Source organism: Columba livia, chromosome 16 (genome assembly GCF_036013475.1).
Source record: "Columba livia isolate bColLiv1 breed racing homer chromosome 16, bColLiv1.pat.W.v2, whole genome shotgun sequence".
NCBI lineage: Eukaryota > Metazoa > Chordata > Aves > Columbiformes > Columbidae > Columba > Columba livia.
This window is the reverse complement of record NC_088617.1, coordinates 6850551-6919171: the sequence shown is the minus strand read 5'-3', so window position 1 is coordinate 6919171 and position 68621 is coordinate 6850551. Positions and strand designations below refer to the sequence as shown.

The window sequence follows — 68621 nt, the reverse complement described above, 5'->3', positions numbered from 1 at the left end:
GTAAAACGGGTTGTTGTACATTTGCTTCCTTCCATGGTTTTATTACACCTATTCGGCTGACGATGCCCCGCCAAAAGAAATTATAGAAGCTGCGAAATAAAAATTGGAGTGCCTAAAAGTATTTGTCTTCAGAATTATATATATATATATACATAAAACAAGTATATGAAGCAGCGTGCTTCAGTACCTGTTTACTGAGACTTCACCGTATGCCTTAATAAAAGAAAGCACTTAACTAACATTACAAAAAACTTAATTTTTCTGCTAGATAAGCCATCTGCTTCCAACAGGGAAAACCAAGATGGCTGTGAAGTGCCCAAAGAGACACAAAACCTGCTCCACAGCCTCTAAATAACATAATCTCGTGGCTGGGACACGGAACAGGGCATCAGGAATAATAAAGACAGCCCAGGCCTGCAAGCAGCAGCCGCCAGTGGAAACCTCTCTAAAAAACTCCAGTGCGCAGTAAATTAAATCACACCAAGTGGCTCATATCTCTGCTGGCAATGAAGGGCAGCAGAGAGAGTGATAGATGAGGAAAATTCAAATGAGTTTGCCCGTGAAAATAACGATAATCATTAAATATTATTGCTGCAAAACGCTGAGAGGTCTGACGCTGAGGCCTGCACAGCGTGGAGGGGTGGCCTGCGGTGCCCCAGCCCAAAATGTTCGTTATTGTTATTATCAGAAGCACGATAAAGGCTCCAGGGGAGCTCAAGGGACCATCCCAGAGGGCGCAGGCACCACAGAGGATGAGAGCCAGGGCAGGTCTCGCCCCTGCACTGCCGCCATTTTCCCGCCCCGCCAGCAACAGCCCCTAGCAACCGCCCCTTAGCAACGCCGGGGCACGCCCCCTTCCTCGGCCACGCCTCTCCCGAATAACCACGCCCACTCACCACGCCCCTCCAGTCAGCGTCGCGGAGTCCGTGGGGCCGGAGGCTGTCACGTGGCCGCGTTGCGTAGCAGCGCCGTAGCCATGACAACGCCTGTACACAACGACGGGCAGCGGAGGCGTGAAGGGGGGCGGACGGTAAGAGTGGCCGCCGGGGACGGGGGGACGCACATCCTCAACCGGCCTTGGGGGGTCCGGCTGTCGGGAGCGAGGCCACAGGGAGTGGTGGAAAGAGAGGAGGGAAAACTCTGACAGAAAATAACCCCCTGGGGCCAGGGACAGCCCCCACTTTACTCTGCAGAGGGCTGGCCAGGAAGGTGCTAGAGCTGTCACTCTGTCTAGACCTCAAAGGAAACCCCAAATCTGTGTGTGGGGAGCCGCGACGGGCCATGCTGTGCAGGCTGCCATGGAGCTGAGTGAGAGCCGCCACCCTGGGGTGCTGAGGAGGGTGTCACTGTTCTGTGGTCTGGGTACGATGCTAACAGGGTGACAGGTCCCATCCTCACAAACGAGCTCCCTTTTTGTCTCTGTTTACGAAACTGTATTGTCTACATAACAGTGAGCAACAGCCTCTGCAGTTGTGCAGCATTTCAGCCCAATGCTGGCAGCACAGAGAGGTCCCCGGGATGCATTTTCCCAAGACACTGAACTGTGGGATACCAGGCTTTAAAAGGTGTTTCCCCAAAGTTTGAGCCAGGCTGTGTTCCTTCAGCTGTGATTTCTCCCAGGGCCTCCTGGGGAAAAAAATAATTGAAACATATATACATATATATCATGCCTGTTTCTTCAGTGTCCATGTTTTTTGAACGCAAACATCTGCTCTTCGGCTTGTTCTCAGGCAGAATTTGCATTGTCTGAGTCAACAAACAGGCCCATGAGGTTGCCTGCGCTTGACTCCAGCAGTGTGTTAGTTACAGAGGTTTTCTAAAGAGCTTTGATGGGTTGCTTTGGGGTTTTTTTGAGTCTTATGATGTTTTATTTAGGAGATGTACTTACTATAACAGATTCTTGAGATAGAAGGGGCTTTGTGCTGTCAAGAGCAACACCACAAAAACTGGATTTCTGCAGCTCTCTTCTCATACCCTATTCCCTTTGTATTATTGTAATTACATAATGTTTAAAAAGATGCAGGAAGACACAATCTCTGCTCCCAAAACCTACTGTTCCATGTTACAGAAACAACGCAGTGAGTGGCAGGTGGGAAATGACAGGCCAGGGAGAAGGCTAAAAGAGATCTCTAATTCTATCAGTTTAATGAGTTCTTTCCTTATCAGCTTCAGCCCTTGTCCAGATCTCCTAAGTGGCTTTTCTTAGAGATCAAATGACTACAAATTACAAATTAGCGTGAAGGCAGCTCCTTTTGTTACACAGCTGACCAGATTTTTGATGGTTCAATCTCTAAAGCGCTGAGCTGTTTTTAAAGCCTGGCTGCTGAGTTTTTCTGAGCATCAGAGCCAGATTGTGAGGCCTTGGGGCCTCCACCCACCCGGGCAATGCCCAGGGCCTCACAGGGTCCTTCATTTTCATCCTGAGACTTCTCTGGGGTGAGAAACCAGCTGAGAGAGCCGATCCAGCCACGATGCTCTGCCGAGAGATGGTGTTCAGGTCAAACTCTTGTGGTCGCATCCACAGCGAAGTAGCAGCAGCCCAGACTGTCTTGCGAAGTATTTTGCGCTGGCCTAGGAAATGCGATACAGTGTTTTGGGGAAAATCCATCTTTCCCTCATTTGCTAAAGTGTTTTCCACCTGCTCTGAAACAATTTTTCCTCTCCTCTGCCCAGGGAATGGATCTAGCTCAGGAAAGGCGTCTGTCCGGGGAGGTTACCCCAAATCTTCCTGCTCCGGGGCTCTTTGATAACTCAGAACGTGGTATAGAACAAGGTCCTCACCTGTCTCATCTCTACCAGCTTGAAAAACAATGATGTTTTACCTTGGACCACATGAATATCAGGGGCTGACCTCCTCTTGAGAAACTGGATAAGCACTAAACCTCAACGTGCAAACTAAACCCCAACGTGCAAACTAAACCCCAACGTGCAATCTTCTATAGACCTTTAAGCCACATGAAGGCTGCTTCCATCAGCAAAGAGAAACCTCGAAACTAAAAAGCCAAACTGCAGGTGGACCTTGTTTATTAGGCAAGGGTACTTTTTCTTTTTTTTTCAGCAGATTTGAAATTGAGTTGTGTTTTATAAATTGCAAATGAAAATTTTTACTATATTGATTCCTAATTGTCCATAATAATTTCTTAGTTATGCAAAAGCTTTTCCTCTCGAAGTTCTTAAGATGTTTTTTGCTTTGCTATAGAAGACAGACAATGGAGCCACATTTTGCACAGAAGACAAAGGCACATGGCACATTTCCCTTGGTTGTGGTTGGGTCAGGCAGGTGCTGCTGGAGCAAGGGGCCTTTGGAGCCACAGGGCTGAGAGGGGGTTTTACCCTCTGAGACTCATCCTTGTGATGTTTAGGAGACACGCAGCAGGAAAATATATTCTGCTTTTGTAGCGGGAGTTGACAGAATTGATGCATTACTGCATTTGGAGAGTCAAGAGACATGAACAGGCAGCGATATCTGCACTGGCTCTGATTAAATTCAGTGTTGTGGAGTCAGTCTCCTGAATTTCTGCTTGCAAGGCATAAATAGCACGGAGGTGAAAGCCTGTATTTTGTTATAGTCTCATTAATAAAGTGTTTTAATGAACCATTTAAGAGTGAGCCTTATGAATAACTATTTTACTCTGAATTCGAATTTAAGGTCACTGACAAAAATTTAAGATGTTTCAATTTTCTGTATCTACTAACCTGAACTTAACTGCTTAAAACTGAAAATAATCAGAGCTGCATTACCTATACAGTAAAAGAAGCACAGACATGGGCTCCTTGAAGAAACACACAGGCACCTTCACTGAAAGTATGCCCAATGTATATATATATATATGCACACACGAACGTGTACGCAAATTCTGTAGGTGCGTCCCTATGCGTTATTTGTATGCACGGTTATTTTTAAGTGTATTCAAAACTGCAGCAAATGCCTGGCTAGAACTGAAACTCCTTTCGTTTGCAGGTAGAGGAGGCGCACACGCTATCGCAGCGATCACGCCAGGCTGGGCACACACCGCCTTAGAAACCACCTCGTGCAGCTTGTGTTGAGGCAATTATCGTGCTGGAGCCTTTGAACCTGTACACCACATCAAGAGCGAAAGGAAAATAACGCGCCAAGGACCTCAATAAACATGGATTATCTTGTTTACTGTAACTGCTTTAAAACAGCAAAGGCAGCCTTGAGTTCTGCAGAAGTCAAGCGCTTCGCCCTGTTGCTATAATAAGCCCCTCTCATGCGCTGCCGGCTTCCCACATGATAGTCGTGAGTCAAACGGGCCCCAGAGGAGGTGGAACCTTCACCAAACAGCTCCGTAACTCTTCAAAAAGGGTTTCAGTTCCTGAACAGGTTTTGTAACAACGGCCGCCCCGAAGCAAGAGATTACGAGACAGTTTGGCTGCCTTCAGTCACAAGCCGCAGCAGCTTCCAATGGAGCTCCCCAGCTTGCTCAGCAAGGTGCGTGAGGCTCCTCTGGCAGAGAGAGCAGAACCAGCTCATGGTATATTAAACCATATTAAGGAAGACATATGCTAAGACGCGTCTGACATCCCCTCGCAGAGTCCAATGCCGTCCTTCAAACCGCTTCCTCCTCCTCGGCAGCGCCGTCCTGCGTGATTTCCTGTGCCAGTTTGTGAGAGCAGCACAAACAAATGATTCCTCATGTGTAGAAAGACATTTTCTGTCTGTGGCAGCTTTTCTTTTAAATCTACTTACAAAACCCCTCTTTAAAGCAGTTTTCTAACTGGTTTCCCTTTTTTCTTTCCTTTCTTTTTCCCTGGAATTCAAATTCTCTCTACAGTAAAAATCCTTTTCCTGGCTTTTTGTTGTTGGCGTTGTTTGTTGTTTTAATGTAATTGTTAACAAAGAAACCCCAAAATTCACTATTTCTGTTACAAAATATATTTTCTGAGATACAGCATAGCACTGTTTTCACCACATGCACAAGATCAAATTTTTCTCTTAAATCACTTAGCAATCTTAATAACTACAACCATCTTGGGCTTAATTTCCAAAAGAAATTAATTTCCTTTCCATGCTCATCCAAAATCCACTGTGAAGAGCAAATGTATTCAGAGTAATTTGCATTCATCATCCCTGTTATTGTTAGGATACTGCTCCCTCTCACGAGTAAAGCTGCTTACTCAATGCTTAAGGCCAAACTCTAACACTGCTTCGACTGATCCTAAATTGAGATAAGTTGGCAGCTTCTGGCAGCTCCTAAAACTGAGCTTTGGCAGAAATTTAACCTCCTTTACACTCAATTCGATTTTTTTTAGTCTCATTTAATATGCCACCCACCTCCCATTATGTGTTATAAATGCTCCAAACACCCTAAACTTTCTTCTTTTTTATTAATATGTAAATTAAATCAATTTACCTTCCTGCTAGTCATGTTCATCAGGGTACAAATCAGTCTCGGGAGAGCCCAGCTGAGACAAAGGCAGACTGCTCAGGCTCCACCATATCAACATGTTATTCTCTATGTCTTATTGGTTTGTCTGCTTAGAGTCAAACCAATTTACTCAATCTCTTGTGTTATTAAGAACATTGTCAATAAATAAACCCGAGGATCTGTGTGGCATAGACACAGTCGAAGGCTTGTCAGTGCCGTGGGGACCAAAAGCATTTGTTGCTCCTGACCAACAGCATTTCCTGCAATCAGAATAGTTCTGGGTTACCACAGGCTGCCACATATTTATGCACAAATTCCAGCTTCTGAGAACTGAACGGTTCTGCCTGGGGTTGCCCTTCATGTGGAACGGGACAGGATTGGTTCAAACAGCTCGGGAAAAATAATCTCACCTCCTGCAGTTCACCCATGGATTCATATCCATTCTCCTTGGCTCTTTCAGCTCCGACTCTCGCCACACTTCAGCCATAATATCTACGTTTAATCCACCTTTAGTATAATTTTCACCTGCAGCTATCGGCCACCTTGTGTTAATCTGCACGTTTTACACTGAGGGCTGAAAACAGCAACTAGAATTCAGGTTTTATTCTCGAATACTGGTATGACTCTAAGGAACCTGTTTCAGTAGCAACGAGCTAAACTCAACAGTAGTTTCGATTTTACACAGGCTGTTTTCAGAACTTGTTGACCTCACCCTGCCTGTCTGGGCTTCTGTGTCGTGACAGCATCCTGAACGCCAGACCCCGGTTGGTGCGGCTGGCCTTTCTTCGAGAGCTGTGGTTTCTCGCCATCGGGTTCTGGCCGGCGCTCCCCAGCTGCAGGGACACATCAGCGGCAGCAAGGGAGGAGCGCGAGGACTCCCCAAGTCCCCATTTGCAATATTTAGTCAGCTAATTACACTTTGTGGCCTCAGTAAAATGTGGATTGTGCTACTTGGGATCTTCCCAGGCCTCTTATAAGGATCAGTCGGTTAATGTACGTAGAAGGGCTGTTGGGCATTGGAACAGGATGACCAGGACAGTGGTGGAGTCACCATCCCTGGAGGGGTTTAAAAGACATTTAGACAAGGTTCTTAGGGACATGGTTTAGTGCTACAGTTAGGTTAGGTTATTGTTGGACTCGATGATCCCGAGGATCTCTTCCAACAGAAATTATTCTATAAGGTTAGAAACATATACAGTGCTTTCTGAACAACAGATGCATTGGGATTTCTTGATTCGGTGTCCAGTGGCTTGTGCCTTCTCCATCGCTTTTGGCCAGCAGTAACCAGCACGCGCAAGGCAGTATCGAGCATCTTTGCACTTTTTCTACTTGACAAGGTCAGGACAGCCTTTTGTGGCTCTGAGTCACGCTGTCCGCTGCTGCGGCAGCTGGGACACGGCCCCGGTGACCTCAGCGTTTGGACTGGGACTGAACCGCCACTCCAGGAACGCTGCCTGGCCCGGCTTCCCCACCAGTGTCTGACTGCCTGGTTCCTCCCTTACATTTCGGTTTTCACTTTGTAGGAAACAATTACCTTGCCAATATAATAGGCCCAGGCAGGCTTTCCCAGCAAAGCGTATTTTAATAACCATTTTGCAAGATCAGATGTTCTACCTAAAGGCAGGCACAGGGAATAGGGCAAAAAGCCCCCCAAATCCTGGCTGCAGTTCCCCTCCCCAGTTCCCCACTAGTTGGTACTATAGGGTCTGCAGATTACCTGACCCTGCCTCAGTTTACCCGTCTCATTCATCAAATTCTAACAACCCTTTCCTCTCATTGATTTATTTAAAATATGGATTCCTGGCTCTTTGGTTACCCTTCCACCTAGCTTAACTTTTTAAATACAGTAATCAGTTTGCATTTGGGATTAGTTTGAAAACACATTGTTTTACATTAAGGATCCATAGTCTGATGTCTCTCAGTCCTTCCCCCCTGCTGGGGTCAGGTGCCAGATCAGCTGTAAAAACAACGTTCCTTCATTAAATGTTCCTTACCACTTTCCCTGTGATCCCCGAACATCTACAATCTTCCTGTAATTTGTGTTTCTGCTGCAGGTTTCTGCTTCCATCCAGAGATGGCTTTTCTTAGAACTCAAAAACGTCGTTCTTTAATCGACTGAATTGAACTTTGGATCTCACGGAGCAGCAGGGACTGAGTGCACCGTGGCTGTAATGCCCCATCTGTCTCATGAAGCTGCACAGGGCCCGGCCAGGGGACCTTTGGGCTCATCCAAACACGTTACACTCCAGTGAAACCTGAACTAAAAATCGTCCTGCTGGAAAACAAAGGGGACAACCTGACCCCACAGTTGGCAGTCTTAGTACAACAGCAGTGACATGTAATTGTCTGCATATTTCTAAACTACTCTCGAGAGCAGCTTCCAGCAGCTTTCAAGTAGAGATGCACACACGGCTCTTACAGGAGAAAGGGCTCCTTGAGTTGTCCAGGCCCCATCCCAAATACAGACTATGACTGGCACGTTGCAGCTCAACCACCTGCAAAAGCTCGCGACTAGACCAGACCCAACTCTTTTCCCTGACCACAGAGGATTTGAACCAAACAGCAAAGCTCTAAAGAACCCTGATCAAATCCGACTGGGTGATGCCCTGTGCAGTAGTAGAAATCCCAGCGCAGGTCATGGCCCTGCATTATTAGGCAGTGAACAGATGTCCTGCAACCAAGGTGACGAACAGAGAAAGTATGAGAAATGACAAAGATTTGAGTTTGCTAGGGTTAAAAGACATTTCAGCATCAAAGCCACAAGCAAGCTGAGTATCTTCTGAGCCTGAAAGCAATGCTTGTATTCACCAGCCAGGCTAAAGAAACTATTGGTACCATAAATTAGTACTAATGTCAGTGAGATCTCTTCTAACCACTGTAGAGCCAGGAAGAGCAGGAAATAAAAGTACATTTCTTTTTTCTCGGTGTGTTCAAGTTTCTCCACTGTCTTTCATGGGGGCACCCTCTAATCTGTGTAGTCTGTGCTGTGAAATGGCATTAAATTGAGGGAAAACATTTCAACAGTTACCATAAGCATTTGCACGTGGCAAAATTCTCTTGTCTTACATCAGAGAAGGCATTAAATTCACCGTGGAAGTTTTCACCACAATTCCGTGGTCCTTTATACCAGGTTTGAGCAGTACTGGGTCATTTAACAGGATAAATTCAGTCCAGATCATGCCTGGGCACACAATTACGTTTCTGTTGAGTTAGCCAGAGCACATAATACGGCGTTTATGCTGGCTTTATGCCGGCAGCAGGAAGAAAGACAATATCTAATCTGGCACAAAGCCTACCAATACAGACTTAATGTCATAACTTTTTGAGCAATTTTGAATGGGATCCATGCTTTGGGTTGTGTGGTCTAGCACGATGTGTCCAGGAGCGCTAGAGCCAAATTTCCTGTATCATTGACCTATGACCATTTTGCAGCATTTAAAGAGTCTGTTTCTCTATAAAATTTCCTCTTATTATGCTTCCTCACATGAGTCCCTTGTCCCGTTTCAGGTTCTTGTTGCAGTCCATTATAGCGCTGTGCTGTATGTGACTTGCATTCAGGATCTCGCCCACAACAGCCTTTCACTGTTGCTCCCAAGGTCCTGCAGAACTGTATGTGCAGGTAATTGTGTGTAAATTCTGCAATACAAATATCACAGTTATTTGCTCGGGTGCCCGCTCGCTGCCGTTCGCTTGCACGGTTACTATAACGTTGCCAGTGCAGCCATGGGAACTGTCGGCACCCATCTCTCAATCCATCTTTCTAACGCTCATTAGCGACATCTGATTTCCAAAGGGCCCTGTGCCTCTGCGTGTCTCCATAGCACAGAGCTGGGGTTGGAAGAGGCTCTGCTTGCTCTCATTCACGGAAGGGGCTGTTTTCTAAGAAAACCGAGAGTGCCAGGCTGTCATTCACTGAGGAGCTCAGAAGAATCTGTCCTCTGAGCTGTTTTACCTGCTGACACATCTCACCCAGTCCGTTTTACCAAAGTAATCCTTCTCATTTACAGCTCCAGGCTGGAGTTTCTGTGGAGGCTTTGGGAGAAAACCCATTCTGGAAAAGTTGCTTATTTTAGAACCCACAGCTTCAAGGAAGATATTTTTCCCTAATCCTAAACTACATGATATCATACTTGGCTAGCACTGTAACCATGGTACTGAAGTTATTTATGACTCTGAAATTAATGCTATAGTTAGCAACACTGGAACAAGATTTCTTCTATGCTACTGTCCAAGGGCCTCCCTCCCCCAGACCAGGGCTGCACTGGGAAGCAAGACCGAGTGTCTCCAGAGGGTCTTTAATTTGCAATAAACAATGTCAGCCTTTGCTGATCTCCAAAACTTGGCAACACCCAAGTGGAGATGCACAAAGATGCATCTCCTAAGCAAAACAAAGCACTTGGCTATGTTTTTATTGATCTTATTGCTGTCAGGAGATTTGTTTGGGTTTTTTGTTTATTTGAGTTCTTAAAGTACATGTGAATTTCTGTGAAAGGCGGCGGAATTCCAGCCATCAGAGCCAGGACTGGCAGGAGGGAGAGCTCGGTTCTGTGCTACAGCAGCAGCTCCAGCATCAGGCTCGTGCCACTGCCAGGCTTCCATTTGGTATAACAATATGACTTCATATCCATTCTGCTACCTGAATTTTCATTTTTATGCTGCCTTTGAACACCAGTTGACACAGCAGTCTGACTCTGCTCACCCAGGAATACTGAGGAGCCAAATCTTTACCCCTGGTTTAGGGCTTTTCAGATACTCTGGCCCTGAGCCCAGTCGGATTTACTGCTCAAGTTGATGGAAGAAAGTCTCAAGGCCTTCCCTGAGAGGCAGATAAGGCATTCTAGGAAAATTTATTGGGGGAGAATGCAGGATTTATTTGGGGTTTCATTTTTATTTTGCTTTACAGTCTAAACTTCTAATTCCCAGAGCCACAATTCTCCCATTGCCTTCATGGGATTTGTACTGGAGTCACTTGACTGGGTTTTGCTGTGTCTAACATGATTGCCTCCTCTATTTTTTGCCTTTTTAAAATTTTTTTCTGCTTTTGACCACAGGCGAAGGAAATAAATAATCTGATATCCTGCCAGCAAACTGCCATTGGCGCTTTGAGACTGGAGGCGTTTCTCCTGCCCCAAAAGAGCATTTAAAAAAAAAAAGGCTGATAACTTGGCCAGGGTTCAGGTATGTTTGTGCACATACCAGCAGTTAAACTGATTTCTTCTACTATCTTATCTGTCCATTTCTGGATTTAAAGGGGAGGAAGCTTGGCAGGCAAAGTTACTCTTGGAATGCATTCAGTAAACCATGGGCAAGAGAAGCAAAGAGCATAAATAGAAATAACCATAGGTGTAGCAGCTGGCTGCTATTCCTGGCTTTACCCATGGCTTGCTTGGTGACCTCAGAAAACCACTTCACCCCTCAGTGCTCCAGCTTCTCATGGGCAAAAATCACCCATTTCCCAGGTCACCGCAGGCAGAGGGACCCGCTGTGTGCCGGCTGGTGGCTCTGGAGGAGAAGCCTGATCCAGTTCCCCTGCCAGCCACAGGGCCATTCTGCTGTGCAGGATCAGGGCATCACAGCCCTGGCGCCTCCGGCCCCAGGGGGACCTGGCAACTTTAACCCAGTGCATTTTGTGAAGCTTTTCGGGATCTTTCAAGGAAAGGAAAAGCACTACAACAAAATGTTGCTAATTATAGAGTGACAGCACAAAACATATTCCTGCCCTGGACAGAGCTCTGCTATAAGCCAACTTAATTATACTTTACCTTTGGCCAGTTCCCTCCTTAATAATTGTGGCCAAAGCGCTGAGCAAAGCCAATTTGCTGCTTGCTCTCCAGTTCTCCTTATTCAAGACCAATTGCTTGACAGCAACAAGCAGACCGTGAGACTGCTCTGCTGGGCTGTGTCTGCTCCCCCCCAGCAATTACAAACATGTCTCTCCACTTTATTCCTGCCCGCCTGGAGCAGATTCTTGGAATGTTAATGCCAGACACAGCCCTGCCCTTGGCAGTCCCGGTGCTGGAGCAGCATGGAGCTGCACTATGGCACTGGGGACTTGCAAACACCCTGGAACGTGCTACTGGAAAAGCAAATGAAATGTTTTTGCAAGAGAGGCTTTTTTAGAATAACTCAGGACAGCTGATGAATTGGGATGGGGCACCAGGAATAACCAAATGTCTCAGCTTCTGAGTTCAATAAATGGTTTTCCCAACCTGAAAAACAGCTTCACCTGCAGTAGATGGACCGTCAGCGCTTGCAGTGTCGAGGAGAGAGTGGAACAGGCAGGTTGGTTGCTTGAATTTACTGATTTGAGGTGTAAATGTAAATCCTGCTACTTGACTATGTTTGCTTGGGAACTGCACTCATATAAACCAGGCCCTAATCAAAACTGTACCCATTTCAGTACCACCTGATGAGTTAGAAATAGGGATTGTATGGTGTTAGGCCAAAAACCACATACAAAATTGTTGTTCTGCATATAGAAGTTGTTCTCAGGTTGGTATATAAGTGACAAACCTCTAAGTCATGAGCAGTTTTTGCTGACAGTAAGTCCTGCACCTTGCTGCACTGAAAGAGAAATATCAGAATTATGTTTGTTCAGACAGTCATAACCACCATTTTCTTTATCTTCTGTGTTGTAGTCAGCAGGTCATGTACGCTTTTGTTGAGATGTGTCCACAGAGGAATCCAACCTGCAAATAAAGAACTGCAGCAGAAGTTGTGGTTTTGTTATTACTGCTCAAGACCGAGATCGTGTGAGAAAAACACTTTCCAGTTCAGATGGAGGAAATGGAAAGCACAAAGATTCATTACTTCACTATTCAACAGAGCAGATTTCTAATGAACTGTCTACCAAACAATTTAGAGATGAGGAAGTGATGGAGAGATGCTTTCATGCAAGTAGAATAAAAATCAGAGAATATAATTCTCAGGCTAAATTATGCAACTAGAAATATCTTTACCTTCCCCTCTTGTGAGAAGTGTTTTTATTACAGACACTTGATCCTGACTTCTCGAACCTTCCCCTCAAACACACTCTTCTCTAATCATCTCCATCACCTTCACCCTGCAGCCCAAAAGCAGAGACTTTCCACTGATTCTCCACCATAGCAGGAGCTGTTCCACCCGCCTGTGGAGTTTTTTACAGAGACCTGTAAAACTGTGCCTGTGTCTCCAAGGTGGCTTTCAACTCCTTCTGCCTTTTAAAAAGTCAGAGATGCTTTTGAACTATCACAGCAGACATAGGTTGGAACAGACTGGATTTGGTCCAAGTTTTCCACTGTCCATCTTGTGAAGAAGGAAAGGGCACAGCTGTCAGATCTCCTCTGCCTGCCTTGATTTCAGCCAAAAGAGCAAATGGAAGAATCGTACCCTTGGCAGCAGAGTGGATCATTTGCCGTGATTCCTTGAAGAAAAACTTCTCTATGATACTAAAGATGGGGTTTGGGGCTGCGCTGCTCTTGGCCCATCCTCAAATAGCAGCACTAGCCCTTTTGGCTCAGATTTCTGCTGAGCTCCTTCTCCCTGCCCGCACTCCCCAGCTTGGCACTGAAAAGCAAACAAACAGCTCTGGGAGCTGCAGAATTTGCAGAGTCCAGTTTTCAACAGGCCAGAATCTCCTGGGAGAGCGACCTGGGTGCTTGAAGGGGCACAAACTCTGACTGAAGCTTTTCCCACGCTTTCGGCATCCATCAAAAGTCGGATCCATGTGGCTTCTCCAGCGTCTAATAAGGTCCGACAGCATATGTTGGGTTTTCTCACAGCTGCAGCCCTGGCAGGGTCCTTCTTGACACAGCCATTTGTAAATGCAGGGACTGAGCTCTATACCTCTGCCAGTTTGAGATAAAGGGTTGTGTTGTTCCTGGTACTGCAAAATCCCCTTTAAACTTTACTCTACAACCTGTGGAGAGCCGCCCTCCAGAACTTCACACTGTTGTTTTATCTTCACGCTTGAGTAGAGGAGAGACAATCTTTACTGACTCTTGACTGAGCATGTAAGCAGTCACAGGAGCCAGGGAGACACTCAGGCTTGTGCACACCTGATAGCTGAGGCAGAGATCAGTATGGGAAACATGGTTCTCACATTCCCTGGGGAGCTCTGGGTCCTTAGGGAAAAAAAAAAAGCCTATCCAAGTATTTATCAAATGGGAATATATTGGCTGTGCTGGGACTGCACAGCCCAAACCTGGTATTCTGCAAAGACAGCTCTGCGATGGAGGCACATGGGGTGGATTTTGCCCCGGAGCAGCGCTGGTGACCAGGGCAACTCTGTGAGCATTACCTCACCGTGTCACCTCGCTGTGTCCCAGGCAGGCAGGATGTTCACATTGAGGGACAGGACAAGCATGACCTTTACAATCTCAGCTATGACAAGCAACTCCTGCGGGGTGACAGCCAAGTTGCTTCTCCCGTAACTCCCACTTGGGCTGGAGTAGCACAAGTACTGTTTCTTCCTCAGAGCTCCAGGTCCCAGTGCATCTTTTTTGGTCAATCCAGTCCATTGCCACTCTGCTGCTTGGGAAGACTTAAAAGGCCCAGGTGGCTGGTGGGAGAAAAAGGCTTTTTTAACGCAAGACATCTCAACAGCCTCCATACATCCTGTTTCATGACATCCAGGCTCCGCAGGAGCACACAAACTGGGAACACACTGGGAGGGATCGCCCCACTGTGCCACTCCAGTGAGGCTGATGCTGCAGAGCGCTTTGGAGGTTGGTTTGAGCAACTGTTGACAGGATTTCTCCATCAAATGGTGCTTTGCAGACCCAGCAGGAGCCTCACTGTATCTCAGCCCTGGCACAGGCTGACTCCTCTCAGATATGCATCAAAAGAGGCTTCCTACTCCCTGCCATCCTCCCTGGAGTTCTTGGGGAGGAAAACAAGGTTTGCAGGTGCTTTATGCTGTACTCACAGCTCCCCGCTGCCCATGCTCTCCAGGCTAAGGTCACCTCTGCTCACCCAACAATACCATCAGAAAATTAAGAGAAAATGCTCATGGAAGCCTCTGCTTTCAGGGAAGGTGCTCTCCCTTTGGAAATACCTACTGGGTACCGAACGGACACGGTACCAGCACCCAGCAGGATGGTGCCCCAGCTGCCCCAGTGCTCTCTGGCTCAGGCACTCAAACGGGGTTACTTTAACTCTTTAAAAACCTCTTCCTTGTCACTGTCTACAGGAGGAGGAAAAGCAGAGTAAGTCTGCTTTAACACTAATGCCAGAGGTTTTCCGCATTGATTGATCTTTGGGTAGAGCAGGTTCTTTTTTTCCCTGTTGAGGATTTGTGTGTTGGCCCACATAATACTGAACAGCCTCTCTGTCAAAAAGCAGAAAGAGGGCTGGAGATTCTTGCATAACTAAATGTATATCTAGCAATGACTGCATTTTTCTATGGATTTCATAAAAGTGGGCAGAGTTTAGGAGAGCCCCATGCATTGCAGTTTATAACACTTTATAATGCAGTACCTCAGTGGCACTTAGAGCAAGGATGTAAATAGATTGATATATAGATAAAATACTATGCAGGTCTTTCTGCAGCTGGATATGTTCATGACTGATCTGGGCACATCAGCTTGGACCCTTTGCTGCAGGGGGAAACTAAGGCGTGCTCATACATATACCCAAACAAAAATATATTGTAGGCTTAACAGTAAAGCAGTTTGAGCCTTACTGTAGTTATTATCTCATAATCTCGATGCCGGAGCTGCTCAGCTTCGTGCAGTGGGGTTTCTCTGCGCTCCCTGCCCGGCGCAAGGGCCCTTGTCCCCATCGAGCCGCTGCCCGCGGAGTCGGGCGGCACCTGCGGGCGGGTCTCGCTACTGCAGCCCCGGGCGGGGGGGCTGGAAACCCGCGGGGCTTTCCCACAAAAGGCTGGGAAAGGCTTAGGGTGGGAGAGCCTGGGGGTGCGGTGACAGCTGGGGAGGCTGCTGCGGGGGCGGCACGGGGTGGGGTGTCCCCAAGGCGGCGCTTCAGCCACCCACTGTCACCGTTTGGCACAGAAACGGCTCAAGCGAAGCTGCTGCTTCCTCGCTCGGTGCCTCTGAGCGCGGGTGGGATGCTGCCTGTGCTTCCCAGGAGCTTCTGCTTCACAGCCCAGGCTGGCAGTAGGGAACAGCAGCTTCCAAAAGCCGAGCGGGCGCAGCGTCCCTGGCTATTTATCAGAGCGTTTGCAATTGAGAGAAAAGATGCGTTTCCCTCCCCACTGTGTGAGTATTTAAAGAGGAGATGTCAAGGCCAAGCTGTGAGCACCTGCTGTGAGTTTGGCTATTCATTGACAGCGCTAATTTGCAGGTGATTCGGGAGCTCCAAACGTTTTCTCCAAATCCACGCTTTCGTTTTAAAAAAGGTGACTTCTTTTAAACCAAACATTCACAGTCCTTTCATCAGACAGAATGGCTTGCGAATCACAAAGAACCACAAGCAAAAACGTTCACGGGGATTTCTAAAAATCCCAAACACCCACTACAAAGCATTTCCTGGAAGATGTGGGAGCCGTCCTGGGCATCTGTGAGCTTCCAGTGAACCAAAGCACTAAAGCAGACCAGAGGGAGGGCTGGTGGCCCGGTCACACGGCAGGGGGGAGCAGCCTGGCAGCCGCTGGAGCTGCTCCGGAGCTTTGGAAAAGTTGCAATCGGATGAAGGATCCTCCTTCATCCGCAGAGGTCCTGGGGCAGATCCTCCCTGGGCAAACGCTTTGTAGCTCCCACTGGATTAAGCTGGATGTGGGAGGTGGGGTGAAAGAGGAAAATGTGGATAATTGGACAGAGCGGGTTGAAACGGCAGGAGACGCAGCAGGTGCCGTGCGATTGGGGGCTCAGCTAGGGATGATGCTGCTCGCAGGGACGGAGGTCGGGGTTGGTGTTTTCAGCTGAGCAGTCACATATAGGGGCCTATTTTAAACACTTTTCCCCATGTAGCAGCATGCATGTCTCAAGTATTGAAATAGGCGGTGGTTTGATCATTGTCTCTCCCAGGGAAATGGTTTTTAATGAGGTTTTAAATAATAAAGTGGGATAATTTCCCTGGCTGGCAAGATCGTGAAATTTTTATACCTCCTTTCTCTCCCAAAGTTTTATCACCCTTTATTTTTAGCAATGCATAATCCCACCTTTTGGGAAAAAGAAAAAAAAAGGGGCAGAGAAACCACTGATCTAGGGAAAGCCGCTCCTCAGCAGGGGCTCTTGGCTGGGGATTGGTCCCGGGGCAGCCCCACAGCAGCCCCCCATGCTCCAGGGATGGGTGCAGAACTCACAGGGGCAGAGGGGACTCGCAGTACTGGTGCAGGGTGCTGGTGTTGGGTACTGGGTGCTGAGGGAGGGTGCCACTACTGGGTGCAAAGTGCTGGTACTGGGTGCTGGTGCTGGGTGCCAGTACTGGTTGCAAGGTGATAGTACTTGGGTGCATGTTGCTGGTGCTGGTTGCATGTAGTAGAAGCCAGCGCTGGGTGCCCATACTGGGAGCAAGTGCTGGGTGCCCACAATGGGTGCTGGTGCAGGTGCCAGTATTGGGTGCACATTACTGGTGCTGGGTGCATTTAGTAGATGCCGGTGCTGGGTGCCCATACCGGGTACCGGTGCAGGGTGCCGGTGCTGGATGCCCATACCAGGTGCCGGTGCGGGTGCTGGGTGCCCATACCGTGTGCCGGTGCGAGGCGCTGGGTGTGTGTCCCTGTGTGTGTGTTTTGACGTGAGGAAGTGCCAAAGCTGCAATTGCTTTAGGAAGTCAATCGCAGGGGCCGGGGGACGCGTGCGCAGTGCAGCCGCTCCGCTCCCGCTGCCTCTCCCTCTCCCTCCGGTGCCGAGCCCGGAGGCAGCGCAGAGGCGGCGGCCGGGGGCGGCGGGGCCGCGGACGGCGCGGATGCCCGGCCCGTGAGTACCCAGTATCCCGGCCCGGGGATGCCGCAGGGCTGGGGGGTGGCGGGGACACATACACACGGGCCCATATCACCCCCTCCCTCGCCCGGTGCCCTGCCCAGCCTCCCTCCCCGCTTCCCCGGGCGGACTCCGCTTTGCACGGCCCCCCCCCGCCCCCTTGCCGCGCTCCCTCTGCATGCGCCCCCCGCCCCAGGCATCCTCCCTTTTGCACGCTCCCCTCCCGCCACCCCGCTTCCCGGACACGCACCGAGCACGGCGGAGCGCCGGGGTTGATGGAGAGGTCGGGCTGTGTCTGTGTGTCTGTCCGTGTGTGCGTCTGTGTGTCCGGCTGCTGCCTGTCACCGGCCCCATGTGCGAAGGCTGGCGGGGGTTGGGGGCAGCGGGGTGCTCCGTAGGGACTGGCCGGCAGGGCGGGAGGGACCCCGAGCACCGATCGGGGGGGGGCATCCCCGCCGCATCACCCCGGGGAGGGCAGGGCTCCTGCGAGGAGGAGGAGGATGGAGGGGGAAGGAGGGGGGCACCTTCCAGCCGCAGGGCCGGCTGCACCGGGGTTTGCCCAGCCTGGAGGGGGACCTTGCAGGGGGGGTCGCCCCCCACGGAGGCCTCCCCAGTCAAGGGCTGCCCCGGCCCCTCCTGAACCCACAGGTGGGTGCCAGGGTGGTGCTGGAGCATCCTCACACCGACTTTGCTAGGCTGGATCCCTCCCTGTGCGGATCCCCTGATGCAAACGGCTGCGGTGATAGGGAGCCCTGACCTGGCCAGCATGGGGAGCACTGTGGCTCAGGGGTTTGGCTGAGGTGACAGCGGGCTCCGGTCCCCACTGGCTTCTCCAGCAGCAAAGAGGCCAAAGGGTTGGACAGAGGGACCCGGCTCAGTGGTGTCCGGGACACAGCTCTCTCCCACAGGGATGTTACAGCTGAGCATCACCCAACACAAGCCCATCTCGTGGACAGTTTCGTGGGATGTTGTGACTTGGAGCTGTGTCCCCATGAGTGAGGGATGGAGAGGCCCTGGTGCAGCTGCTGAAGCTGCTCCGTGTGTGGATCGCGGTGCATCTCTGGGCACAGAGAGGTTCCCCCGGGAAGCTCCCTCTCCCCGCCGCTTCCATGAGGCTGCTCTGGCGCGGATCCATGGCCTTATTTAAGAAACTAAACAAAAAGTGTTAAGTGAGTGGGAGGGATTTCCCTGCTGCGAGGGGAGTTCATTCCCCTCTGGATGCGTCTCCACCATCCCCGTCAATAGAGACATTCGTCCCGTGTCACACTGGATGAGCGCAGCCCGTGGTGTTTGCTGGCCTGGTGGATATCGTTTTCTTTGGGAAAACGGGTTGCCCCAGTGGGCACATATTTCAGAATATCTCCCAAGGGAGAGCACCACATCAGATTTCCCTACAAGGATTTTAGCTCCTCCGCGTCAGCCCTTCCCCACAAATGACTCAAGCCGCTAATCAAAATACAGTCGTGTTCTTCAGCAATTAAACTAACTCCACCTCATAAGATTATAGTGGAGAAGCATGAATTTAGTGACATGGATATATCTCAATCAGGGCGCGGGTGCCCATTTTGATATTGTTATCAAAAAAAAGAAGAAACCGAAGGCAGATAATCAGATAATGCAACTCAAACCCAGAGAGAGTAAGGGAGAAAAATACCTTGGCAGAGTAACTAATGCTGAGTCTGCCCGAGATACGGGAGCAGCACATCTCTGCCACCTCCCAAAATGCATTCTCTCCTGCCTTTGCTTATCTTTGATTGTAATCTGTTTTAAGCTGGACTTGGGCTACAGCATCTTGAGTTTCAACTGGGCTCCTGCAAAGGGGGCGGGTGACCTGAGTGCTCAGGGCTCTTCCCTCTGAAGAACAGGTCCAGAGTGGTAAAGCAACCGCTGTGTTGCTCCTCAGTGTCTGCAGAGCGTGGGCTCAAGCTGCTGTGGCTTTTCTTCCACATTTTTATCCTCTAGGCAGAATCATTTTGCCAAGTCAGCTCAAGAGTAGGTAAGAGTCACTGCTCCTGACCCATCCCGCGAGATGCTCTGCCTTTCCCTTCCAGCTCCTCCTGCTCCTTGGGCTGGTCTCTTGTACCAGACCCCGGCTGTGCCTGAGCACCCCAAAAGCGGAGCGGGGCTGGCAGCATCCCTGCCTTTGTGCCGCCTGCCATGCGTTCTTGGGGTTCGGTGCCTCGGGCTCTTGCCTGGAATAACAGCAGGTTCTGGGTGAGCCGGTGCCTGCGGCCTCTGCCAAGACTTCCCTCTGCTCAGTTCCTTATTCGCCGCTGCACATCTCTGTCTGCTTTTCCATCACACAAGCTGTTCAGGGAGGTGTGGATCTAAAACCAGTTGTTTATATATGTTATTTCATAGCTATCTCTTAATTTGTGGGAGGAGAAAAGATACCGGACCTTATCACTGGTTATTTTTGTCCCCCAATGTGTTACAACATGTTTTTCACCCATGGGGAGGACAGGATGGGGGAAGAGTGTCCGACATCTTCTGTGGCGTAAGAGGGGAAGAAACTGAACTCACGGGCTCGTGGGGCCTCCAGCAGTCCCACCGCAGACCGGGAAGCTGCTCTGGGTGCCCATCACTGCCCCAGCTCCCGCCGGCTCAGGGAACGGGCATCCAGCCCCACCAGCATTTCCCTTTTATAGCGTCCTGCACCCAGTGCTGCATGAGCCTCCTCCGGCTCGTTTCCACCAGCACTGGGCTCAGGCAGCTTGTTCCTTTCCCCAGCTGCTTCACCATGGGTTGTCCCACACAGCACGGGGACGGTCACCTGCAGAAAGCCCCGAATCCTTATTACCACAGCCGTGTGGTGGTAGCGCTGAGCTGCAGCGTTGTTTGTGGCAAATAACTCCACTGGCTGTGCCTGTGGATTTCAGGACACCCGTAACTTTTCACAGGAGTCAGATGGTTTAAATGGTGCTGTGCTGCAGGAGCTGCCGGCTCCGTGCCGAGCTGGGGACAAGCTGTGGCCATGCCAGTCCCCAGGCCATGAGGGGTGTCCCCTGTGCATCCCCCCAGTCTGCCCAGGTGCTGTGTGGGACCTGGGGACATGGGAACTGGTGGCTTTGGGGTAAAACTCCAGTGAAGGCAAAATCCCGGCTCTTGCTGGATCCTGAGCACGTGTAAAAGAAGGCAGTAGCCCCTGAGTTTTGATCAACCCCTTACCCTTCTGCAAAAGTGCTCTCTGGGAGTGTGGAGAATGATTTTATTTCTATTCTTTTTGGCTTGAAATCCACTGTGTTCCTCTTTTTGGGAGAAACTGGTGACAGAGACCTCCTGCCTGTGACTTGCCCCCTCCCCAGCCACTGGGGTGGGCACAAGGGGCGATGCCCCAGCCCACCCCATCAGCTCCAGCCCACTGTATGTGCTCCAGCCCACCTCCTCGGCTCCTCTGGCCACACAGGAGCTCGGCCATCCCAGCTGAGTTACAGGGACAAGCAGGGAATGTTCTGCCTCTCGCCCATCCTGCAAGCCTCCCGCCTTTGGCCATTTTGTGGGAGCAGAGATTTAAGCGGGGTGGGAGGGTGGAGCAGCAACAGCAGTGAAAACACCAACAAAGTCCTTTGGGGTTCAGGTTTAATATTCAGCTTAGACATGGAAAAAAGGGGTTTTCCTGACAGCAGGAAAATGTGTGGTAGAGGTTTATAACATGCCGCCCTTCCAGTTCTCTAACCACGTGGAAACAGCCTCGGTTGACCTTTTGAGGGCTCTTTGCTCAGACTGCGAAGATCTGCTGGGTTTGAGGGCCCAGCTTTGCCACAAACCTGACTGGCTTGTCCGCACTTGCCCGCTCTGGAGGCAGAAAGGCTGCAGAGGCTCCAGGGTAGCAATGGGATGGGAGCGGAGCCCCCAGTGTCCCTGTGGCTCTGGGTGCAGGGGACAGGCTGTGGGTGCACTGGCAGCCCCTCCCCAGAGCTGGACTTACTGCTGGTTCAGTATAGAGGAGGTCAGCCAGCAAAGGGAGCTGGGGTTAAGGGTTTGGGTTTTCCCATTGCTCCCCTTCCTGCAGGCATGAACCAACCCGGGACTTTAGTTTCAACTGTCAGACAGCAAATGCCCAAGCAGCGTTTCAGTGCAAAGGGCAGGAGAAGAGCAAACAGGTGCATATTGGCATTAGTAGGCAGGAGCCCTGGAAAATGAAAGGAAAGCCTCCAGCTAGCCTTGGAAAATAAGAAAAACCAAGGAAGGATGCTGCCTGTGAGTCTGGCAGGGATTTCACCAGGAGGAGAGAGCCCACAGAAGGGATTTGGGGCTGTGGAAGTGCCTTGGCATGACAGCGGTGGCAGGTGAGCTGCTGTGTCCCCTGACGGCACAGCCACGTCCTGCAGCGTCCAGGGACTCGATGAGGGCATCGCCGTGACCTTCACATCAGGGTTCTCACTGAGATCCCCAGCAAGGGAATCTGCCACAATCTGAGCATGGAATGCCTGCTGTGGGCACCCACCCACAGCGAACAGCATTGAGATGCTGCGGGTGCCGGGCACTGCCCAGGGCTGGCAGCCACCTCAGTGGCACAGGGGCCGTGCAGGGTGACAGCGTTTCCTTCCTGAACCCCGCCGTCTTTCTTCCCCTTTGGTTGGGTTTTAAATAACTGGTGTGACCAGTCTCAGAGGACACGAGTTGCTCCAAAGCTGGCTGTTGTTTGTCACGCCTGGGCCAGGGCAGAGCATTGCTGCTGTCCCAGCACTGGTGAGGCCACGGTCACCGCAGCACAGGGGTCACATACATCCCTTGGGATGCACCACAGACAAGGCATCAGGTCACCAAATCGTCCTTGTCCTGGGTATTTGCCCACATAACAGTCTCCTGGGGGACTCCTGGAGTCCCTCACTGTTGGATCAAAGTCTGACATGGGAGGAGGTTTCTTACTGGTGGAAGCAGAAGCTCAGTCTGGCAAACTGGGGACCTGCAGTGATGTTGGGTCTGGGGGATGTCCCAGTCCTGGGTGCTCACAAACAAGGCACCATGTGAAGCCGGACCCCAAAAGGCGCCTGTCAGGGCTGGCAGTGTGTGGGCAGCAGGGCCCGAATGAACTATGGTGAGCAGATGTCCCTGGGGCAGTGGTGTGTGGGCAGCGGTCCCCTGTCCCCAGCCCTGGCCTGGCCAGTCGCACCGCTGGCTGAGCTGGCTGCTGGGCTCAGCCCTGCCCTGACCACATCAATGTGGAACAGGGCTGGACCTGTCCTCGGTGCAGCCAGACCCACCTCCTGTGACAGCTCCCAAACCTCCCAGACCTCCTCAAAGTGCCCAGCCGGGTCTCCGGATGCAACCAGCAGGGTTTGGTTTTGTGCTGGGGGAGAAAATCGCCCATCAGCTGCGTTTGGGAGCGCTCGGAGCCGCAGTAAGCGACCCCTTTGATGCAGTGTTCCCTTGCAATGCACGGTCCCTCCTTTTCATCCCCGTCCTGGGTTGATTCTCTGGTTCGTCATTTCCTTGGAAGGGGCAATTCGTCATTGTCCTATCCTTGGTCCTCCTAGCATCCTTATACCCCAAATTACCGCTAACACCCCTTCCTCTCCCCCGTGGTCCCCAGGGGACATGGTGCTGCCTGCACTGGTGTGCACTGGGGTGGGGACTAGAGTTGGACCAAGGGTTGGACTCGATGATCTCTGAGGTCTTTTCCAACCCAGTCGATTCTGTGATTCTGATTCTGTGTGAAATGGGTCCTGTGCTGGCAGCTTCCCATGACTGAGGAGCACCCCACCACCCACCCGGCTCAGCTCTTCCCTGGCTACACTGATGCCCAATCTCTCCCTTTCCTTTTCCCTCCTGTCAGCTGCCAGGCTCAGTCTATGTGGTTTAGCCCCTGCTGAGTATTGATTACTGTGACCATTACCAAATGCTTCATAGGAATCTGCCTTAACAATGCTGCAATACCTCTAGTAATAGAAACATAATTGTCAGGGCTTGCCTTAATAAATCCCCCAGCTGATTGTCACGGGTGCTATTTTTATGCTATGAAATAATTAACTCTGTTTCAGTGCAAGAGCTGGGCTGTCTTGGAGAGGTTCACACCATCCTTTCGAGAGGGCTCGCAGTGGGATTTGGCTCAGAGGATGCTCAGTGCAGAAATACACCACGGAGAGGGATAGGGAGCAGAGGAGATGGCCGGTCCGGAGAAGGATGCTGGCATCGTCCCCTTTTCAGCAGGATAGGTGCCCACAGGGCTGTTGGCCCTTGCGGTGTGAAGGACCGGGGAGGTGTTGGGACACGACGCAGCATCTCGTGGTTCCCCTGGCCAGGACCTGCCTTTCTAGTCTCGGGGAATGGCAGAAAAATCACTGCTGGGCAGGGGAGCTCCCCAAAGGCGTCCGCTCGCTGCCGCCACGTGCACGGGCACATCTGCCGGTGTTATCAGTAACACGCACTCGGCGGGGATGCAGCCCAGTGCTGCCACGTGAGTGTCACCACCCCCTCGTCCCAGCGGGGCCAGGGGACACTGGTGCTGCCGGTGCCTGGGACCCCTGACACCTCCGTGCCGGTGGCATCAGGGTCAACCCAGCCCCGTCCCTGCAGAGCGGGGGGCTCCTGCCTCCCCTCTGGAGTCTTTTTCTAATAGATTGCTAAAAGGGGGAGAAAAAAAAAAGAAAAGCAAGTCTAAAAATAGCTCCTAAAACTTCCTGTGGCGCTGGCAGGTGGCTGGGCCAGGCGGCGGGGGCGGGCGGCAGCTGCGGGGCTCGGCACTGCCTGCCCAAGGGGTAACCCCGGCACAGAGGGGTTCGGGGGTGCCAGCCCCCCACCACCCGCTGGGGCTGCTGGCAGGGCCGGCGTGCTTCTGGTCACACTCTGTGGTTGGTTTCAGCCAAATTTGGCAGAGAATGAGGTGCTGGGTCCCTGAAGGCGGGGGGGCTGCGGGCTGGGCTGAGCCCTTACGAGACATTGGAGAATCCCGCAGCAGTGTGGGGGTGGTTGGGGCTGCTGGGCTCGGCTTGCACTTGTCCAGCGAGGCCAGTCGGACCGGTGACGGGTGTTTTGCAGCTTCTCTGAGGCTTGGAGAGGGGCTGATCCCAGTTTGGCTGGGGATGGGGTCTCTGCTGGCACCGGGTGGGGTTTGTGCATCGTCCGCAATCTGTGATGAGCAGCAAAGCTGTTGCCCTCCTGGTTTTGACCCGTAAAATACAAAGGGAAGGTCCCTCCTTGGGCAGAGAACTCGTGCTGTGGCTGGAGAATAGAAATACGCTGGGTGCTGGTGTGTGCACCAAGGCCAGCGAGCTGGGGGTGCTGGGGCTGCCCGTGGAGCGTGGCCACATCCCAGGAGCTCCCGGCTCTCAGAGGCATCCTGGAAAAGCATCTGGAAAATGAAAGAGGTTCAGGTGAGCAGAGGAACAGAGCGGTGCCGCTGCAGCGATGGCGGGGAGGGTGCCGGCAGAAAAAGGGGCTGCTGGAGCAGAGGGTGACTTTTGGGTGATGGGGGGATTTCTGCCTAGCCGGGGTGGCATTTGGGATGGTGGTGCTGCAACCGTGTTGGTTTTTGGGTGCTGGGCTGTGCAGTGTTGGGAAGAGAGGAGATAACGGCTTGGTGGCCCCCGGGAGGATGAGGGAAATGGTGGTGCCGAGGAGGACGCTGTGCCGGGCTGATAATGGGCATGTCCCACTGCTGGGCGTCCAGGGGAGCAATGCAGGGGATGCTGGCATCCCCCCTCCCTCTTTTCCTCCCTTTTTCTCCCTTTCCCACCTGCGTGAGGCCGTACAAACGAGGGGGCAGAGACCACAAATAGGTTTCAGTGGGTGCAGTGCCAAGGCCAGAGCCCTCTGCCTGCCACGGTGCCGAGGGCAAATTTAATCAAGGAAACGCAGGTTGGGCATCTGATTCCTCTCTCTCACTCTTCTTTCTTTTTTTTTTTTCCTGAAGAGGTAAAAAAAACCCAAAACAACTTTGTTTGTGAGTCACTTGTGGCCGAGGAAGCCGGGCTTCATGGTGGGCAGGATGGACATCCCCGCATTGCAGGGACGATGCTGCTGGGTGGCTCTGACTCAGCCCACCCTGGGCACTGACCCCTTCCCTTGCTGCCACATCCTCGCCCCGCTGGCAGCACTGGAGCCTCGGGGACACCCGGGGCACAGCATGGCAGAAGGCACCATTGCTTCGAAGCCACTTCAGATGGGTGCTGGGGACCAGCCTGTGCCCACCCTGGGGACATGTCCTGCATGTCACTCCTCAGGGAAGCCACACTCGCCAATTTCTCGGCTGTGGGGCTGTTCCAGTGCCCCTGTGCCCAGGCAATCTCCAAGATGCCCGGGAGCAGCCGGTGCTGCGGTCGGTGCCCATCGCAGCCAGGGGAACCCAGCTCAGGCGGCTGTGGGACCCGGCTGAGGGGTGGGGAGCGGGGAGACCACCTGGCTCTGCCGTCACCAGGGCTCGCTCTGTCCCGCTCCTGCCCCGCAGGGACAGCCAGCCCCATGGCACAGCAGACGGGCCCTGCGGGGCTTTCCCAAAAAAGGTCTGAACTCTTCGGTTGAGTTTGCCACTTCCCTTACCACTCCCTTTCCTGTGAGAGGATGTGTTCGGCCGCTTTTCTTTTCTCTTTCTCTCTTCTTTTCTCTCCTGTCTCCCCGCCCGCAGACCCGGCGATGCCGCGCACCCCCTGAACTCGCTGGGGTCACCCTGGCAGGCACCCGATGCCACCGCCGTGCGATGGCCAGGCTGCAGGTACGGACGTGCCACCGGGTCCCCCCGGCAGCCACAGCACAGGGTCAGGGGGGCACACGGGGGCACGGCAGCGGCCATGCCGGGGATGCTGTGCACCGCGTTGGTTTGTGCTGGTTTGCACCCACTCTGCAGAGCCGGGGGTGGCCGGAGCGGGATGTCACACTGCTCAGGGCATCGTCCCCAGGCAGGATGCTCAGGGAAAGTGGGGTTCATGGCGGGGTGTCATCCCCATGGCTGGTGTCTGCCATTGCCCCAGCTGTGCCCACGCAGGCACCCCAATGCCACGACCCTGCTGTAGCTGGCACAGGGTGACTTTGGTGACAGGGTGCTTTGTGTGCAGCCACGCAGGACAGAGCTGACCTGGTGTAAGGGGAGGTTTCGCTTCGAAAGTGATTTTGGCGAGCGCTCGTCTTGTCTGGTTGCGTGGGGGGGTCCCCTCTATGTTCGGGGGGAGGACGGGGCGGTGCCACCCTTATTGGGGACATTACGGGCGCATGAGCTGGGGACACCCAGCACATGGGAACTCCCAGGCCGGGTTCTGCAGCCACCAGGCAGTGATGGCAAAGGCTCGTGAGGGGCTTGGGGAGCTCGTGGCGTTTGGGCCAGGGCAGGTTTTGGGGTGTGTCTCCTCTCTGCTGGTGAAACGTCCCCTTTTTGTCAGCCTTCCTCTTTTTGCAGCCTCGCACGCACGCTCGCCTTCCCTCCGGTGCTCGTCAGCTCCGTCACCCGCCGGCACTTCCTTATCCACCAGCACCGGTGCTGGGGCTGCCGGAAACAGCCCTGTGGCACGTGGGCCCCGCCGACACGGCGGGTGGGCACTATGGGATTGTTAGGGGATGCATGGGGCTGGGAAACCGGCCATGCAAACCAAGAGCACACCAGCATTGTCTTTTGGTGCAAACCCAGAGCACACCAGCGTTGCCTTGTGGTGCCATGGACCAGGGGGGCCTTTGCAGCCCTCTTCTCCTTCCCTGTCCCCCTTGGTGCAGCCTACGCAGCCGAGTTGACCCCAGGTGTGTGTCACAGCACCCAGGATGGGCAGTGATCTGGTTCTGCCTCCCGGCCGGGTGCTGAATACAACCGGTGGGTGCAGGAGAGGGATGCTCCATGCTGAGGGATGCTGCTCCATCCTGATGCTTCTCCAGGGCATTTCAACTCAAACCCTTGCAGGTTTGCTTTGGCCAAGGCCAAGCACCAGCTGCAGAAGCTAAGTGCCTGGGAGCCCCCCTGGAGCAATGCCACACGCTGTCCCCACGTCCCTGTCCCTCGGCCACCCCCCATCCGCCTGCTCTGCACCCTGGGGCCGCGGTGGAGCCTTTGCTTCGGGGTGGGCTGCAAAGGAGCAGGGTTTGCCCAGCCATCAGGTTTTCCTGCTGCTCGCCCCGTTCCCACAACCTCATCTGTAATTAGTGCCGCAACCCCGCTGGGAGCCGTGCCCGGAGCCGTGGGGTGAGCGGGGTCGGCAGCGGGACGGTGTGGGGCGGGCAGGGGGAGAGCGGGCACAGGACTGGAACACGGTTGGTCTGGGGGAGGAAAAGGAAAGAGTAAAAACTGGGGGGTTAAAGGGACCTGAGTGCAGCATGGTGGGAGAGGGAGCAGAGCCTGGTGACAAGGTCACAGCCATCCTGCCAGCGCTCGGCGCTATAAATAGGGACAATTGGGAGCGAAACACAGACTCTCTCCTTTTTCGTTCCTGCAGGAGTGATGGGAGCCAGAGAGAGGGTTTGTGAGGGCCCGGGCAAGGAGCTCATGGAGCTCACTGCTGGCGATGGCTGGGCTGGGGACCGGGGGACTGGATTGTAGCCGTGGGCTCACGGGGACATTCTGGGGACAGCTCTGTCCCCAGCTGGGACCTGCACCCCGGCTCCATCCCCTTCACCAAGTCTGCGCAGGACTCGGATCCAATGGCATAGGCAGGGACAGGCAGGAATGGACAGGGACAGGCAGGGACAGTCAGGCCAGTGCAGAGCGCTGGACTCGGACATGGGGCAAGTTTTAGTTTAGCACTGGGAGCTGTGAAAACTCACCCCCCCACATTTCCTTCCACTCACATGATGCTGTGAAGTGGCTCTGACTTCCCCATCCTGGCCCAAACACACCAGGGGGGTCCAGCAATGCTTCCTCATGGCACAGGGCACGGCTGGGGGTGCACAAGTCCGGTGCTGAGCCCCAGCCCTGCCCGGCACCAGCAGCACCACTGGAGCGTGGGAGGGGTCCCGGGCAATGCATGGGGCTGGCAGAGCATCTGCTGCTGTGTCTCACCCCCCTTTCCTTCTCACTTCTTTTTCTTGCACCCTGTTTGCCCCGTGACCAGCCCACTGCCTGTAAAGCGCTTTCCTCAGCATGGAGCATCCCCCCAGAGCCACTCAAAGCCAGGGGGTCCCTCTGCAGAGGTGACACATGCTGCTCCTCTTCCTCTCCACAGGCTCCACCAAGGAGGCGGCAGGGACATTAGCCGGGGGGTGACACGGCTCACCCGGGCGCTCAAAGGAGCGGAGAGCAGTAGAAGAGCCCCCGAAGCACGACCCACCCCCGTGCACCGTGTATGAGGCTGGGACGCAGGTGAGCCGGTGACCATCTCGGTGGCCGGGATGGCAAGCGGGAGCCAGAAAGAAATCACAGCACAGGGTCCCTCGTTTATCTCTGGGTGCTTGCACATAGCGGGGAAAAATCGGCAGCAACAGCTCACCTGCTCCCTGCCCTCCTGCTTTTCAGTACGCAGGACCCGCGTCCGCAGAGACACCCCTTCCGATGTCCCGGCATGAGACTTCTCCAGCAACGGTGCAACCGGCCAGCAACCACCGTCCCAACGCCTGCTGCTTCTGCTGGTGCTGCTGCTGCAGCTGCTCCTGGTATGTCCATCCCCCTGCCCGCCCCGGCCTGAGCATCCCAGAGAGGCCAAGGACCTCATCAGCCACTTGCCCGTGGCTGCATCTCAGGCCAGTCACGAGGAAGGAATTTTTGATGCTGAGGGTGGTGAGAGCCTGGCCCAAGTTGCCCAGAGCGGTGGTGGATGAACCATCCCTGGAGACATCCCAGGCCAGGCTGGATGAGGCTCTGAGCAACCTGAGCTGGTGAAGATGTCCCTGCTCATGGCAGGGGTTGGATGAGATGAGCTCTGAAGGTCCCTTCAACACAAACTCTTCTGTGATTCTATGATCTCCCAGCCTCTCTGTGTATCCCCAGCTCCTCCTTCTCTGGGTAGCCCAGAGTCTGAAGAGCCCATCTGCTCTTCTCCATCCTCAGATATCCCTCCTGTGCCCCAGTTCTGGAGCAGACAGTGACCAGTACTGACCATTTTGGGGCTCAGATGATCCCAGGGTGGTGTGGGCAGGAACGTGCCCGCAGCTTCGCCCACCCACCCGCTGGGGAGAAGTTTGCACGTTTCGTGTTGTGTGGGCGGCTCGGGACGATGTCGCAAGCAGGAAGCGCTGCGGGCGGCACCGGGCGCCGAAATTCAAAGAGCCGAGGGAAGTTGGCTGGAGGCCACTCTCTCCTTGTTCCACCGGCACCCCTGGGGGCAAGGGACAAGGGGACAGGGGACAGTGACACCCCAGATCTGGCACTGCTATCCCATGCCTCACTTCTGGGCTGGACCAATATTGGGGATGCTGGTTCCAATGGAGGCAATTTGGTGGCCACGGCTGGTTGGGGGCGTTGAGGTGGGGGTCTGGGTGCGTCCCCAATGCCCCTGACTACCTTTCCATCTCCCCGTTAGGAACGAGGACCGGGAGCGAGCATGGAGGGCGTCCCGGGAAACCAAACTGGAGACCATCCCAAACTGTGAAGCGTGGTGAGCGCAGGGGCAGCGCTGTGGGGGTGGGCATGGGGGAGAGTGGGGTCGGGGTGCCGGGACTGGGGGGTTCCTGGACAAGAGGAAACAGCCTCAAGTTGCACCAGGGGAGGTTGGGGTTGGATCTTGGGAACAATTTCTTCCTGGAAAGGGCTGTTGGGCATTGGAACAGGCTGCCCAGGGCACTGGTGGAGTCACCATCCCTGGAGGGGTTGAACAGACACAGAGATGAGGTGCTCAGGGACATGGGTAGTGCCAGGGGTGGGTGAGTGGTTGAACTTGATGATCCTGAGGGTCTATTCCAACCAAAATGATTCTTTGATCTATGATGCTTCCAGCAGCATGTCCCTGGTTCCCACTGGGAAATGGGGAGCCCAGAGCCATGGGCTGCAGCCCTGCACAGTTTTGCCCCTTGGACCCCTTGCAAAGGGAAACTGAGACACGTAAGGACCTCAGCAGCTTGCAGGCTGTGTCGCAAGGCAGAGCCTCATCCTGTTGACAGCCAGCTCCAGGAGTGCCCCACACCGAGCACCCATTCCCTGGGGGACAAGTACGAGTCCCCGCATCAGCCTGGCCATGGGTGCTCTCTGCAGTGCCTCCTGCAGCAGGGTCAGGGGTCAGATGTGTTAATTAGCCACTGATAATTACTGATCCTGCACCACCTTAGTAAGTACTGAGTGTTTGCTGGGGAGTAGCCTCCCTCCCTCCCCGGCTGTGAAGGCTGATGGACCCATGTTGGTCTTTCTCTGGCTGGGAGCTCAGCAAGGGAAGAGTTTTTTAGCTTCCTTCCGTGTTTGTGCAAAGCCAGCACTAAAATACATCTCAGCTTGTGAAATTCAGCCGAAATCAAGCCCACGCTCCAGCCTGGCTGAGCGGAACTGGGACAGACCCTGTGAGCGACCTCCAAAAGCCTCTGAAATAAGATGAGCCTAAGCAGGAGCAACCTCAGTGGGAGCACAGGGGATGCATTTGGGCACGGTCCCCCCGGGATGGGACGAGAGATGATGTCCCTGCTCATTGCAGGAGGTTGGATTAGACTGGAAGGTCCATCCAACTCAAACTATTCCATGATTCTATGAGCACGGCTGAGCTGTGCAGGGCGGGATGCAGTGGGGACCCCCAGCTGGCCCTAATGCTGTCCCCTTGCCATCCCATGGGACCTGACAGCACCAAACCCACGCCAGAGGAGGTGCGGGGCTGGGCACAGTCCTTCGACAAGCTGATGAAGAGCCCGGCGGGTCGCAACGTCTTCCGGGAGTTCTTGCGGACTGAGTACAGCGAGGAGAACATGCTCTTCTGGCTGGCGTGTGAGGAGCTCAAAACCGAGTGCAACAAGCACACTATCGATGAGAAGGCGAGGATGATCTACGAGGACTATATCTCCATCCTCTCGCCCAAGGAGGTGCGGGGCTGAGCCCCTCTTGGGGCTGTTGGTGGGGGTGGCTTGGATTAAAATGGGGCTGGGGGGTGTTTTTGCCGCTGCAGCCCTGCAGCAATATGGGGATGGGGCATGTTGGGGATGAGTTTGGCAGGGTGGGCAGCAGTGGAGGGAGCAACCCTGCCCCGCAAAACAGCCGGGACACAGGTGGCAGTGGGATCACGGGCTGTGCTGCGGGGCTGAAACCTCCGGAGGGCACCAGCGGGCTGAGGAGATGCTCCTGCATCCCAGCAAAGAGCATCCCCAGCGTGGGGACACCCCAACCCACCTCGCTGTGCCCAGCAAGGGGACACGGGGAGCACCTGGAGACCCCCTTGCCTCTCGCTGGAACTCTCTCCATAACACTGATGTGATACTGGAGTGAGTTCAGAGGAGGGAATGGAGCTGGGGAAGGGGCTGGAGCACAAGTGTGATGGGAGCGGCTGAGGGACCTGGGGGGTTCAGCTGGAGAACAGGAGCTGAGGGGACACAGAGGCACAAAGAATTGGCCTAAAGTTGCACCAGGGAAGGTTGAGGTTGGATCTTGGGAACAATTTCTTCCTGGAAAGGGCTGTTGGGCATTGGAACAGGCTGCCCAGGGCAGTGGTGGAGTCACCATCCCTGGAGGGGTTGAACAGACATGGAGATGAGGTTCTCAGGGACATGGGGTAGTGCCTGGGGTGGGGGAATGGTTGGACTTGAGAGCTTGACCCAGGGGTACAAGAGTGGGTACCAGGGCTTGTCACTGCGGATCCCTCACCCCGTTTCTGTCCCTGCCACCTAGGTGAGCCTGGACTCGCGGGTGCGGGAGGTCATCAACCGCAAGATGCAGGAGCCGTCCTCGCACACCTTTGACGACGCGCAGCTCCAGATCTACACGCTCATGCACAGAGACTCCTACCCTCGCTTCCTGAACTCTGCCATCTACAAATCGCTGCTCCAGAGCGTCTCTCGCTCGTCCTCGGAGTCCTGAGGGTGCCCGTCGGCTGTGGGGACACCGGTGGGGGTCACAGTGGCCGGGGGGACCCGGTGCCTCCTCCCTGCCAGCTCCCGCCGAGGTTTTTAGCTTTTTACCTATGAACCGTCACCCTGGTGTCTGGGCCACCCTTCAGGACTGTCCCCAGGGCTGGTGCCACCGCGGCGGCGCAGCCCAGGCTGGCTCGTACTACTGAACCCATCCCCGTCCCCGCCGCTGGCCGGAGCGAGCTGGGGGTGCTGGTGGGAGCGTGCGGGGTCCCGGCTCCCCCTGCACCCCCTTTTGAAGAGGTCACTTTATCCCCCCTCCGCCACACCTGGGGACATGGCACATCCCCGTTTCCCACCTGAGGCCCAGTTGGGGCCCAGTCGAGGGTTTTTTTGGGGAGGTGGGAGGGAGGTTGATTGTTGTTGTTTTCCTTTTTTTTTTTAACTTTTTATTTTAAATGCTTTTTTTGTTGGCTTTTACTGGGGGACTCGAGGGGTGGGAGGGGAGGTTTGAGAAGTGTCTCTGTACATATAAAAACTTGCCAGATTTACATCGCTCCATCTGTTTGAAGCGGCTCAAGGAGTGGGGGGGGTCACCCTGGAGCCCCGTTTGTGTTCCCAGACGGGGACAAATGGGGTCGGATGGAGCACAGGGCACACAGCACCCCCAGGGCCTTGGTCCCCCATCTCCAAAGTTGCCTAAGGGGCTCTGGAGGGGACAGAAGGGAATGTGGGACCATGAGGACGTGCGAGGGGGGCGGGGGGGGTACCCTGCAGCTGCCACCCCACCAGGCCCCATCACAGCCATCACCATCGGTCCAGCCCTGGGACACGACACATCACCCCAAACCCGGAGCATCCTGCATCCTCGGTTTCTGGACCTGAGCGAAGGGGAAAACACGCAGCAGCAGGAGAACCCTGGGCTGGTCCCCAGCTGGGCATCCACACGGGATGGGAAACGTCACAGGGAAGATATATAATATCTGTGTATTTTTGTACAGCACGAGGAACAGTCACTGGAGCCTGGGCACCCAGAATTATAACATTTCTGCCGGCAGCCTCTGCCCTCAGCGCTGAAACGAAGCCAAGGCCAGGTCCTGCTGCAAACCAACACTGGCCTTTGCTTTTCCTGCCCCAGAACAGCCTGTGGTTTCCTATTTATCTGCCCCTTTCCCTCCTTCTCTCTCCATCCCTTTCCAAGAAAATAGAAGGGACTCTAGTTCTTTTTATTGAAGATATTATTTAAACAAACAAAAAAAATTCTCTCAGCTTTTTTTGTTTGTTTGTCTCCTTCCTAGTGGCACGACTGCGTGGAAATTCATGTCAGGAAATTTAGTTTTGTTTGCCAAGCTGGAGATACAGTTCAAGAAAATGTATTTTTGAAAGAGCCCAAAGATAGCTCCTTTGTTCAGGAATGTCAGTATTGTTATGATTTGGTTATTATTGGCAGGTTATCCCCTGCCCCACCACAGCCCCCCCAGCTTCTCCCCTGTGCACTCGAGAGGTTTGAGTTCTTGGTTTGCTTTGTGAGTGAATATCTCAGGTGGCTTTAGCTGGAGGGTTGGAGGTTGAGCATCCCTGGAGGCAGGTCAGAGCTTCTGCACACCACAAAGCACCCAGCACAGGGCAGACCCCACTGCCACCAGTTAATCCAGTCTCTTGTTCCCCATCACAGCACTTCTGAACACCTTAGAAGTGACTCTTGGTTAGAAGTGACACATGGTTATCCAGCAGCGTTTCCCTCACTGGCAGTTCTTGGTGTTATCCCAGAAAATGGCCCAGAAAAATGCCAAGATGTGGTGTTTACCCCTAGGATGGAGAGGCCCTGCTCAGGACTCCCTAATTCAGCATTAGCAGCAAACCCAGCCCAAGCCCAACTCCCCTCTTTCCAGTACCACAAGAAGAAAAACAGCAAGTGGTAATTCACTGGCTCCTGGTCACAGAAGCACCGTGGCCAGCCCAGGGTTCAGATCCTGAAGCTCTTTTTAAGCACTGCTGTGAGGACACAGCGTAATCCCATTTGCCACGAGATTCATGAGGCTTAAAGGAGTTGTCAGCATCTTTGAATCTGTTCCTTCTCAGGAGTGTTGGCTTCGCCCCACCAAGTGAAAGCCCCGAGTGAAGGATGGTGCCTGCAGCGAGCGCAGCCCACCCGGGGCTGCCAGCACGTTCTCCGCGGCTTTCATGTGGCTGCTCGCTCCTCAAAACATCTCCAAGGGCTCTGGTGAATGTTTGCTGTCTGGCATGCTGAAAAAACACTGGAAATACTTGGGTTTTTTTTGCTCTGGAATAGGAGAGCAATGCTGGAAGAGATGTGACTGCAAATGTTGCTGCGCTGCTTGTCAGAGGACTTCAAAGTCAGGGCTCCCCTGCATTGCTGCATCACCCCAGTTAAAGGCTAGGAAGAAAAGAGGGATTTTAAGCCTCAGACTTAAAGCTGTTGTGAAGACAGACAGAATTTCTCCACCAGGTTCTAGTTACCTCCCAGAAAGCCTGATCCTGCAGGTCCCCCTCACAGGGCCCTGTTTGCAGCCCAGGGTCGCTTTGCTGCCGGGTCCTCTCTTCATCTCTCCCCTTCCAAGCACTAACTGAGCTCACTTCAAACCTCATCCATTTAGAGCTAAGCACTAACAGTTCCCTCTGCTATCTGTAATCCTTACCTCCAAGTCCAAATGTCTGGAAGATTTCCTGGATTTGCAGCATTTCCCATCATCTTTTTTTGTGGCTGATGTCACGCTGTGTTCACGCTGTTGCAACCTGAGCAGCACGTTGATCTTTGCAGCAGCCTGTGCTGTTGGCATTTGAAGGCCTGAGATCACAAGGTATAGATCACCACACAAAATCAAATGAATGCTGCTCTGTGCCTCAAAAAGCTGTGTTTCATCAACAGCGCTCCTCAGCCAGGCAAGGAATCCCAGTTCTGCCCAACCAGCCAGCCCAAGACTTGGCTCAGTGGTTTATTTTTCACGAGCTGACCAGGAACAAGGTTGCCCAGAGAGGTGGTGGATGCCCCATCCCTGGAGACATCCCAGGCCAGGCTGGACGGGGCTCTGAGCAACCTGAGCTGGTAAAGATGTCCCTGCTCATGGCAGGGGTGGCACTGGGGGAGCTGGGAAGGGCCCTTTCAACCCAAAGTGTTCTGTGACTCTATGATTCACAGTCTGAGGGTGCCCTAGAAGCAGGTCCTCGCTCTCTGGTGTTCCCGGCTGTGTTCAGCCCTCACCCAGCTGGACACTCACCGTCTGCTGAGCTCCCACACCACAAAAGCAAAACTCTGCACACACACAGTTCAAATAAAAGTCAGAAACTGACAAAAATGTTTAATATTAGTTTTGAAGAAAAAGTGACCATATTTGCTTAGATGAGAGAAAATAACGGTTAAGAGTGTTGAGTGAGTTCTTGTGCCGACCCCTCAGCCCACAGCTGCTCTCCCCATGCGTTTCAGAGCAAACTCACGTGGGACAGGAGGAACATGACAGTGGCGGGAGCTGGAGTGGGGGGTCAGGCTCTGACTGGCCTTTGGCCATGGCACATCTCAGCAGAACTGCAAGAGAAGGGAGTGGAAACCCCGATTAGAAAACCTCGCTGCCAAAGGGAGCTGCAGGTCATGCGTGGGTTGCCTAGAAATGGAGATCAAGGTGAGGGGCTTGTTTCTGAAGCTGGTGAGGGCTGGGGGATTCAGCAGGGGCCAAACTAACAAAGCTCCTGTTTAAATCTCTCAGCTGTGGCTCTTTGGCACTTGGTAGTGGCAATGTTTCTGCTCACCATTGACCAGGAGATTTCTGCTCTCCCCGAGCTCCCTGCACAGTATAAAAGAGCAGTTTTAAAATCCCCAAACGGCATCACCACTATCCCTCAGGGGGCAGAGGGAGCAAGGAAAGCACCATCAAGTTGGTCACGGCAGAAAATGGGATGTGAGGAAGGAGGCAGGGAATGAGCAAGTGAGACCCAGCTGGTCTGCAGAGGTGGGATGAACCCAGAAGCTCTTGCCTCTGTGCTGGGAGGAAAAATAAAAATAACAGAAAAAAAAAAAAAAGAAAAATCACTTGCTAGAGCCAGTCAGCATTTGTGCTGCACCTCTGAGGGCAGCAGCTGCCCCTAATGCCCCCCCCAGCCCCAGCAATACCCTTGGTGCATTACCTTCCAGCGGTTCCCACACTCGTTGCACACGACAAAGGTGGTCATGGGCTCGTCGGAGCTGCGGGTCTGCACCTGGGGGGACAGAAGGGCAATGAGAGCCCAGTGTCACACATGGCCCTGCGGGGAGGTCACAGGGATTGCCTAGAAATGCCTAGAAATTGCCTCCTTGTCCCGCTGGCCACCAGGGATTCAGGCTGCGGTACTATGTCAGAAATTAACGAGAGACTGAGGCCTGGGAGGGCAAAAGGAGCTTCCCTGTAAAATGAGCCTGGTTATTGTTTTACACACAGAAATAAACCTCTACACACATTTCATGACATGTTTTGGGGCAGCAGGTTTCCTTCCTCACTGTTTTCTTCTGCCCATTCCTTGCAGTTGGTTGGCTCTGGAGATGGACAATATCTCAGGCTGGACACGAGGAAGATGTTTTTTCCTCTGAGGGTGGTGAGAGCCTGGCCCAGGTTGCCCAGAGCAGTGGTGGATGAACCATCCCTGGAGACATCCCAGGCCAGGCTGGACGGGGCTCTGAGCAACCTGAGCTGGTGAAGATGTCCCTGCTCATGGCAGGGGTGGCACTGGGGAAGCTGGGAAGATCCCTTCAACCCAAACTGTTCCATAATTCTATACACAGCAAGTCCCTCTCCGTACTGTCCCCGGGGAAGGGATGCAGGTGGCAGTGAGATGACAACACTCTCACCCCCACCAAGCACGTGTTGCAGTCACACATAAAAAAACACTCAAGCCATTTACAGACCAGTCCTGGCCTCACAAGAACATGCTCTGGGTTACCAGGTTCTGCACATTTCCAGCCTGTTTTGTATTTGAGCCATTGAGGAAATTCTGAATATTTAACCCAGATGCGACTGCTGCCTCTGACTGGCTCTTGCCAGAAACACATACTTTGCTAATAGTCATATTTTCATGGCATTTGAATGCAAGGCAGATCTACGCTGAAAATACTGGCACTCCCCGCACAAGTCAGACAGTAGAACTATGTCGAGAGCTAATTATGGTGATCTACATGTGTAATTACCCAATATGCAAGAGTCACAGTATTTGCATGATGTAAAATAAGCACATTTTGCAAGTATGCTGGATAGTTGAATTCTGCAATTCTCATTTGACATTACTGCCTGGCTTCCAACTCTTTCAAAAATGGCAGTTCATCTACCTGGAACTTACAACATCTCAGTCACCAAAAAGTGATTTCACTGAAAAAAACTAACTAAAACTACAGAAAATCTTCTGATATTTCTATTCACAAGCCACTGTCATCACCTGCCGCAGTTCCAGGCAGTCGGACTCCAATCTGACAGGTGCAGACAGAGTCCCCCGTGCTGCCGGGGCGAGCGAGACGGCCCAGTCGGTGCTTCCAGCTGCCTTACTGGGATGGGGGCTCTGGGCCGAGCCAGCCGGCGGGATGCAGGATGCTGCCGAGCCGCAGGAAAATCCCCGGCCGGGCTCTCAGCTGTGTCTGCACGTCACGGCCGAGCGCTCCGAGGAGTCTCGTTCACTCGCAAACGCAGTCTGTACGCACCCACTCGGTAGCAATCATGTGGTTGCTGGTGCATTTTTGGGTATCTGCACATTCTAAACCACTGACTCACAGCAAAGGCACATTTATCTCCAGACGCCTGGCACAAACATGGGAACTAAAAAGCGCTGGTAATGCAGAAGGCTTCCAGCAGCTGCCCATCGAGGAGAAAAATCCCCTCTGCCTGCTCACATCACTGCTTTGTTATTCCTTGTTTCACCTGTTTCATGTTGTTTGATTTGAAATAAGTTGGGATTTTTCCAGCTGCAGCTTATCTACGTTCTTAATTTGCATTTTTAATACCATCAACGTGACTGCCTCAGTTTCTGCTGTCTCTCTCCTCTACACTACTCGCTCCTTTCTTGTCTGAATCTCCACATTCCCAGCACCTGCTTTCAATGTGCAGCTCTCCCGAGCTGGGCAGCGAGCAGCACTGCTCTGCTTTGAAAGCTTCCTCGGTGCTGCACAGCCCCTGCTCTGGTGCAAATGAGCCAAAAAAAGTCACAAAAGCTCCAAGGAAACGTGTGCAAAAGCAGCATATTTCAGAGGGCCCTGAATATAGGTAAAGGTTCTCTCCACCAGTGGCAAAATTTGTGCTGTGCTGCAGGATGTGTCACCAAGCAAGAAGAGTTTGTGATCCTGACAGATCGTGTCCTGTTAGAGATGAAGCGTGTGGAGGCCGCAGGAGTAGCAAGACTGACCTGGGTGTAGGTGCAGTTCTTCTTCTTGCACTTTCCACAGGTGAAGAGGTCAGTCTGCGTCCCTCCAGTCTTGGCCATCTGATGCTCCCGGATTGCTTCTTTCGTCATGGCTTTCCTGATCTCCTTCAGCTCATTACTGGCCATTTCCTTTCAAAAAACAAGAGCAATAAAATCACATTTATCCAGTTTTACTACCACACTCACTACTGTAGAGTCAACAGACAGGGTGGTCGAACAGATGGGTGTCAAGACAGAAAACCTTTCATTCCACGTTGCTGGCTGATAACTAGGTCCCCGTGATGATCTGAAGTCCCAGACTACTCTCCACATTGCAGACCCTATTGCTAACTCGCTCCCTGTGCACTCTGGCAGCGGCTGCTGAGACATCTGCAACCCTGGCAGCAATCAGCCTCTTGCTTCAAGCCAAACCACAGGACACGTCTCCTGTAAGAAGCAAACCCTGCTCCTCAGGCTTCCTCACCTCCGAGGTCATCACTGCGATCTGCTCAGGGGTGATCGCCCCACACAGCACATTCTTTTTCAGCTCGGGATTTTTGGAGTCCTTCAGGTTCGAGATGCGGCTCCTCACCCGGTTTTTGTACTTCATGTCGGTGTTCTTGACATCTTGGTATATGCGTACATGGCAGTCAAGGACTCTGCGCTCAACCCAGAGCCCTCCAAGCACTTTTCTACACCACTCATGCTCTCTCTCGAATTAACCACAAAACCCTCCACTGAGAGAGCCCAGCTGCATCTCCTACCCCACAGGCCCCAAAGCAAGCAAACTCCTCTCGAGTCCACAGGCTCCATCCTCCCCATCGCTTCTGTGTCAATCAGCACACTCTCCCCAGTAGGGAGGCACAGGGAAGCTGCATGTATTTGGAAGCAGAGCTGAGAGCAGGAAACAGTATTTTGATAGGAAGTATAAGCTGGGGATTACAGGTGTGACCAGGAGGACATAACCGTGTCCATCACACCAGCACACGTCTGCCCTGAGCTCCCAGCACCGCACTGGGGGTTTGCTAGTAACCCAGAACTTAGCCAGAGCTGGAACTGGAGCCCTGACAAGCAGAGATGCTGCAGAACATTTATGCAAAGAAAGACTGTCCCATTTTTCCTCCGAGCACATGAATTTCGTGGCCTGGAGGCACACAGGCTCTTGAGGAAGCCCCGTTGGTAAGGATATATTCTTCAATCTGGGCTGCTATGTGCTCACAGTCAGCGCCAATGGCAACGTAGTCATCTGTAAGACAAAAGAAACACAAGATCAACGACTTCCAATGAGGGGTGCGGTCCCTAGGCTCAGTATTTCTGAGATACAAATCTAGATAGTTTGCTATTTTGATTTACATGCTCTTCCCACCAAATGGCATCTTGGCCTTTGCTCTAGCCACCCTTTGGAAAAGGATAGTGATGCAAATAGACTGAACAGCCAGCCTGTGCCCTCTTCCTCTCCAGATGGACTGCACTAGACAAAGTTAACAAGAACCCAGTCCCCAAAACATAGTTTTCCCATATATTCTTGGTATAGTTGAAATCAAACGTATACAGGCAGGAAACAAGTCTCATCAGATGCTGGTGTCAATGAGAAGTAGTTCAACTCAGGGACAAAAGCAGCAGCATCGGGATCAAGCTTTCACTTCTCCTCTCAGCTCAGGACTCTGCTCCTTCCCTCTTCTTTCACATACTTCTTCTTTCCAATTAAACAGCATCGCATAGAGTGCAATAATTGCTATGAGTTTGGACAAGGGGCATGGCAACCAATGCCATAAAGTATGGAACATGGGGCAGAGCAGGGCTGAGCTTAGCGAAGGACTCAAGGGGACTATTGCCCAGACTTCAAATGGAAAGGGTTTTTTTAAGAGTTAGACAAAGTATTTAATGCAGCATATATATATATATAAACACATGCACACACACAGGAAGGCTAGAAATAAAGACTTTGTGAACTTCTCCATCTGCTGTCTACATTCCTTGGCTCCAAATTAATAAAACTCTGCAGTGCTTAGACCCCTGTTTTCCAAAGGGATCTGCAATTTGGACACAAGCATGTGTTCAGCTTGAGGTATTTAAAAATCTGATTTTCAGAGATGCTGAGCACCTGCAGTTGCCTCTCATTTCAGATGGCACAGCCTGAGTGTAGGAGAGACTCATTCCACCCCAAATCCTCAGGGAATCACAGTATTCCTGGGGCTCCCGTCTGCACAGGAGTCTAAGAGCAGATGGTGACCGCACAAGCGCCATTACCAACAAATTCCACGGACTGTTACAGATTCATTTTGTGCCCCAGGAGTAAGCAGAGATGACGGCTGGTGTCTCCCCCAGCACTCACCATCAGCCTGGAGAGCTGCTGTCAGCATTTCTCTGCATTTGTTGCGGACAGCATCGCAGGTGACGGGTGCTGGGGGGAAGGTGGTGATTTTGGGGGTGGTCGGGGTCTTCGGAGGCTCCTGCCTTTTGTTGGAGCTGAAAGAGAAACTTCACCTGTCAGAATGTCTCGGTTTGGGTCACTGAGAGAAGAGGAGGGATCAGGAGGTGTGTGGCAAAGCATCCTGTTAATCATAATACAAAACCAGTCAGAGGAAACCAGCACAAAGACACATGCCCTGAACTAAAATATAGGACAATACAGCAACCAGCACCGTCAACCCAGACTCAAGCTCTCCTGTGAGCTCTACTGGCTGTAAATGGAGGGTTTAACCCATGAAGCTATTGGGCTATTATGACTCCTAGATGATTTTATAGAGCTTTTCCCCCTCCCCTTAAAGATAGGCAGCAGAAGAGCAACTTCTTCAGCAGAGATCGCTCTGACTTCGGTGTCTGGGCTATAAAATGCTCTGTATTTACACCCAATGCCTGGTAACATTAATATAGTAAGAAAGAAAGAAACCCTGATATTTCACCCATGCCGTACGGGCAACATCTCCTTGAAGATCCAAGTGGTTTAACTTCTCAGCCATTCCAAAGACTGCACAAAAAGTTATTTTATTAAGCTTTAGAAGTTAGTTTATAATTAGAATAGTTGAGAAATAGACCTCAAACACACCTAGCAGACTTATTTCAGGAAATCCTTGTGGTTCACACTGTTCCTGTTAAACAGGAGAAAGAACTTGTAAATCTATCCAGGCAGCAAAAGTTTATACATAAAAAAAAGTCTATACTGGAACAAAATGGTGGCAAAGCAACAGGCAGGGACTGCAAGCAGAACTTGGGGCTGCACTGGAAGAAAATCCCATGGAAAAGCTGAATTCGGGCTACGGATCCAAATCCTCCTAATAAAGACAGTTTAGAGAATCCTGGAAAATAAAAAGCTCGTGCTGCCAGAGCCAGAGAAACATTAGACACAGCCCATTAAAATGTACTACACTAATGGTCAAAAATACTCCAGCACTGCAGAATATGCTTTGGATCACAGTAATGCAGCGGGTGAGCTCCCAGGTGCCAGCTCCAGGCTGGCTGGCTCGGAGCCTTCAGGTCTCAGCGCAAACTCTCCAGTCGCTAGAGGGATTTCTACATCTGCGTTCCAGAAAGCAAGACAAGTTCCACGCCAAGAGCTATTGAAGTGTTTCTCCCTGACAGGAGAGGAAGGCCCAGCCAAAATCCAGCAGACTAAGTGGCTGAAATATCGGAATACAAGCTGATCTCTTTGGTGTCTCGCTAGCAGCCTCATCTGAACCAGCTATCACACACTGAGTAACGAGCTTGACTCCCTTCATCACAGCCTGTGCTCTAAAGAACAAATAATCTTCACTGCTAATAAATTCTATTTTTTTTTTGTCGAGGCAGATTAGCAGTTAATTTTGCAGCACTGAAGAATAAGCATTCCCATCTCTGCAAAGAGCTCGGCTCACAGACTGAGACCAGGAGCTAACCTCAGTCTGTGCTACGCTAATCCATTCGCTTCTGTTTATCCTGCACCACCAAGGGGATGCTCTGCCGTTCAGAAGATGGAGACTGAGCACACGTAGAAAGCATCACGGGAAAAAAAACCTGCAGTAGCTGCAGCAGATCCTCAAGGCACAGAGGAGGGTTTGCAGCACAAGCTCCACTCCACACACCCCGTGATAACTGTCTGCAAAGCAAGGAGACAGCGGGGTTTGGCCTCTCTACCTACAGCCAGGATCATATTCTGAGTGAAATCACCACAAGCCTCAGCCTTCTAACCAGATCCCCCAGCATGCCCAGCTCGATTTGCTCATGAAACGTCTACTGCCACTGTGCCGAGGGAACATCTCACACTTCCTTCCCTCCAAGCTCTGCGTTCCCCAGGGTCAATTTTCCAAAGGTCAAATCAGAAGTTTCCCTTTCTCTTTGAACTGCAACACCACTTCTGGCTTGAGCCAAGCTGGTAATACCTGTCTTCTCCTCTCCCTATCAGGAACAGCCACCAAGTATTTCTACAAAGGCTTCTGTCCTCACCCTGGATGGAAATCCGCCTCCCCTCACCAGCAATGGCATGCACAGAGGCTCTTCACACCTTCGGGAGCCCGACAATGGATCCTCCCCATGTCCTCCCCTTGGGGCAGGCAGCACCAATCTGCACTTCAAGGTTTCTGACCAGGAATTTGACTACACAAAATTCCCAATTCATACACTTTAAACAAATTAAGGTAGGGTATCAGAAGTACATTCAAACTCTGTAACAGTATCACCTGTGGTTCAAGGGAAACATTACCTTTGGTCTCGCGAGTTACCAGTCTCCTTCGAGGAAGATGTTGGCAAGGACATGCTCTTCTTTTTCTCCTCACTTTTTTCCTCAGAAGCATCTATATTCAAAAGAAGAGAAACAGGATGCTAAAGGATTCAGGACTGGTCTTTATGCTACAACCCTGCATACACTAATCAACGTCTTAATACTACACAGTGTTGGCCTAAGGTAACTTATTATCCTCCAAATAGAAGCAAGAGAAAAAAAACAACACACCTTTATGGCCCTCCAGCTTTCTAACAGACCTTTTCATTGACTCTAAGTACAAACTAATTCAAACAAAAGCTTTCCTCACCAAACTCAAGAGCAACCACCTTCCCTGCCCAGGAGATAAGCTTCCTCACAAGACATGCCTCATCACAAAAGTTTCTTTCAGAGACACCCTGGCTGCTGAGCACAGATTGGATCAAGTTCTCTAAAGCAGCATTTCCAGCCAAGGGCCAGCACTGACTAGTCCTTCTGGGAATCCAACTTCTCGTGTTGCCCAAGTGCTGCTGAAAGCCAAGAGCACAACCCTGGCGAGGACTGTCATTGCACTAGAGAAGAAGTTTGACCCGAACTGCCCCAGCCCAGCCAATACACATCAGCACTAAGCTGGAGGTAACGTCCCAGCCGGGAGAGGAAAACAGCATTTCTATCACCCATTTAGCCTGTCAAGAAACAGCAGCCCTGGGGCGCAGACTAGAGCCAGCTCCACATCTCTCTTTGCCTCACACACCACATCACTCTGGTTCTTTGCTACACACAGCTGCCCAAAAGATCTGTTTGAAAAATAAGGAGTGTTTGAATTTCATACTGTACCACTAGCAGAGAGTGGGAGACACGTGGCCTTTCCAACCTCAGCACTGCCTCATTCTTTTATCAAAGGCAACCACTAAGACCATGTTTGTATTCTCTCCATCTGCAATTTTGTGCAATCTCAGCATTAAGGTTTCTCAGACAGAATTACAAGCTTCTGCTAATGACCATGAAAGCCTCCGCAGCAGGAAACAGTCCATGTGAATTCATCTACAAGGTGTTAAACTAAGGTCTTCCTACAACTCATCACCCAAAACGCATTCCCGCATTTCTCTTTCCAAGCCGCTGCACGAGGTTGACAGCACACGCTGTATTAATGCCACACAGCACACAGGCGGGGACAGAGGGTTCAGAGTGCAGATATCGTTTCTACAAATAATGTTGCTAATTATTATAAGGACAGGTATGTGGTAAGAATAGTCCTGAAGCTTTCAATGCTCTTTCAAGGATGAGCTGGCTAAACAGGAGATAAGTTTAGAAGAATACATGGTATCAGAAAAACACTTGAAAGACAGAAGGTGCAATTGTAAAGGCTGATTTTCTGGAATATTCTATTTCTCTCCTGAGAAACCCAGCCTCCTGTTGAAGGCAGCTTCTTCATAAATTGAATCTGACAGGAACATGCTGATTTTCTTACCTAGAAGTTTTTTCCAGGATTTGATGAGGGATTTGGCAAGTGATATCACTTCTTCATCTGTGCTCTGCTTTCTCAGTGCATTCACTGACATCCCAATGCGGGTGGACTGTGAGTGAACATTCAAATGAATCATTCCAGAACAGATTTGTTACTTGTTACTAACCAAAATCAGAAATAAGCATGATGAAGTCAAAGCAATGACCAAGATATGAAGTGTCCAAGGACTTGCAGAATTATTTTCTCTTTGAAAAAGTGATTTGACACTCTCCAGTTTACTCAAGCCCATCAGGAGCTGGACATCTCATCACCCACAAACACCTCCTCCACACACCTGTACCTGACACTCAAGCTTAGAGTGAAAAAATCCAAGATGCATACCTTAATCACCGAATTGTAATTTTGTTCACACCTCCCCAGCGTCTGGAATATCACCATTACAAGGACTTAAAGTTTTCCCACACTGCCCTTTGTGTTTGCTATTTTCTGGCCTTTCCTCTTTTTGAAGCCCAAGAAAGGATTTGAGCAGTTACCCACATTTGCCTCCTCAGCTCTGCACAGGTTTCAGGCAGCACATGGTGTCCCAGAGCTATTTAATTGCCAGTCCAAAACCCAGGTTCAGTACTGTTTTCTGAATTGGATGTTTATTTTGATGCTTTGAGTGAGGCAAGAAGCAAGAGGAAACAATTAAGTCCATTTAAACAACATTTTGAGCTCATCCAGATGCAGACTTCAGCTTTTTACCCTAACTGTGCAACTCACCTGCAGTAAGTCCAAAGTCATAGGCATACTTTTCAGTTCTTTCAGTAAATCCATTGCACCATCCTAGAAAGGAAAAGAGAAACAGAATAATAAATGTGTAAATAAATGCAACAGCTTGGCAATAAATTCAGAAAGTTAAATTCAAAGGGAAAAGCACCAACAAGCCTTCCCTAAAACATCAGCTGGGGTTGCTGCTACAGACAGCAGATCCTACAGTCTGGAGGCACCTGGGATATTGGAATGGGCAAAACAGAAGAGCACTGGAGTGCTACAGATCTTTGCTGGTGCGTGGTACAAGTGCAGCATTCGCTTATTATCCTTACCTGGCAAGCTCAACATTTTTGACGCCTGAAAAATACTCTGTGAATCACTACTGTCCCCTCAGCACACCACTTGGCTTGCAGGAGTGATCCTACTATCAAACTCACAATTTTGGGGGCCCTGATTAGTGACATTAGCTCACAAGAACAATTTAGCACAGTTGCAAGAACTTTAGTCACCCACCTAAAGCTCAGGATCACTGCACAGAGCCAGAGCTGGAAATATCCTCTTTCTATATGAAACTTAATGTAGCTCTTTCATAGAATTCTATTAATACCCTACTCTGCTCAGGACAAGACTTAATACCAGGAGTAAAACCATCAAGCAGTGATGCTGAAGAGCTGGGCGCTTGAAACCCGTTATATGAAGTTTCCTTGCATCGGCTCTAAATGCCAGAAGCCAAATCCAGATAAAACTCTGACTAGATAGTCTGTGGGTACTTCAAACTGGTAGTCACCCAGCGCAACGGTGGGGACAGAAGCACTGGCCAAGTCTCCCTCCAGCAGCACTCAGCAGATCCAGCCTGTGGGGAGGCTGTCTGCACTCAGCCAACTCTCTCCTCTCATCCCCCTTATCCAACAAGGCCTTCTAGTGTTCACATTGAACAGCTCATTTTAAACACCAGCCACTCCAAACTCATTTGCAGCATAAGATCAACAGAGCCTGCGATTGTCGAGCAGCGAAGCAGCCAGACCCTGTCCTCAGATCCTATCCTCCCTAGGCAGAAGGGCCGTTTCCAACAGAACAGATGCTGCAAAAGCTAAATCAAAGCAGAGTCAAAGCTTCCAGTGCGCACACAAGCAACTCACACCACTGTAAATCACAGGTTACCGTACCCAGAATGAGTGGCTTCCCACTCAGGCAGTTTCACACCTTTCTGTTCCTCCAACAGCCAAATGGACTCCATTAAATCCAGCCCTTAACATACAAAATGACCGGGTGATTCCTGTCTCCATTATCAGAAATGGAGCCACTTGGCACAGTGGCAGCAAATAGGGATCCACGCAAAAACTAGAGCAACAAACAGGTGTTCCGAGCAACCATCCTGCGGGAAGAGTTCTCAAGTTAGCCGATATACAATAAACATGCCACCGTTCAGTACCATATAAAACACCATCCAAGAGGAAACATTGCATACCACTCATTTAAGTAGCTGTCTCTTTCTCAGTGAAGCTTGGAAGCAAATTCTGCAAAGTTGGTCCTTCCCTATTTCAACAATGGTGTTGAAAACCTGCCATCAACAGGAACAGACATCACAGGCTGCAGTTTAGCCCAAACACACTTTCCTGGGCTGTTAAAACAGCAACACAAGTGCCAGTGCTCACCTCCATCCACAGCTGGTAGAGCCAGTCCAGCACCCAAAAATTCATGTGACAACCGCACCCAGCATCCCATCACCTAAATACCACGTTCCCAAAACCTTCCCAGCCCCAAAATCCCTCTCCCCCACCCCAAACACAGATGTACAGCCTTCCTCTGTCACAAACCTGTGTCACCAAGCTTGCTGCCTTGGCACTTATACAATCACAGAACAGTCTGGGTTGAAGGGATCTTCAAAACTCATCCAGTGCCACCCCTGCCATGAGCAGGGACATCTTCACCAGCTCAGGTTGCTCAGAGCCCCGTCCAGCCTGGCCTGGGATGTCTCCAGGGATGGGGCATCCACCACCTCTCTGGGCAACCTGGGCCAGGCTCTCACCACCCTCATTATAAAAACACTGTTTGTACTTGTGCATCACCAACTGATGTAACCAACCAGGCAGGGAAATACTTGCTGCTGTCCCCCTGGACAGTCCCACCGGTGACAACACCCAGAGAGCAGCAAGGCCAGGGCTCCACAGCCCATAAGGGTGAGCACAAGTGTCTGCATGGGGTGGGGATGCAGGAGGCAAATCCAGGAGCACTTGGGGTTCTCCCTGAGGGTCCGGCAGAGCCCCAGGTTGGTGCTGGGGGGATGCACAAGGATCCCCCTTCCCAAGGCTCCCAGCGGGGCAGGGGGAGGCCGAGGATGCTTCCCAAGAGGGGACAACCCCGACACAGGGAGAGCCCCGGGGTGCTGGGCTGTGGGGGGCACAGTGTGGGGAGGAGGGGTCCCCATCCCACCATAGAGACACAGAGCCCCTGCCCAGTAACGGGCAGTGGGATGGAATGGAGTGGATCCTAAACCACTGCAAGGGTTGGGAAATGGAGAGGGAACCCCCTGCAGCCGGGTCTGGGGACGGAACACCCCTCCATGGGGGCTGTCTGCTCCACCATAGCGGCCGCATAGAGGGGGCCCCCAAAATGGGGGCTGGGGAAGGGGCGGCCCCCTCACAACGGGCACCGAGGGACAAGCCGGGGGTCCCACAGCCCGGCAGCGAGGAAGGGGTCCCGGCGGGGAGGGAGGCCCCGGCTGACAGACCAGGAACCGGGGCCGGGGGCGGCCCCCGCACCCCAACCACCGCCACTCACCGCGCTCTTCTTGGCCACCATCTTGTCCAGCCGCCTGGCGATGCGCACGATCTCTTCCTCCCCGCCCATCGCGGCTGCCGGTCCCGGGGGCAGGACGGGGGGGCTGGCGGCGGTTGCCCGGTACCCACCACAGCCCCCGGTACCGCAGTCCGGCGGGCGGCGCGCGGGGCACGATGGGACTCGTAGTCCTCCGGGCGCCCGCCCGCCTCTTCTCGGCGCTCAGCCGAGCGGCGGGACTACAACTCCCAGCGTGCCCCGCGCCCGCCCTGCCCCGCCGCGGGGCACGCTGGGGGCTGTAGTCCAGAGCCGGGAGCCGCGGCCATGACGGCCCCGCACCGGGGCAGCGCCGTGACCGCTCGTTCTCGCTGAAACGGAGAAATAAACTTAACAGCAGAGTCAGTTATACTGTTAAGCGGTATTCTTTATTTCATCAGCGCTGTGGAACACTGGGGACCATCCTCCATAAGTGCTCCGAAGACTGGATGCTCTTGCATTGCTCATATTCACATAATTATTACATATGCATCACAATTTATGAAAATTCTGACGTACATCTATACTAAGAAATAACTGATGATGTTAGTTATAATTGTTTAGTTTCTTACTTACACTACATCTATTAATTATTAGTTAAATATAAACTAAGCACTCTGCTTCTAAACAATGTATCACTTAATCTTCTGTCTCCCTCTTGTCATGCAGAAGGATCTAAAACTTGAAAAATATCCCCTCGTTTTTCAGGTGGTCAGAAGCCATTGATCACGTCAATTGGTTAATGATGGGTACGTGTTTTTTGAACTTAATCACAATATACATTAATTTAGCAGCTTCTCTTCAGGGGGCCCAGCGGTTTTTGGGGTGCCCCGGAGCGGAGCCCCCCTGTAGATGGCACTCGTACGCTGTGCGCGGCCGGCACGTCCCCGGGGAGCTGCAATGGGACTCGCCGCTGAATATTGTCGCTCTCTGCAGCTGGTCCCTGGCAGGGAAAGAACTCCGATGCCTCCTCCTGCGCAGCCGGTTTCGCAGCCCTTGCCAAGAGCGGATGTTTCGGAGAGGGCCGTGGCTGTGCTGGTAGAGAGCGGCCGTGTCCTGCCCCGGCAGGGCCACAGATGGAGCCACGTGTGGCCTCAGGCTGCAGGATTAGGTGTTGGGAACCAGGGCTCAGCTCTAACCCTGCTCCGACTGAGTCACTGAGGGCAGAGTTTAGCTCTACCAGCGTACAAAGGTGGAGAGTATTGAACTAAATCTCCCCTGGGTGACTGTCCCCCAAAACTGCCCGTTAGGTACCTCAAGCTGCCAGCTTGCTGTTCTTAATAGCAGCTTGCACAGAGTTGGACAGACCTCTGGGATTCCCTTGAGCAAGAGCTGCTCCCCAGGTGTGTGAGACACATCTCGATTCATTCCCAAACCAGCAGAGGTGGCCCCAGACCAAACCTGAGCTCCAGACCCTTTCCCTGGCATCGCACTTGGAGCTACCTTGAAACTTCTTGGCTTGACCCCATGTTCGTGAAGGCGAGTTCCCCCCAGCCCGCCGTTTGGAGCCTCTTCAGCATCTGGAAACCCTCCAGCCCTTGGCAGCGTCTGGCTGCGGAGCAAGGGGGTGCCATTTTGGGGAGGCCCACCTCTGTGAGGGAGGAGGAGACAAGTCCCAACAAGGGCACCTTCTGGAGGTCCCTGGACCAGGGCAGCTGCCTGTCCCGTGTGTGGGGTCGGGTCACTCCAGTCCTTGGCGTCAGAGACGCGCTCGAGCGGCACTGCTGCCACTGTGAATGTGGTTTGTGTCGCTGCAACGCGAAGATGGTTCCTGACCACAAGTATGGCTGGGGACATGTCTCAGATTCCAGAGCGCACAGTCACTAATGTTGAGCGCCGTCACCCCGTCGCTTTCTGCCTCCGAGCGAGAAACCCGTCACCCCACCAACACCGACCTCCCGCCGCGGCGGAACGTCCTCGCCCAGGCCCCATGACTGCATGGTCGGCAGCGGGTCCCCGAGGATCGTAACGGCATGAAATCCTCACACCATTAAACCCTCACGCTTGCAGCCCCATCCCATCTGCTGGGTCAGAGAAGAAAATCCTCATAGCCCCTGCAACATCCACGGGCACAAGCTCTGCAGCCTCACACTGCCAGCCCGCAGCTCCACTCGACCCAAGGGTTAACAGGACAGGACAGGCGTTTGCCGGGCAGCGGGGAGGGCTCCTGCCTGACCTTGGCTGGGAAACAGCGCTGGCGTCGCTCAGCCCGGCCCCCCGAGCGCGGAGCCGGTGGCCCGAGTGCTGCCCAAGCCTGGGTGGAGGTAGATCCAGAGGAAACTCCACCTCCACGGGAGCCAACCTGCTATTGCAGGAATTCCCAGAGAAATTCCCGCTTGGGCTGATCTGTCAACGGATCTGTGAACTTTCTTTTACCTCTTGTGAAAGCAGCTACTTGAATGTGCTAAAAACAGAGCGAGGGCGAGTCTGTTGCTGGCGCTGGGCTCAGGGGAGAGGTTGGGAGTGGGCTTAGCTGACCCCCGTGGACTGAGAGGCACCGTGAAAGTCTCTGTACATGGTGCCTTGCTGGCAGATCCCTGGTGGCGCCAGAAGAGTTTGCTGCAAAATAAAAACCCGCAAAATCTCACCTGGTTTTCCCACTGGGCTACAGTGTTTCCCAAGTGACTCTCAGCTTGTTTGAACCTTGTGGATGGCTGGATCAAGGTGGATGAGCTTTCCTTGCTTCCAGCATCCCCAGCAGATTCAAGTCACCATAATTCGTTTGGAGATTAGCCACCAAATCTCACCCTTTCTCTTCTTCCCAATGACCAAAGGCTCAGCCTGGTTCACTTTTGGAGAAGGCAGAGAGAAGGAACCCTCCTGGGCCCAGCCTTGCCCACTGGGAAACCCTCGCGGAAGCTCTGTCCTGAGACACCACCAAACTTCAGGGTCTCAGCCTTGGGGTCACAGCTTGTAAGTACAGGAAGGGCAGCTCAAATTTGGGAGAGGAGGAAGAGAGAGACAGGAGGAACTGATCTCCCAGACATGAGCTCAAGCCAGCCCCAGAACAGAGGCAGAGTTCGGCCTTTTGTCCCCCTTCTTGCTGCAGTTGCCTGATGTCTGTGGGCCCCTAGCCCTGGCACTAGGGACATTTGACCCCAGAAGCCAAATGCTCTATCAAGCCCTTAAGAAACCTGGAAAAATTAGCCCAAATGGTGGCTTGCATTTCTGTCTTGCAGACCATCCTGTTTTCTCCTCTGAGGAACCCAGTCTGGCTCCGGGAGATATCACAGGTTCCATCCCTGCCACTCCGGCAGATCAACCCACCAAGATTCCGTGTCCCCTGCTCCCCACAACCTCCCACCACGTCTGTCCCAGAGCTGCTGGTGTGCAGCTCATGTCTGGGGACATTGTCATCAGGAGCTCCTGGGACAAGTCCTACACCAGGAATGGACCTCCAGCTTTGCCGATGCTTTTCCGTTTCCGAGACACTTTAGATGTTCCCTAAACCTCCTCCTTCTAACGATTTTAATTATACTGGCTGCTGTTCAACATAATGACAGGGGGAGAAAACCATGCTAAGCGGCTGCCTGTCACGCTCGGCGAGGTGTTCTCGGGGGACGTCCCAGCGCCGTGCCAGCCGAGGGGGTGCAGGCTGCCATGCCTCCCTGGCCACCATGGGGCTCTGGGCTGGCCCGTGTGTGCGTGAGAGTGTGTGTGTGAGCGCTTGGGTCTCCTTTCTCTCCCCCTCTCTGTCTCCTTTTATTCGCCTTCATAAAACATAGGAAGTTCAAGCCATTCTTTTTGCTATTTGTGTCTCCCTCCCCACGCCCCGGTCCCCTCCCTTGCCCCCTGCAGCCTCTCGGCTCGCTGCTTGCCCAGCATCCTTGACCCCGAGCAGTCTGGTGTGTCTGCATTTCCCTTTTGGCCCATGGAAAGCACCTTTCTGAACTGGTGCCTTGATAAGTCTGCTGTGGGAAGGCAGGGGCTCCTGGGCTCTCACACCGGGCTTTCCCATGGAGCATTTCCTACACTGTCCCTGCCCACCAGTGCGATCTCCAGCCCAAGGCGCTGGGGAAGCTCTCCGGATGGCGATGCCCCTCTGTGCCAGCAGGTCTGTCCTCCTTAGGCTCTTGTGACTTGCCAAAAAGTCACTTGTCAAAAGCCATGGTGCATAGAGGGAGAGATCCTTCCAAGGAGCAGGAGGAGGATGACTACCTTCTCATGGGCTAACGTGGCAACTCTTAGTTCACCCACAGCAAAGGATGGAGCCCCCAGCCCCTTCCTCACACTGGTTTTGCCAACAGAGCTCTGATATTGTCTCCCTCAGAGTTTGGGATCAACAGGTTGTTATTAAGGTCTTTGTCCCAAAGTAAATAGGTGAGACTTCCAGCGTCCCAGGTATTGCAAAGCACACCTTGAGAACCCTTGAGTGTAGTGCAGAATTCTTTAGAAAAATATCCAGCATACTATAGGCAAATTCTAGAGTATTTTTTAGAATAGGTCTGACTAGTCCTATATATGATCTAAGGAACAGCTTGCCTTCGTTTGCTGATGCATATAGAAATGAGGATTAAGGACATGTGAAGAACACCAGACTGGTGTTAATTATTATACTATTACACTTACAAGCTACCGGAGTTCCTGGGGCAATCCTGTACCTGAGAGGGCTGCTGGGTGAACTGGGAGGACTGGAAGGAAGAGTCTGCATGTCTGGAGTCAGCACCAGCGTGCTCCCTGCCTCCAACACCACCTTCACAACCCCCTGGACATCCCTTTGCCTTGTGCTAACTGCATGGTGAGGCCAAGCAGAGCCAGGTCACCGGGGTTTGCTGTGCCCTCTGCTCTCCAGCCCTCCCCGCAGCGATGGGACTGCAGATAAGAACCTTCTCCCCTTATCACCCCATCAGCAGCACCAGCGACGGCTCTGCTGCCCCACCACCAAGCACCAAGCCCTGATCTCATCAGCGCACCGCACACTCGCACACTCGCAGCTCGAACAATAAACCTCCTTCCCTGCCCGACACAATTCCCAGAAATGCACGGCCTCCTGCTAAAGCCTCCCTGGGGGAAAACATGCCAGCCGGGCTGTCAGCACCATTGCAGACATCACTGCCAGCCGCTGGCAAAGGCAGCGTCCACGTCCCCGGCACAGAGGCACCTCTGCAAAAACAAGGGTGTGCTGGGTAGGGTGGAGGGAGAGGCAGAGCGGAGTCCTTGGGGCCATGCTCAGGAAATGGCTCTCCCTCCGGGTGTTCGCGACTAGGCGCCTTGTCCTGGCCCAGACACCCCATTTGCAGCCCCTCGCTTGGCTGCTGTCACCCTACTCTGGCACCCGCTGCCTTCACAGCAGGGACCAGAGGCAAAACCATCCCCGGCTGCTTGAGCTGGGAGCCTAGAAATGGGGCTCCTGGCCCCCTCATCTCAGGGGAGCCCCAGCACAGAGAGACTCTTCTGCATCTCATGGCATCACTGAGCGCCTCAGTCTGCCGGAGTTTTTCTTTGGCACGTTTGAGTAATCGCTGTTGCCACTTTCATATGGAATATTTGGGCACTCGGGCAGGCAGGGCTGGATGCTGAAGGCAGGTATTTAATGAGGTGGGAGAGGGCCAGGCCAGCAGCTGGCACAGCTGTCCTTTCTCCATGGGCTTGCTCTGGGGCTCACCACCCTGTGTGCCCTGCACATCTGTCTTTCTGGGGCCAGATGTGCCATCTAGGGAGGTGCCACAGCAGCAGGGGCATGGCAGGACAGTGGTGCCAGAGCAGTGCAGCCTGCAGCCAATGCGCCCCAGGGTTTTCCCCTCTTCAGACCTCACAGTGATGCACCAGACACCCCAAATCCCCGTGCAAAAGGTGGAAAACCTGCACCATCCCTCAGCCCATGCAGATGGGGAGCAGCACCCAGCATGGTGCAGTGGCCAGGATGCCAGCGTGGGTGCCAGGTGGCCATGAGGGGCTGCAGATGATGTGGGAGGACCACCTTTGTGGTGTCCCCAACACAGGGGGACCAGTCTCATGGCGTCCCTGCAGCGGGGTGCATTGTTCCCGAGAACACCCGGAGAAGGCTGAGGAGGACAGACTTGCTGGCTGCGTCGGGTTTCCTGCTTCCCGGCCGCTGCCTGCCATCCCTGAGCCGGTGGGAACAGCCGCCCTGGCCCTGCTCAGGGCCTGGCAGCAGCCAATAAGCTCCTGACCTGCCTGGCTTTCCAGCTCCTCACAGCACCCCATGGTGTGGAGGCTTTTGTGCTCACTGTCCCCCTGCTCCATGGAATGACAACTGCATCCTCTTCCTCACCACCATGGGCACGGACAAGGCAATGCTGCCCGTCATCTTACCATCCACCACCGAGGATGCGGGATGGCACCGTGCCTTCATCCCAGTGCCCCATCTGCTGACCCCACTTCACTGCAGCCTGCAAATTGGGTGGTTGGAGACCCTCTGTCTTGTGCTTTGGGTCCTGAAACCCTTCATCACCCTCTCTGTGCCCTCCCTGGTGTGTGGCACCAGGCATCAGGACCTTGCCTGGGTCCCAAGGGCATGGAACAGCACTGGGGCTGGGGCAGGCAGAGCCATGGGGGCTGCTCTGGGGGGGTGCTGTGCTGGGCAGGATGATGCCCCCATCCTGCTCATCCTCCCATCCCACTTATCCACCCACACACCCAAGCCAGCCCAGGAGTGCGTCCATGCCCCATTTGGATTGACAGGAGCCCAGGAAGGCAGAGGAGGAAGAGTGTGGGGCATGCAACATGGGTGTTACAGAATCACAGAATTGTTTTGGTTGAAAAAGACGCTCAAGATCAAGCCCAACTGTTACCCCACCCCTGGCACTACCCCATGTCCCTGAGAACCTCATCTCCACATCTGTTCAACCCCTCCACCACTGCCCTGGGCAGCCTGTTCCAATGCCCGACAGCCCTTTCCGGGAAGAAATTGTTCCCAAGATCCAACCTCAACCTCCCCTGGCACAACTTGAGGCCATTTCCTCTCATCCTATTGCTTTGTTCCTTGGGAGAAGAGATCGAACCCCTTTGCTCCAACCCCCTTTGGAAGGATGCTTCACCCTGCGATACCCAGAGGTACCCCATGCCCCTTGCAGAGACACCAACCTTCTCCCCATCATCCTCATCTCTGCCCAAATGACAGTGGGGACAGGGTGCATCATTGGCTGAATCACCCACCCACCCTGCACACACCACCGTGGGTGTTTTCAAATACATGAGCTTTGTAACGAGGGGATGCGGAGGGACCCTGCAAGCCGCTGGCTGTTACTGCAGCCTCTGCTCCATCCATTACAGAGTTTATTTCCCTGGGTGACATCTCAGGAGCTGGCAGAGTGCAACCTCAGGCTGACACCCTGCAAACCTGCCTCCTGCCCTCACCCAAACCCGCTGCCATCAGCACTTTGCTGCAGCTGCTCCAAGAGTTTTTTCTTGCAGCCTGAACCCCCCCGCACCCAGCTCCGTCCTTCTGGCTCCAGCCCACTGGGGATGGAAGGTTTCTCCTTCCCGAATACAAATAGAACTGTAATCTGCTGAATCCTGCTGTCGATCCCGACTGCATCCTCCTGTCCTGAGCTTTCCTACAGCGTGCCTTTTATACCGGTAATAGCACCAGGCTCCTTCTCCCATCATTGTTGACTCGACAATGAAAACTGTTTGTATTATTGTGTCCCCGAAGCTTTGCCAATAGCACATGTGTCCTGAGCTGATAGCAACAGGCTTTGGCAAGGCTGCAGCTCCATCAGATAAGAGCCTTTAACCTTATTTCTGCAGCTCCAGCACGCCACGAAGGGCTGTTCTGTTCTGAGCCTTTGCTTATCCTTCCCAAGCATTTTCAGATCTGAGTAAGGTTGGTTGGAGGGCAGAGCTGGAGGTGTTTGGTGCAAACAGCCTGGGAAACAGCCTCAGCTTGGGTGAGAGAAGATCCCCGGAGAGAGATGGAAAGATGGAGCTGCTTTCCCAGGCAATTTAAGGGCTAAACACGCGGCCAGCCAGCCCCTGCCGTCCTCGGGGACCCGCTCCACCCCGCCGTGCTCCACCTTGGCCCGGCTCCCGCACACAGCGGGAGCGACGTGGAGGAGAAACGCTGGAATCCGGCGGCCCTTGCACACTCCTGGCTGGCCTGCGAACAAAGCCTTTGCCTTGGAGCCCTTCCCCACCATCCCCCTGCACCCCACCAGCCGCTGGGATCCCCGGGATCAGCACAGCCTTCATCCCTGGGGGGTCCACACCATCCTCCTCCTCCTCCCACCCTGCACCCATGCACCAGAACCCCCTGCAGCTGCTCAGAGCATCCCCCAGCTCCAGCTCTACTGCTGAGGAGTTTCGCTGCTGTTTTTCCTTGAGCTTCAGCTCAAAGGATGCTCTGAAATCAGAAAGCAAAGAGAAAGATGCTGCCTGTGCAAGCTTTTAAATTTCACTTTTAGGCTAATTTATGGGGGTGGAATGTCACAGTTCCTGAGGCTTTGAGCTGCAAATGCAGCACATTTGTACTCCTTTCCTTCCCTTAATGTCCCCAGTACAGCACTGAAAAAGAAAAGTTGCTCCTCTGCTTGCAGGGAAGGAAAGCTCTCAGGCCTTTTTCTTCATTTTTAGTAGTATTATTGTAATTATTATTATTATTATTACTGTTCTTTCTCAAAAAAGAAACACCCAGTCCAAATTACCCTAATACATCCTGCCCTTTGCTGGGGAGATTGTTGCCTCTAAAAGGCCCAAGGAGAGGCTGGGTTGCCCCATGACCTGCACAGCATGTGGGGAAACTGAGGCACAGAGCCATGGCAGCATCTCCCCACTTCTGAGCCAAAACTCTTCCACTTAGGTTTAGCACTCAGGGTTTCCCTGCCTATATGAAGGTACGGTTGCACTCAGCAACATCCTTACCCTTGCTTACGGGTGCCGAAAGTCTTGGCAAAGCAAAGAGGTGGCCACGAGCACCTGTGTGCAAGGAGATGGGCTGTGAGTTTTGGCAAAGGTTGTCAGTGCCTGGGGTGTTGCAAAGGGCTCCTCTTCCTCCAGAGATGCAACAAAGGGTTCCCGTTTCTCCAGGGATGCTGCAAAGGGCTCCCCTTCCTGCAGGCCTGACGGGAGTGATGCTCCAAAACTGGGTGACTGCCTTCCAGAGGTCCTGTGAGCAAACTGGCCAGCACATGGCAAACCCAAGCAGAAAGCACTGGGTTCAGGGGCTGCAGATGAAGCAGGGAGAGGGGAGTGCGGCACAGCCCCCAGCCATCTGCCATCTGCGGCGGGCCGGTGAGGTAATGCCTCTCGCTAAGTTAAACCATGTCGGGAGCCACAGCAGCTCTTGAGAACAGCAAACCTTTCCCAGATGGAGACGTCCTGCGCTGCTGCATGAGCCCTCCCAGCGAGGGAGACGACGGGCGCAGGGGGCAGCCAGACACCCCCTCTCCCCTGCTCGCCTGCTGCAGAGCTTCATTTTAGGGAGCAGGGAGGTAACAACCAACTCAGCCCTTGCTGACAAGCTCCTGGGGTGCAAAGCAGTGGAGGTGTCGTGGCTGTGTGTCCTTCCTTAATTCCCCTCCTTGAAATTCTCATCCACAATGTAATGCAAGCCTGTTTATCCATGATGCTTTCAGCTGCATGATGCTGGAAGAGCGAGGGATGAGCAAACACCCAGTGGGGTGCAGAGGTTTGGAACACAAGAGCAGAACCCCAGTGAAAAAGGCTTCTGCACAAGGTGGGGGTTCTGTGCTTTTCCTGGGGGGCACATTATCCTCCGGCAGTCCCCAGCATGGCAGAGCCATTGCTGTTGGAGGAAAGGGGGGGACACACTCACCAAGGATGCAGGTGAGGATTCTCTGTTCCATGGAGAGGAGCCACGGAGGATCCTCACCCAGTCGTGCTGCTCGTGGGCACACGTGGCTGCACGGCCACAGATGGGCAGCCCCGACCCACCTCCCCCTGAAAAAAATCAGGCTCAGAAATCCTCCCAATTGCAGTTTTCTAGTAGCCAGGAGGAGGCTGGGCAGCTCGGAGCAGCCAGCCTGGGCACGCAGAGAGAGCAGGATCCCAGTTCTTGGCCACGTCTCCTGCGCAGACACCAGCGAGCAGCGTTTGCTGCCAACTGGAGTGATGGAAGCAGCAAATAACCCCGGCATGCCCAGGCTCTGTGCAGCCCAACTGTCGGCCAGCTGCCCGTTCCTGGGAGGATGCAGTGCCACGGGCAGAGTGCATTTGCTTGCTATAATCCAGAAAAGAAATTGTGCCGATCGGAGCAGCTGAACGGCAGCCAAATCTGCTTCTCGGCGGCTTTTCTACACTCTGTATTCATGTATTTGGCATGAGCGGCTCTGCATTGAGGTAATTCATTAATGCTGAACCAAAAAATGTGTTTATGGGAGTCTTGAAATAGTTGGTAGAACTGTAAGACTTTCCTTCCTAAAAGCCTGGGCTCTCTCCGTGATGTGAACCGAGTATTAACGCAACCACCACTGCCGCAAGCAGCTACCGGCTGCAGCGCCTGCAGCCCCGCACGCCCCAGCACGCTCAGCCCTCCCCGTGCTCCGTGCCGAAGCCTTTCCTGGTGCTTGCGAGCACTGTGGGTGGGATTGCCAGCAGCTTTGCTCACATAGAATCACGGAATCATTTTGCTTGGAAGACACCCTCAACATCATGGAGTCCAACCATTCACCCGCCCCTGTCACTAATCCATGTCCCTGAGAACCTCATCTCCATGTCTGTTCAACCCCTCCAGGGATGGTGACTCCACCACTGCTCTGGGCAGCCTGTTCCAATGCCCAAAAGCCCTTTCCGGGAAGAAATTATCCCCAAATTTCTGACCTCAGTCTCCTCTGGCACAACTTGAGGCTGTTTCCTCTGGTCCTGGCGTTTGTTCCTTGGGAGCAGAGCCCAATCTCCCTGGGCTCCAACCTCCTTTCAGGCAGTTCAGAGATAAGAAGGTCTCCCCTCAGCTCCTGTTCTCCAGGCTGAACCCCCCAGGTCCCTCAGCTGCTCCCCATCAGACTCATAAGATGCTCGAGGTGTGGGGGCTGCACCCTGGGTTTCAGAGGGAGCAAACACAGAGTGATGCAGCTGGAATTGCAGCACCCTGAGCTGATGGGACCATCACCAGGGAGTCAGGGCCATGGCAGGGCAATGGCAGGGGAAGGGGAGGCAGGTTGGCCCCTGTGCGGACCAAGGGCTCCAGCCACCACCTGGGATGCTGCAACAGCCACATCTGTGCAGACCAACAGCTTTTTCGGGTTAGCTTTAGGTTTCACTGCTCTCACAATGGGTAATACTGTTGTCGTTCCAGTTATAATCCTGTATAAACAAGGTTGACCTCCGCTTATTGGAAAGAGCTGGAAAAGAAAGTCAGCTTTCTCCGCTTCCTCGGATGTGGTGGCTGATCGCCGGGCTCAGCCAGCCCAGTCCCACAGTCATCAGGGAGCTACCAGTGTGGGTGACAGTGGGGCCAGGTGACAGTGAGTCCAGGACACCTTCACGCCGTCCACAGTGCCCTTCGCTTGTCAGAAGCTGGAAGCCAATAAAAAGAGCAAATGAGCAGAAAACAGCTGAGCTGGTCATTCCCTGGGCTGGGGCCATCTGCGGCCACTCATTCTCCACCCAGCTCAGATCAGAAAGAGGCTGGTCCCCAGCTGGGGACACAGGGGACATGTCACCTTTGCAGCCCATGGCTGCTGTTGGAATGCTCCTAACACAGATGCCATCCAGCATTGCCCGGCAGCCCCCGGCCGGCTTGCTCGGAGCTTGCCAGCTCTGCCTGACCCACTGAACCATTTGTCCCCGAGGAAACCGGGCGGTCAGTTGCACCCTGGACAAAGGGAGGCTCCGGTGAAACGCAGCATTTCCCAGCAGATGACTTCAGCCTTCCAGCTAGCATCCCACACAGCCCGGGTCCCGAGTCCTTTGCTCGCCAGGAAGCGCCTTTCTTCGGGAAGCCTTTGTTCCAGCAAACCTGCAATGGCCCCGGGCGAGCCCATGGGACCCACTGGCGTGGGGGCACCTTTTGGGGTGCCAGGGAAGCTGCCAGCCCAGGCGTCCCGCAGTGGCACCAAGCAGCCCGGCACAGGTGCCCCCGCTCCCCTCGACCGCCCGGTAAAGGTCATCTCCTTTGGGATGAAGGAGTTGGGGTAGGTCACCTCCATCCACCCTGGGTACCTGTGCGGTGTGGCCTTGAGATAATTATCAGCTGTAATTAATAAGAAATCTCTTCCTGTGAAATATTCATCCAACTGGAGACAAGGGGGCAACAGCCCCACACCGGTAATTGCCTGGTGATTAACACATCTAGAAGTGAGGCTGTGAAGAAGGTGTGAGCTGCAGAGGGTGCAGAACCCGCACCCAGGCCTGGGGACAGCTCATTCTCCTGCCCCATTCACTGCTCCCCTGGTTCCTTGCACCCTCTACAAAATGAGAATTAAAAGCAATTTTCCCATCAGGGTTCAGGGTTTTCCTGCTGCTGTGCTGCAGGGACTCTGCCAGCATCCACCTGCTGCCTCTGTAGCCTGGGTGCAAATTTTGAGGGTAAATCCCTTGGATTTGGTTGCACAGCCCCTAGCCCAGCCTGGGGATGCTGTACCCACCTGCAGCCATCAGCAGTAGAAATATCCACCAGGCTCAGCTAGCAGCGCTCACTCTTACATTCTTGCCATCCCCACCACCTTCCCTCAAGCCCCCAAATCCCTGAGGCCCCTTGGGATGGTCCAGGTGGTGCCAAGTCTATTTTTAGGCAGGTGGAAGCTCAGCATCAGACCTGGCTCAATGGAATAAGCAGCAGCAAGAGGCAGGGGCTGGGGGCAGGGAGGGAAAATGCCTTTGTGCCTGGAGTGGAGGCTGCCGTCCCTACCATGCTTCCTCTGCTAGGTGTGGTGCTGGGCTGTGCGGGATGCTAGGAAAGGAAACCAGGGGCCGGGGTTGGGACAGCAAGCAGCCAGCCCAATAAAGCTGGGGGGAGGGAAATAAAAAAATAAAACCTACAGCTCCTGAGGCTGTGTGCTGGGCCGCCGTCCAGCTCGCCCGACGCCAGACCCGGCGAGGAGGGTGCAGGGGGAGGTCACCCATCTGGCACAGACCGATGTTATCTCTGCCCAGGGATGTCCAGCGCTTCCTCCCCACACGCCGTTGCAGATGCGGCCGCTCAGAAGCTGGGGTCGGGGGGTCACCAGCACCCCCTGCCACCTCCCTGTGTCGCTGGGGCAGCGGGGTGACAGGAGGGGCTGTGCTGCTGGGGTTTTGTGTGTCCCACCTCTGGGAAAGCTGAGCCGGGCATAGACCCCATGTGCTTCTCTTAGCATCATTTCCAGGGCTGCGAAAATCTGAGCTGTCCCCACTCCCACCCCTCTGCAGCTCATCCCCATGTCCCAAATGTCAACTGGTGGCACCAGGTCCAGCCAGGGCAGCTCTGAGCCCACTCAGAGGCCATGGGTGCTGCTGAGGCCACAGGGGAGGCCACAGGGTGGATGTGACCAGGGAAAGCGCCATGTGCTCAGCCAAAGCCTGGGAGAAGGACCAGGATCAGTGCGGGGGGATGTGTCTGGATTGTCTCCAGCAGCTGCCCAGACCAGCTGCCCCAAAGGCTGCTCACTTTACCCCACAAGCAGCTGCAGGTCCTGGGCTGGAGGTCCCAAGCTACCCCAGCACCCACCTTGCTGCTCCCAGGGCAGGGGCAAAGAGCCAAAGCCACTGGTAGCTTGGGGACTCTACTCCAGGCAGTGACATGTGGCTGTCCCTCCTGCATCGCAGTGCTCCAGCTCCATCCTTGGCTGTACGGCCAGGGCAGGATGAGGGAGAGGAGAGAACAGGCTCCTTGCAGCCGTACGGGCTCTCCCATGGACTGGTACTGATTTGCTCTTGCAAAATTTTAATAAGAGTCTCCAGAAACGTGAAGGAAATCTAGCCTGGAACCTCTATCTCTCCTGGCTAGCAACTGAATAAATGAGACAACTTATTTTTTAAGGCCTTTGTTTTCTTTAGGGTTAACAGCAGATCGACTTTTTCAAATCACTTCCAGACACACAGAAACCATGGCATGCAATACCCCACCACTGCGAGCAGGCTGGGAGCCGGGCTCTTGCGCAACCCGGCGCCCCAAGTCTTCCCAAGGCTGACGTTCACATTTCAGGTTGGGGTCTCAGGCACGTCTGCAGCCAGAGGGGCCTTGGAGGCAGATACTGACACTGGGGCACCTTTCACACATCACCCCATAGCCGGAGGGATTCTGGGCAGCAGGGACAGCATTCAGGCAGGTCTCGCAGCTTGTGAACAGGTCCTGCAGAGTTCATAACTCTGCCATGCCAAGGGCAGGAAGGACCTTCAGACCACCTACCCTGGCTTTTGGCACAGCAAATCTCTGCTGGACGGCAGCCGAGCAAGTGGAGCCGTGACCCTGTGGCGGGGGACACGTTGCTTCTCGGATGGCAGCGTGTTGTGGGCGTGCTGCTGTGCCCGCGGTGCCTGCGGTGACAGCACGGCCGTGCCAGCGCCAGCAGCACAGCTCGGCAGGTTTTAGCCACAATCCCCCAGCTACCAGTGAACACACCATTCCTCAACAGCCCCTAGGACACCAGGCTGAAAACGTGTTTCTTTTAATGTGAATGCTGCTTAAAAGCAAGGAGATGTTTCTTCCCCCCAGCAATGAAATTCCCATAGGAAAATTGTATGGGGAAGAGGGCTCGCCCCTGCTTTCACCCCAGGGCTGCTCCCGACCCCGGGCGGGGAATGCTGACAAAAATACACACGCGAAATAAGTCGTAAGAAGAACAAATGCAAAGCCCCGAGCATCCTTGTCTGCCTGCAAAGCAGCGCCCGGGCAGGCAAATCTCAACACTTCCCTGGCTGGGCTCGGCGCTGCTGCGGGAGAAGCGGGCACATCGAAAGTAGTCAGAAAAGAGGATTGCAAAGGAAAAAAAAAAAAAAAAAAAAAAAAGAAAGAAAGGAAAGGAAAGGAAAGGAAGAGAGAGAAAAAATTAACAACCCTCCTCCTTGGAAGGAAGGGAACTGGGCAGCAGCGTCCACACTGGTCCCAGACCGGCCCTCTCCGGGTGGCTCTTCCTGCTGGTGCCTGGGGACGCCCCCCTTCCTCCTCATCCTCCCCCTCATCTCCACCTCCTCCTCCTTCTTCTCCTCCCCCTCATCTCCTCCTCCTCCTCTCCCTCTCCTCCTCCTCCTCCCCTCCGCCCCGCTGATTGGTCCAGCCCGGCTATATTTTGCCCCTTCCAGCCCAGCATCATCCCAAAAGTTTTTTTTTGGGGGGGAAAAGGGGGAAAAAAAAAATAAAAGAGGAAAAAAAAAGAAAGAAAGAAAAGAAACCAAAACAAACCGAGCCGACCCCAAATCCCCCCGAAGCGCAGGCGAGCGAGGCGAGCGGCGGGGCTGCTGCTCGGCGGCTGCTGGACCCGGTGGAACGCGGCGGGACCCGTTTTTTCTCTCTCCGGCACCCGGTCGGGTCGGACACAAAGTGCTGTCCAGCTGGAATGAATATATCTGAGTCTAACTACTGCCGAGAGGAGATATCGCAACCCCGGGGCGACTGTTCATGGGTCACCGCCGCCGTGCCGGCCGCTGAGCCCGGGCTCGCCTTCCCGCGCCCCCCGGGAGCCGCCTCCCCCGCCAGCCGCACGCCCAGCCCCGAGCCCGGCTTCGCCTTCGGCCCCGGCCCCGGCGGAGCGGCCCCCGGCACGGGCCCCGGCGCGGCCCCCAGCCGCACGCCCAGCCCCGAGCCGGGCTATGGATACAGCCCCCCGGCGGGCCGGGCCGAGGGCAAGGCCGGCGAGGATTCCCGCATCCGCCGGCCCATGAACGCCTTCATGGTCTGGGCGAAGGATGAGCGCAAGCGGCTGGCGCAGCAGAACCCCGACCTGCACAACGCCGTGCTCAGCAAGATGCTGGGTGAGCGGGACGGGCTGCGGGAGGAGGGGTGCGGGGCTGGGGGGGTGAGGATGCGGGGTTATGGGGCTGGGGGTGCAGTGATGTGGGGATATGGAGCTGAGGATGCAGGGATACGGGGGTATGGGGCTGGGGATGTGGGGTTATGGGGCTGGGGGTGCGGGAATGTGGGGGTGTGGGACTGAGGATGGAGGCTGCAAGAGTGTAGGACTGTGGAATGTGGGGATACTGGGCTGGGGATGAGGCTCAGGATGTTGGGATGCAGAAATGCGGGGTTCTGGAGATGCAGGGATATGGGGTTCTGGATGCAGGAATGTGGGTGTATGGGACTAGGGATGCAGGGATGGAGCTGGGGATGAGAGCTGCAAGAGTGTAGGGCTGTGAGATGTGAGGGTGTGGGGCTGAGGATGCAGGGATGCGGGGATGCAGAGCTAGGCACGTAGGGGTAGACAGTTAAGGGTCAGAGATGTGGGCTGCAAGGGTACAAGGTAGTGTTACAGGGCTGGGGATATACACTGCAGGGGTATGGGGCGTTGGAGTGCAGGGCTATAGGACTGAGGATGTGAGTTGCAGGGGTACAGGGGAGCAGAACGCAGAGATAAGGGGCTGGGGATGTGGGTTGCAGGGGTACGGGGTATCGGCATGTGCACTGCAAGGGTACAGGACAGGGAGGGGCATGCTGTGAGTATATGGGAGTGCAGGAACTGAGTTAGAAGGGTGGGGTGCTGGGGGCTGCAAGGTTAAAGGGCTGCGGGATGCGAGCTGTAGGGAGATGGGATGAAGGGATGTTGGCTGTGGGCTGCAAGGATGTGGGAGTGTGAGGACACGGGCTGTAAGGATGCAGGGCTGCAGGATCGAGGGCTGTGGGGTGCAGCACTACAGGGCTGTGGGATGTGGGATTAGGATGTGGGAATATGGGGCTGTGGGTTGTCGGATGTGAGGATACAGAGCTACACACGCATGAGATACAGGGAAACAGCTGTGGGATGCAAAGATGCAGGGCTGTGGGGTATGCAGCTGCAGGGATGCAGGATATGGGAATACAGGGCTGCAGGATGCGGGATGCACGACCGTAGGATGCGGGATGTGGGAACACGGGAAGCAGGATATGGGTAGACAGAGTTGCAGGATGCGGGACTACGGGAAGCAGGATATGGCCAGACAAGGCAGCAGGATGCGGAGACACGGGGCTACAGGGTGCGGGGACATGGGATTCAGAATACAGAGCTGTGGGGTTTAGGGATGAGCAATTTGGGCTGTGGAGGAGTGGGGCTGTGGATGCAGGATGCAGGGAAGCAGCCACCCCAGAGGACCAGGATGTACTGAGGGGCAGCGGGAGGCAAAATCCCCTGCCCTGGTAGGGGGATTGCTGCGCTCCCCCCCGGCTTTGCACCCCCATTCTCCCGCTGTGCTGAAGTGCTGGGCACAGCCTGAACCTGTTGCTGGGATGGAGGGACAGCCCTGCTTGGGCTCCCAGTTCCCAGCCCCTCCTTGTGCCAGCACCAGGACCACGGTCAGGCACCAAAGTGGCTGAGGGAGCCCTTCCCACCCCAAAGGCTCCCTCTCCCCGGGTGTCCCCATGCCCCAGCCAGGGCCAGGTGGCCGAGGCAGTGTCACAGAGCTTTGCTTTCCCCTTCCAGGCCAATCATGGAAAGCACTGAGCGCCAGTGACAAGCGTCCCTTCGTGGAAGAGGCAGAGCGGCTGCGAATCCAGCATCTCCAGGATCACCCCAACTACAAGTACCGCCCAAGGAGAAAGAAGCAAGCCAAGAAAATCAAGAGGATGGAACCCAATATCCTCCTGCATAACCTTTCCCAGCCTTGCAGTGACAACTTCAGCATGAGTCACCATGGCGGCAGCCAGCCGGGCCACCCCCAGCCTCCCCCACTTAACCACTTCAGAGAACTCCACTCCATGGGGTCGGATATTGAAAACTATGGCTTGCCAACTCCTGAGATGTCTCCCTTGGATGTCTTGGAACAGACCGAGCCGGCGTTTTTCCCTCCGCACATGCAGGATGACTGCAACATGATGCCCTTTCGCGGCTACCACCACCATCACCAGATGGAGTTTCCCCAGGAGAAGTGCATGGGGCGGGACGTGGCTGTGCCCTACGCGCAGACCCCATCGCACTTGGCGGACGCCATGAGGACTCCCCATCCTTCCAGCATATACTACAACCAGATGTGCTCGGGAACTCAGAACGGGCTTTCCGCCCACCTGGGCCAGCTCTCGCCCCCACCCGAAGCCCATCACATGGAGAGCGTGGATCACTTGAACCAAACCGAGCTCTGGACAGACGTTGATCGCAACGAGTTTGATCAATATTTGAACATGAGCAGGACTCGTCCCGAAGCCTCGGGACTCCCTTACCATGTCTCCCTGTCCAAAGTGACTCCTAGGAGCATCTCCTGCGAGGAGAGCAGCTTGATATCCGCGCTGTCCGACGCCAGCAGTGCAGTTTACTATAGCCCCTGCATCACCGGTTAGGTTGGCCCCGCCGCCCGATGCTCTCACCGTGAGAGCCCCGGCTCTCCGTTAAAAACAAAAAGCCATCCTCCTTTAACCACGAGCTCCATAATATTTAGAGTATCTCATTAAATGCATCGCTTTCTTTCGTTCATTTTTTTTTGTTTTAAATTTTTTTTTTAGAGAAAAACCATGCTGAACTCACTGATATACCATATAACTATATAACACAATAGACGCCTTTCCCAAGCACTAGCCGTCCCACCGCGCTCCCAGTCCAGCCCTCGGCAGGGTGTAGCTGTAGCTCCCACCAGCTCCAAGGGGCATTTTTTAAGCCAATTCCAGTAAATCCTGCCTGAAACAACCACCACCAGGACGAGCCGAAGCAACTTGCCCCCCAGTATTTGACCCAAGGGCAGGCGAACTTGGAGGGGGGGGGAAACTTTTAGGAAGACTTTGCTGGGGCCGTAAAAAGTGTCGGCGCCTGTTAGGGGTGGGCTTTAGGACAGTTTTTACTGTATTCTCAGCAATATATTTTAATTGGGCAACAAAACTATATTTTTACTAAGCATTTTTATATATAAAATGGTATTTAATGTCTTTGGGGTTTTTTTTTATTAGACTTTTTAAAAATAAATCAAGGGATATCCATGAGATCTAAAGCATTTATGTAGCAAAGCTGGATTTGAAAAAAAAATGGGGGGAAAAAGGAGATATTTTGTGAAAAGCGAATGACAATGTAAATGTTGTGGAACAATTGACTGGAATTTTGTATAGAAGAAAAATATGACTGCAAACACTTTTATTGTCTAGAACTGTATGGAGAGCAAACTGTTTTATACTGGTTAATTATTAAAACATCTTCATATAATTGTTCCCATCTTGTGTGCTTGTTGTGTGAACACATATTTTCCGCAAATACATGTTGTCCCAACCATTTCCAGATTTTTGTATCCGTTGATTAATGTTTTGACAACCTGGCAAATGTATTAATTTCCAGGCTGCCGCCCCATCAGCCGCCCGGGGCTCGGTGAGCACGGCTGAGCCGGCGGCACCGGCACCGGGACAGGACGGGACGCCCAGAGGCGCGTTCTGCAGGAAAAGCAGCTGTTCTCAGATTAAAACGTAATAAAAACATGTGATATCCTCCTCCAAAACGAGCCTCGGTGTGGTTATTGCCAGCGCATCGGTGCGTGGTCCTCATGGCTAACCCCCATTTTCCTGCGAAATTCCCCCAAAAGAGAGCCTGTTGCTCTGATGCTTTCACTCTGTTTCTTGGAGCTGGAAGAAAGTACCACATGTAGGAGCCCGCCCGCTTCTCGGTCATCACGCCGTGCAGAGCCGCCGGTGCTTTGCCGGAGCTTCATCCCCTTCCCGTGAACCACTCTTATGATTTACAGTAATGTTTTTTGTCCAATTTGAAAAGGAGAAATGACAATCTGTTGCATAAAACCCCAGTGGCATCCGTTCCTTGAACGCCAAGTGATTTAAACCAGGCTGATATCGCCAAAAACGGCTATTAAAAAAAAAAAATTGAATAGAAGAGTTTTTTTGTTGTTGTTGGCAAAGAATTGCCTTTTAGGGGAAATGGATATTTAACAAATGACATTAATTTTCAAGCTTCTCCTAAATTAAATTCACATTAGTGTTAACAGGACTAAATCCTGACTCACTTTTTTTTTGGTGTGTGTTGTTGTTTAATGCGGAGCGCTAATAAACGGGACCACTCCGGGGGCTGGCGACGTGTTCCCACTAAACGCCAGAAAGGCGCTTCATTGTCTTTCCATATACAGTATGTAAAAAAGGGGAATACATGGAAAAATGACCTCACTACCTACACGGGAGGGCTGGCGGGCGCCCGGCGGGTGCCAGAACCCCGCGCCGCACCAAACAAACACAACACCAAATGAGAAGCATCCTGTGCTGCCGCCGATGACTATGAAAGGAAGCGGCTCCGCTCCCCGAAGCGGCCGGGAGGAAGGAGATGAGGAGGGGGGGTTGTGGAGGGGAAAAAAAAGAAAACCCTGACTTATTTTCCATCCCCCCGAACTTCCAGGTACCGTCCGGGCTGGGATGCGGTCACTTCCCACGGTTCGGAGGCGCGATGGACGCGCCGGCCCTCGCGCAGCTGCCCCGCGGTGCCGGGGGAAGCCGGCAGCGCGTCGCATGGCGGAGGAAACATTAA

General features: G+C 53.4%; 3 protein-coding genes and 2 long non-coding RNA genes across 10 annotated transcripts; 3 read left to right on the top strand and 2 right to left on the bottom strand.

The window, feature by feature from the left end:
• Nucleotides 1-866: 866 nt before the first annotated feature.
• Nucleotides 867-4815, top strand: LOC110356130 (uncharacterized). The gene is made up of 2 exons (XR_002409206.2): nucleotides 867-1030; nucleotides 3962-4815. It is a non-coding gene; the product is annotated as an uncharacterized LOC110356130 (long non-coding RNA).
• Nucleotides 2165-17724, bottom strand: LOC135575578 (uncharacterized). 2 transcript variants are annotated; one of them, XR_010466577.1, is made up of 3 exons: nucleotides 17502-17724; nucleotides 7385-13929; nucleotides 2165-2571 (listed from the first exon to the last, which is right to left on the bottom strand). It is a non-coding gene; the product is annotated as an uncharacterized LOC135575578 (long non-coding RNA). The 2 variants fall into 2 exon arrangements; XR_010466576.1 differs by lacking the exon at nucleotides 2165-2571 and having other exon boundaries at nucleotides 5984-13929.
• RGS19 (regulator of G protein signaling 19) lies at nucleotides 17094-32628 on the top strand. Of its 4 annotated transcripts, XM_065032291.1 has the most exons (7): nucleotides 17232-17248; nucleotides 25818-25904; nucleotides 28330-28466; nucleotides 28620-28756; nucleotides 29623-29697; nucleotides 30865-31099; nucleotides 31899-32628. In XM_065032291.1, the coding sequence occupies exons 4-7, from the start codon at nucleotides 28656-28658 to the stop codon at nucleotides 32085-32087; spliced, it is 600 nt and encodes a 199-aa protein (XP_064888363.1). In that variant the 5' UTR covers nucleotides 17232-17248; nucleotides 25818-25904; nucleotides 28330-28466; nucleotides 28620-28655; the 3' UTR covers nucleotides 32088-32628. The 4 variants fall into 4 exon arrangements, with proteins under 4 accessions (XP_064888362.1, XP_064888363.1, XP_064888364.1 ...); XM_065032290.1 differs by lacking the exon at nucleotides 25818-25904 and having other exon boundaries at nucleotides 17094-17248; XM_065032292.1 differs by lacking the exons at nucleotides 17232-17248; nucleotides 25818-25904 and adding an exon at nucleotides 17818-22595.
• A 2737-nt stretch (nucleotides 32629-35365) lies between these two features.
• On the bottom strand, nucleotides 35366-48378 carry TCEA2 (transcription elongation factor A2). 2 transcript variants are annotated; one of them, XM_005499567.3, is made up of 11 exons: nucleotides 46814-46956; nucleotides 46512-46720; nucleotides 45355-45417; nucleotides 44596-44701; nucleotides 43128-43218; nucleotides 40785-40918; nucleotides 39639-39695; nucleotides 38934-39088; nucleotides 38453-38599; nucleotides 36218-36289; nucleotides 35366-35621 (listed from the first exon to the last, which is right to left on the bottom strand). In XM_005499567.3, exons 3-11 carry the CDS (start codon nucleotides 45406-45408, stop codon nucleotides 35613-35615), a joined length of 825 nt encoding a protein of 274 aa, XP_005499624.1. In that variant the 5' UTR covers nucleotides 45409-45417; nucleotides 46512-46720; nucleotides 46814-46956; the 3' UTR covers nucleotides 35366-35612. The 2 variants fall into 2 exon arrangements, with proteins under 2 accessions (XP_005499624.1, XP_064888360.1); XM_065032288.1 differs by lacking the exons at nucleotides 46512-46720; nucleotides 46814-46956 and adding an exon at nucleotides 48127-48378.
• A 14932-nt stretch (nucleotides 48379-63310) lies between these two features.
• On the top strand, nucleotides 63311-67593 carry SOX18 (SRY-box transcription factor 18). Its single transcript, XM_065032287.1, has 2 exons — nucleotides 63311-63969; nucleotides 65607-67593. Exons 1-2 carry the CDS (start codon nucleotides 63555-63557, stop codon nucleotides 66455-66457), a joined length of 1266 nt encoding a protein of 421 aa, XP_064888359.1. The 5' UTR covers nucleotides 63311-63554; the 3' UTR covers nucleotides 66458-67593.
• Nucleotides 67594-68621: the final 1028 nt, after the last annotated feature.

Bases quoted from the DNA above. Each gene is read 5' to 3' on its own strand.
- RGS19 (XM_065032290.1), top strand. From the start codon at position 28,656: ATGTCCCGGCATGAGACTTCTCCAGCAACGGTGCAACCGGCCAGCAAC. The intron at 28,757-29,622 runs GTATGTCCATCC...TCTCCCCGTTAG, and splicing joins TGCTGCTGCAGCTGCTCCTG to GAACGAGGACCGGGAGCGAG. The intron at 29,698-30,864 runs GTGAGCGCAGGG...GGGACCTGACAG, and splicing joins ATCCCAAACTGTGAAGCGTG to CACCAAACCCACGCCAGAGG.
- SOX18 (XM_065032287.1), top strand. From the start codon at position 63,555: ATGAATATATCTGAGTCTAACTACTGCCGAGAGGAGATATCGCAACCC. The intron at 63,970-65,606 runs GTGAGCGGGACG...TTCCCCTTCCAG, and splicing joins CGTGCTCAGCAAGATGCTGG to GCCAATCATGGAAAGCACTG.
- TCEA2 (XM_065032288.1), bottom strand. From the start codon at position 48,195: ATGGGCGGGGAGGAAGAGATCGTGCGCATCGCCAGGCGGCTGGACAAG. The intron at 44,702-45,354 runs GTGAGTTGCACA...GTTCACTCACAG, and splicing joins TGACTTTGGACTTACTGCAG to TCCACCCGCATTGGGATGTC. The intron at 38,600-38,933 runs GTGAGGAAGCCT...GTTTTTTGAAAG, and splicing joins TCGCAGTGATGACCTCGGAG to GAAATGGCCAGTAATGAGCT.